This window comes from Dermochelys coriacea, chromosome 1, assembly GCF_009764565.3.
Source record: "Dermochelys coriacea isolate rDerCor1 chromosome 1, rDerCor1.pri.v4, whole genome shotgun sequence".
In the NCBI taxonomy this organism is placed as follows: domain Eukaryota; kingdom Metazoa; phylum Chordata; order Testudines; family Dermochelyidae; genus Dermochelys; species Dermochelys coriacea.
In genome coordinates, this window is record NC_050068.2 from 252,132,196 (window position 1) to 252,198,907 (window position 66,712).

Sequence of the window (66,712 nt, forward strand, 5' to 3'; positions counted from 1 at the left end):
GGCCATATGGTCTTGATCCTGATTGGCTGGCAACCTTATATAAACTTCCTGCTTCCTTTCTGGCCTTGTCTGAGCAACAAACCATTGCCTGCTAGTTGCTACTTGGAGTCTGCTTGACTCTTGGCTTGCTGCCTCACCTGCCTCTGTCTTGCTGCCTAACTTGACCCCACCAGCTGCCTTGCTGTATCTTCCCCATGAATTGGATCTCCTGGCTATCTGACCTCTTGTGTGAATTCTGACCTCTGATCTGGACTGTCCTTTGACCCACCTGACTCCTGGGATTCCTCTGTACTGGAGAAATCCTCCTGCAGCTTTTAAATCCAGATGTAAGGTTTCTTTGTGCCACTGGAGTGGGGCATAACAGACTTGTCAGGGGTGAAGATCTGTCCTGCACTCTAAGCACACTCTGAAGGGCAGGCAACGAAGAAACTCAGAATCCATTCTGTATGTGCTGGCCACAATTCCTGCTTCCCCTGCCAATATGCTTATGGTTTGGCATCTGTTGAAGCACCAAAGCTATCCAGCTGATTAACTGACACGCTTTGGGTGGCCTTAGTCTCTTGAGATTTTACAACTGCTGTTGCTCTACCAGACAGGAGCCAAAGGCTTCCAAACTCTCCCACAGAGACTTTCCTTGTACACTGGTGTCAAGTTGAGAACAAGAATCCAGAGCAGACTTTTTATTCCTCCTAACACTCACCTCCTTATACTGCTGCTCTCCCTCAGCTAACTGATGTATGTGATGAACCCATGTTTTATGCACTACTTCACCCTAGTAATCAGTAGTCAGTAGTAGTTCATAGTAGTATCCCTGCCAGCCAGGAGTGCTCTCCTCATGAAATATGAGGCATTTTGTACACTTGACACTTGGATCCAAGATTGTAACCAGAGTTTGTTGCAGTGCACTGTGCAGTTCTGATTCCTGCATCTCTCTGCTGCGTGTGCTGCATGCTCAACACCCAGGTAAAAGAGATTGTTTGCTGACAATGAGACAACATGGAAAAATTTTGGAAAGATAACTTGACTGATACAGCGTTAACACCACTCAATTTATTAGGTCATCTCAATTTAAGGAGGTAGGTAGAGGTGCTGGCTGATGTGTATCTTGGACTTTGTGTAGAATGCTTGCTTTACTCATAGAACCTTTTCACAATATGCAGCGTGGATTTCCACCACTTCCCCCTCTCTGGCTTCAGATGGTGGAAGGTGAGAGCATTCTGCACCAAGTTTTGATATCCCAAGATTTTCTGGGCCATCTTCAGTATTCCCATTCTGTTTCAACAACTCCCACATCATTAAATGCAAGCAGTGTGCAAAGCTAAGGTCACAGACAACCCTACCTTCATGCACAGCTCACATCACACTGGAACTGCTGTTGGATGCCATGAATACAGGGGAGGAGAGAATTCATTAAGTTATGCACCTCCTTTGTTTGCACAGCATGCCATATCTCAAAATTGCACATACATGTGGCTGCTGCTTCCGCCACCAGCCAGCACACAAAGAAACCCTTTTTTCTATTCACCACCTAAGCAGACCAAGTGGGTGCTCTCATTCAATACTTTATAGGTCGGTTTGTCAGGAGGATTTTCTTGCCTTTAGATTTCTCCAAATCAGAGAGCCCTGTATCCAGCAGCATTTAGAACAGCTGTAAAACTGTTCTTAAGGAGAAATAAATCCCGCTTGATTCTTACCATCTGGGGGCTGCCCATGGCCTCAGTTTCCAGGGGGATTCTCACCTTAAATAAGTGAAAAGGACAACACATAACTTCCAGGAATTCACTTGCTTTGGCATTGAAAAAATCCACAAGGGAAAGTCCTGAAGAACTTAATGGGATGAATCCAATAGATTTCCAGAGAAATTTCTTTAAAACTATATAGAATTTAATAGAGTGATATTCTTTCTAGTTTTTTAAAAAACAATTTTATAGAATTCTGTAACAGGGATATAATTTTCCAATAAATTCTATTGGATTGTTCAAAAACCTACAGTACATTTTTCATTTTCTATTACCTTCTATACAACTTTCCTATAAGGGAAGGACCATTGGGTATTTTCAGCACTGTTAGGGCTGTATTTGAGGGTCTCACTAAAAATCAGGTGAGTCATTCACTTGATTCCTGACCTTATTGAGGGATGATGGTTTTGGGACTGCTTTTGCTCTGCCTTTTTAACAGCAGCCATTGCTCTGATGGATTCAGCTGAAGAAGTAGCTCTTCCTCTGTTCAGAACCTGCACTGATAGCAGTGACACCCCATTACTGCTTCTTCAGTAGGACTACTTTTATGAGTGAGTGCTCACCGGCCTAAGTAAGAGTTGTACAAGAATATGTCAGATCTTAGGTCCACCCCCTACAATGGCTGTCAAGACCCCAGCTACTATTTTGCCTACCCAAGCAACATATCCCTCTAGGTCACACCCTTGGCTCAACTCTTTTAATATTGATACCTGTGAGACTCATTGTAGCTGGGGATATTGGTGGCAATAGCCTATTCAGATATAGTCAATGCTTCATTTCTAGCTTCATGACCCACAAAAGTTTCACTAGAAACCCAGCTAATTTAGTTTCCATGTGATTTAAAGATGGGCAGAGAAGTCCGCCTAAGGAAATTCAGTTTGACATGCCATTTAAGGGCTGTAAATCAGGACACCATCTTTATTCCACTTAGAAGCTTCCAGTAAATACTTACAGCATTGAGCTCTAGGATTTATGTGTGTTTGTGTGTGTGGGGGGGGGGTGGGATGTGTAGACTAACAGGGACCCCTGTTTCTGGAGTGGTTTTGCTGTATTATGCTGTACTTATAATCTGCTTAGCAACAAGTGATACTCTAGTTCCCCCACGCGGCTATTTATGGTACAACCCAAAATCAGCTGAGTGTCTCAACAAAAGGCTAACCTAGCTCTCTATTGGTCAGTCCAGGAATACAAGATAAACATTCCATGGACCAGTGCTGCTCTCCATCTTCCAAGAAACCTGCTATCTGAAGGTTATTATGGTACCTCTGCTAGAATGACTTTTCTTCATCAATGACCATTCCCTGCAAAGTTTTCAGTCATGCTGTGCAGTAACTCAGACAACCATCCCTTCCCCCTCACCAACATGAAAATTTCTGTGCTGATAGTATTGCTACCGAGAACAAATCCATGCAGTTCCACATTTTCATGATAGCCACTAATGTCCTCTTAGCAGACCTAAAAGATTATCTTTGGCAGCATTGCTCTGGAGGAGAGTTCAACACTCTGTTGCTGGCAGAATTTTCTTTCTTCAGCATTCACCTTCATACTTTTTTTTAAGAAAGGGAAAGGAGAAGATAACATCTGAGCTGAGATGACCAAAATATTTGAAAAGATCCATTTAATATCTTAAAATTATTCACAAAGTTAGATTTCCAGTAGTTTTCAAGTTAAGGCAAGGGGTTGGTGCATTGCCAAATGTGTATGCAAGCCCCAGTAACCCCAGTTGTTACGTGATTCAACCTGCACGTCTTTGTTTGCTTATTTACTTTGAGTGACTACAAGGGCACTTGATGTGATAAAACATGGTCAATGTCCTGGGTTCAGTTGGAGAGTTAGGTTAGGATGTTATCTTTCTGGAGATTTTCCCTGCAGCAGTGATGATACATGTCCTGGGGTTAACTTTCTGTCGAATAAGCAGGGCAAGTTTTAAGGCACAGGTCCAGATTGTAAACAAGTCTGTCTATTTGGAGCCTGCATTGGCAGCTGTGCTGAGGTTGTTTGTATTAAAATATTTGCTAAGCAATTCTTTATAAAGAGAGGTATGTTTCTGTGAAAAGGAGAGATAACGTTGGTGCTTTGTCCCATTTCCAGTAGCAGTACTCTTGCTACCTTTGTTACCACTGATTACTCACAGCAGCTCCAGTGCACTGAATTTGGTGCTCCTGCAAGCCTGGAACTGGTCTGATTGTACTTTCTGATTAACTATCTGCCCAAGAAGCAGGAGCAGAATCAACTCAGTTGCAGAATTCCAGTGACATCAAGTTCAGTTCACCAGCGCTGCTGAAACTAATCAGTGATAGGGAAAATAGTGAGGGTCTTTCAGAATAGGGGAAAATCAGGATGTAGCACATATAAGTTCAGCTCATCCCATTCTCATGTATAAGCTCTATACAGCAGGGATTGTCTTTATGTTCTGTGTTTGTACAGCGCTGAGAACAATGGGGCAGTGGCCAATGACTCGGGCTTCTATGAGCAATATAAGTAATAATAATAATTTACAATACTTCTGTTCCTATCTGGAGAAAAATTGAACAGTCTGAACAAGACTTAGTGCAATGTAACACTACTACAACTATTTTTGAGAAAAGGCAGGTGAGGTAATATATTTTATTGGCCCAACTTCTGTTTGTGGAAGGAACAAACTTTTGAGCTACACAGCTCTCTTCTTCAGATCTGGGGAAGGAAGCAGAATGTTTGAACTAAATACAAGCTGGGACAGATTGTTTGAGCAGAAAGGGTGAGGTAGTCCCTTGACGTGGGCAATTGGGGGTTAGATTATAATGCATAAAGTGTTTGAAATGGCTAATTAAAGGTTAGCCAATGGTAAGGTTTGTTAAAATTGTTTTAAAGAGCGTAAAACCAGTGTCCCCATTAAGTCATGGTTATTCATAGCAGAGTTATGAATTTAAGTTCCCAGCCTCGCCTTTTGAAGGGATTGTGTAGGTTTCCCACGAGGACAAGTATTAAAAAATCAAGTCTGGAGTGATTGCTTTGTGAGAAGTGTTCGCTCCTGGCTGCTAGGGTGGTTTTGTCTTTTTTAATTTTTTTGTGTGAGTTAATTTGAGAGCAGAGTATTGACTGGTTTTATCCATATCATTCTTATTTTATTTTATTTATTTGGCTATGTTGTTTTTATTAGTTATGTATTATTCTTCATGTGGGACAGATCAACCTAAAGGTGCACAGCACTTTTCAAACAAGTAAAAGGCATAGTCCTGGCCTCAGATCTGGGTCCTGTCCTGCATTCCTTGCACACTCAAGCTTCCATTGCCTTCAGTGAGTCATCTGAGGATGCAAAAATGTAAGATTGTTCCTTATATTTTGATATTAGATTATGAGTGATAACAAGGGAAAAGAAGAAGGGTATTGGAGAAAGGGGGATGATTGTTGCCAAGGCTGGCGTGTGCTTCCTGAAGACTCTGGTTTTGTTGTCTTTTGTTCATTTTATTTGCAATTGGTTAGGATAAAGCTGTTAGTGATAGCTGCAGTCCTTTTAGCTTCTCCTCATTTTATTCTCCATTTTCCCAGACTTGGGTTATGGGACTTACACTCAAGTTTCTGGCAAAAAAAATGTGGCAGGACAGGGGCAGGGAGAACAAGGAACAGAGGTCACTGATAAATTAGATTTGGGGTCTTTTCAGTGGATGGAGGATCATACCTAGGATGATACCTAGATGCACCATACTCTATCATGGATGTTAGAAAGAACCTGTATATAGACATTTAAATGGTCTGTTTACAGTGCAGCTGATCTTGGGATAGAAAAGGAGCATGAGAAAAGGTAGCTATTGATTTAGCTGTAGGGAAAAGATCAGAGGACATGGAAGTTCCTTAAATTTCCAGTACATACCAGTGTTTAATCCCTGGCAGGGAGCTATGGAAAGGCATTTGCTGTGCTGCTGACATGGTGGGAAGAAAGAGGGAGGAAAAAGAAATGCGAAGTAACAGGATGAATTTGCTGGACATTTTGAATCTCAGATCTAAGTAAGAGTGAAGAAGAGGGAGCCTGGGGTTCTTCTCCAGGAAAAAAATAATAAAATTGAAGTTTACATGCAAGGTGGGATATTGAGATGGTAAAAATGGTAAAACTTCCCATAGACCAACAATGAGCACTTCTGAGAGCATTTTACTGTCAAGGAAATTAGGGATTATGCACTTTGGTGGCCAGATCCTCAGCTGATTTATCAGATGATAAAAATCAGCATAGCTTCATCAAAGCCAGCTGTGGGTCTAGCCCTCTGGAGTGGAAATTCCTGCAAGTTATTCTTATCTTTATCCCAAAGGACAATGAGGATGCCTCTTTATCACAACTTCTTGCTGGGTATGTCTCCTCCTCTGATTGTAGCCCTCTCTCTTCACCATTTTTCATTCCTTTTCCCTTCTTTCCTTTCCTCCCTCTTCCTTTCCTTTATGATCCCTTTCTTGTCATCCCCACACTCAGCTAGCATATAATTTTTTCCCTTTTATGGTGGCATAGATGTGCATGCTGCACACAAAACAAACAACTCTGCAATATCTTTATTATTGTGTTTTGACATTTTTTTATTAGCATGTAATTATAGAATGAATTCCTTTGGTATGGGCCTGCTCCAACATTTTTGTATTTTATTGCTTTGCTTACTGTCATAATTAACAATGATTTTTTTTAAGTGACAAACTTCACTTTTTTTCCTGCCAATTTCTCCTCCTTGTTTTCATTAATTTTTCTCTGCTGCAGGTCAGGTTAGGTAGTTTTGCCATCCCCTGGAGCTTTAGTCATCTCCTAATGTCTGAACAGGCTTTCTGAGAGGCAGCTTTTCTTATGTGTGATCTATGTTTTCATGTGCGGTGGATTTTTCCTCTGTCTGTCTTCTCTGTCTCTGCATCATGTCTTTTGGTTTGTCTTTGGCCTTGTGTCTTTCTGCTTTTTTGGCTCAACTCTGTAGTAGCAGAGACAAAGCTATTGTTAGTTCTGGCTGAGAGTATATTACAAGATGGAGTGATGCTTGTTTCTTCCATAGTTAAGACCGATGCAAAGCCTTCCATTATAAGTCTGACTTTGAATTCCTGACTAATTTTGTCAGGATGAAATCAATCCACCTGAAATTTCACAGGCATGTTCCTACACCTGGCTAGAATTTTCCGGGAAAGTTTGAGAAAAATAAGGCAAGGCATTTTGGAGATATTTAAAAATGGGGGTGATCTCACTTTTTTTATTTTTTCCTAATGCGTGTGTTTTGTTAAAGGAGTGTCATAACTAAAAACTGTCTTGACCTGGAAACTCCAAATTTGGTTATTTTGTTGTGTCTGGCAAGGACTAGTGCCATGGATTAGTCTTGGAAGGTTTCATGGTTATTATTTAAATATTAGTAACATCAATGTCTATGTACATTTGGAACACAGAGATATTCTATATATAGCATGCTGGCTTTGTACTTTGTTTGGAAATTGCTATCAGCCAGTTATGTGCTCCTTAAGCAATGTATCAACAGCATGCACTTTTTAGAAATAATGTAGCCAAAGGCTACCAGGTGCCTAAATAGCTGCTGTCATGTGTCATGTGACTGGGAAGCACTCTACTTGTTCATCTTGTGTTCGCCACAGGAAGTCTTGCAGAGCCTGTCAACTTTGCTATTGTTCCTCTGGACTTTACAAGCTGCACAGGGCCTCTCTTCCCCTTTAGTGCCTCCCTGAAGTCTCAGAAATTTCCTCTACTAGGCTCCCCCTCAGTGCCTTTCAGTGACCTGGGGGACATTGGGGATCCTTGAATGGACTATGGCAGAGTTGGCCTCACATTGATCCTAGTGGAGCAATTTTTATACAGTTTTTTAAAATTTAATAAATACTGAGACATCAAACTTTGCTAACCTGGAGGTGAGGCCAAGAAAATAAAGTATGGAAATTCTGATAAGCTGCCCATATGATGTCGTAGTTATGCCTGAATCTCTACACAGAATGGCATTACTATGAAAACTCAATAAAACCTTTAAATGTCCAGATCCAGACTCCCTGAAGGCTCAAGGATGGCTCCTGGGTTCTCCGACCTTAGGAAAAACTGAAGTAAACTGAGAACGTACATTGTAAAGATCTCCAGGTGGCCTTTTCAATAGTGCTCATCATTGGCCTAACTCTGCTCCCATTAAAGTCTTTGGTAAAGCTCTAGTGAGTTCAAAGAGAACAGAGTTAGTCCAACTCTGAGCCCTTTTGAAAATTCCACCTTACATTAATAATTCATGTATTTATAATGTTCTCAGGCTGCTGTACCACATGATAAATACACAGTCAAAACATAGTGAAAGCTTAATTGAAAAACCACCCACAATAATACAGTAAAACAAACAATACACAACACAAAAAGGAGCAGATAAATATGAGACCAAATATGTTGCCCGGTTGCTGGAAGCCTGCGGGGGGGGGGGGGCAGCATGCTGCAACTCTGCTTCCTCCCCTGCCACCAGCCCTGCCTCTTCCCTGAGGGGGGGCTGGCATCTTCACTCGCCCCTCTGCACCCCACCCCACTTTTTTTTTCAAAAAATTGGCATTTGTCCTGTTTGCTCTTGCCAATTGAGCAAGTCAGCAAGAGCAAACAGGACAAATGCCTCCTTTTGGAAAAAAAAAATACAGGATGGCCAGGACAGGGCTTAAAAAAGGAACTGTTCCTGCCAAAGTGGGACATAGAGTCACCCCAATCTAGGAGAATGCAAAGCTGGTATTAGACTGAAGAATGGAGAATCTGGCAGTAATGTCCACAGTGAGGGTGCTGGCAGGCTAGAGCTCTACAGGTGCAAAGGTTCCAAAATTAATGTCCAGGCACAAATGAACGTGGATGTGACAAGACTAAACAAGAGTATGTGCTGTGAGCACATTAGCTACTGTCAGTGCTCAGCCTAGTTTGGGAAAGTAAAAATCTTTGCAGAGTTAGATTCCCCTAGCCTTAAGTGTTCAGGTTTTCACATTTGGAAATTTTGCCTATGGTGACTGTTTTGATTAAGATGCCTGGTACAGGAAATGTGTTTTGTGACATGTGTTGGTGCATGGTGAGAGAATCCACATATTGTCATTTTGGTTGAGTTAGCTTATTTTTATAGCATTTCTGTAATTTTGTGTTGGTTTTAAAGAACACTCTCAACCTGGCATAGGGCAGCCTACTATACTGGGGCAGAGGACTTTTTTGCATTGCTCTCTTCTGATGCTGATACTCTCCTGTAAAGATTGATCACTCTCTGTAATAGGCAGGAAGAGTTTGTTTGAAACACTGCATTGTGTTAGCAGATGTTGATCCTGCTGGGGAAGGGTTAAATGGATTGTATTGATTCACTGAAGCAAGCAGGTGATTCATTACCCGCACCTGAATATAAAGAGTGGAGGTGAAGAAAAGAAATGATTTGAGGATGGGATCCAAGTAGTCCTGGCCTTCCTGAAAAGGCAGTTTATGCTGATTTTATAGGCCTAATCCAAAATCCACTAAAGTCAGTGGAAGTACTTCTGAACACCTTACAGAGGTCATGAGTATCTCCAGGAACAGAGTAATTAAAAATCTTGAGGCCTACATTTCCAAAAGTGACTAGCAATTTTGATTCCTCAGTTCTTAGGTGCCCAACTTGAGACAATTTAAGGGAATCAAACACAAGTTATGTGGCTCAGTACAGGGGTAACTGGGTGAAATTTAAGGGCCTGTGTTATACAGGAGGTCAGACTAGCTGATCTAATGATCGCTTCTGGCCTTAAACTCTATATGAATCAATAAAACTGAGGAAAATCAAAATGAAAGGGGCCTGACTTTGAGTGTGGGTGCTCTGTACTTTTTGAAACCCAGATTTCTTTAAAACTGATTTATTAGATGAAATGTAGAAAAGATTTGGGGGTCACGGTGGATAATCAGCTGAACATGAGTTCCCAGTGTGATGTGGCCAAAAGTATGAGGTGCTGATGTGATGCTTGGATGGATAAACTGGGGAACCTTGAGTAGAAGTAGAGAAGGTGTTTTACCTCTGTATTTGGCACTGGTGTGACCACTGCCAGAAGCAAGAAAGATGTTAATAAATTGGAGAGGGTTCAGAGAGGAGCTAGGAGAATGATTAAAAGATTAGAAAACATGCCTTATAATGATACACTTGAGAAGCTCAATCTATTTAGCTTAACAAAGAGAAGGTTAAAGGGTGACTTGATTACAGGCTATCATCACATATGTGGGGAACAAATATTTCATAATGGGCTCTTCAGTATAGCAGAGAAAAGTATAGCATGATCCAATGTCTGGAAGTTAAAGCTAGACAAAGTTAGACTGCAAATAAGGTGTAATTTTTTAACATTGTGAGTAATTAACCATTAGAACAATTTACCTTGGACTCTATGTATCTATAAATTTGGCACCCAAAAATTAAGGCACCTACAATCAATAGTCACTTTAGAAATTTTAGGCTTTCGGATTTTTTCCCCTTTTCCATTATAATATTTTAAAGATGAAATTCAGATCTTATTACAGTTTATAACAAAACTCCTATTGATTTCCATATGATCAGGATTTGGCCCGACAAGAAAGATGATATATGATATGTCCGGTTTCCCCAACTGATCTATAGAAAGATTTATGTTTATTCCAAGTGTGCATGAAAAAATGGGCTCACACTATTTGATCACAACCAAATTTTTGCTCTTAACTTCATTAATGATGATTTGCTAAACAACAGTTTATTGTAATCATGTTCCACCCTCATTATGCTGTGTAGTTTGGAAACAGAAATATAATTCAGACCTCCTTTTAAATGATTTTATTTTATGTGATTGCTTCTACAAATAAAAGTCTTTTAAGGGGTTCCAAGCTATATGTTTTTATCTCCAAACTCAGTACACTAGCCATGGATGAAAAATTATGGTCACACAGAAGTAGCACCTACAGAATATAGAGATGCCATTGGGAAGCTAAGAAATTACATGAGTTTATTCAGTATTTATAATCTGCAGCATACTAACCCTCATTATGGGCCATAGCCTACAAACCCTTATTCATGTACATAACCTTTACACATGCAGGTAGTTCCAGTAACTCCAAGAAGTTCAAGATTAGGCTTTCTGGTTTTGATAACTGTTAAAGAAAGTAAATCTCCAGCTGCTATGGGAGAGGTTAACTGGGACAGCACCAGAATATCTCAGACGCTGTAGTGGTCTGTGAAAAAACTTGATTAGTTTTCAGGTATTCAAACATAGTGATATCAACAGTATATAAATCCCAGTGTAGAAGACTATCAGTTGGGTGAGAGGGACAAGCTAGGTGATTTCAGTGAACAGTAAACTCTTATTTCGGGTGGAGTAGAAGATTGACTCTTCCAAATCAATTGGCTCTAACCTTGTGAACCAAGAAAGTTAAGTGAACTATGGGAAACCATGGGTCGTCATGAGATGTTCACTATGCTCACTATATTACATAGCAGATTAATGGTGTTAAGTACTAATGTCCATACTTAATTATCTGATGACTTATGATGCCATGATCTCCATAGTATCTGGATGCATTGCACATTTTAAAAGAACACTTTAATCTGTACTGCCACAGAAGACTGCAGAAATAGCCATGATCCCTGGTAAGCAACCCAACCGACCTTAGGGAAACCAAGCGAGCCTTAGTCAAGTGACTGCTTAGCAAAAGGAATGGATCTTGCATACTGTCTTGGAAGTCGGTGAACTTAGGCTCTGATGGAGCACAGCAGGAACAAGGTCCACAACTCAGGACCCTCCACCAACATCTTCCTCCCTCCAGTCTTCTGGAGTTTGATTCTAAGCATGATCAGCTACTGCACCTCAGCTGATTTAACCGTCACGAGCAAGAGTTAGTAATATTTTCCCCCTTACTTCGCAAACCAAATCAAAATAGCAAACCCAAGCTGATTCATTTCAGTTACATGTTTTTAGTCCATGCGGTTCATGCTTCTCATGTAGCCTTCTTCTTAGGCTTGGAGTGGGATTTAGTATGCCTGGTTGTTTAGAAATATTTACTTGCTTTGGGATACTCTTGTTTGAACTTCACTTTTTCGCCTTACGTTATTTGATTATTAAAGTCTGACACTATCCCACAAAGCTTCTGGGGGGCGGGTGCTGCACTGGAATTAAGAAACATACTGTCTTTACATTAAATATTAATGTTATGCTACCACCTTGTGGACAAAATATAAATAACATTGAACTACCGTACACAGGTATACTGCAGTAAGGGTGGAAGTCACATCACCCAGGGAAAAAATGGCTGCATATGAATGACCTATCTGGAAGCATATCAGAGACTGAATCCTCCCCCTTAACTAAGACAATACAGACTACCAGTGTGGCCAAACTGTGGTGTAGCCTATGGACTGTAATAGCTGCTCCAGGCCACCTCCAAAGTCAAACTTTTGTACTGGTGATCCCTTTCACATAGCAAGCCTCTGAGTGCGACCCCCCTTATAAATTAAAAACACTTTTTTATATATTTAACACCATTATAAATTCTGGTGGCAAAGCGGAGTTTAGGGTGGAGGCTGACACTTAAAAACAACATAGTTTAAAAAATATGGTTGAGAAAGTTTTTAATACTCTTGTTGTGCAAAAGAAAAAGTTGCTTAACTGTGTCATCTCAAGACATTCTTGAAACACAACACTGTTTAATTGCCACCTTAACCGATACTTACTCTCTCTGAGTTCGTTCGCTGTCTATTTCAGTGTATTTAAAGTGGGTCTATCCATAGCGCTTGATGAACCTCAGTTAAATCCATGCAACTGAGTTATTATCTATTAATAAAGGGACATGTCCCTAAATGTTGTGATTTGACATTACTGTAAATGACTTCTTTATAGAATTCTGATCCTGATTATGCACCACTGCAGTCAATGGGAATTTTTCTATTGATGCAGTACACGTGTGCTATAAATCAGTGTATGTTACTAAAGTCAAAGATCCCCACTGCTTTATGTCAGCTGAAGCTCTGGCCTCATGACTTCAGTGGTAGCAGGCTCAGGTCCTTTAATTTCCAGTGGTATCCCAAACTGATTTAAACCGGCTAGTTCAGCTTCAGTTTTAGCTTCTAAACTGGAAGAGCTTTTTCCTCACTTTACCTTGCCTGGTCTTTGCAGTCCTTTGTGGTATGTTACATGTGATGCATATTTCTACAATAACATCCCAATGAACAGTGCTGTAGAACTAGGCTGCAGTAATGGAAGGGAGGGAGGGGCTTGTTTTGCTACTTAAAGGAGCACTTCCGACCACTTAACTAAATGTATATTATGAAATTGTTTCCTCCTCTTTTATCCAAGAGTAATATAAATTTAATAGCAATATTGATCAGAAAACACCCACAGACACCAGCTGGGGACTGCTAATGCACATTGTGCTCCAGTCATCCCCTGCCCCACCCCGTTATCTGTGCCATGCCCCTTGCGCTGGTAATGTGGTGAGGGAGGTGTATAGCTTGCCTCTATGCCTGCTGCGGACTCCCCCATGAATCCCCAGAAGGGGACTTAGGTGAAGTTTTCACTCCCTTTGTACATCCTGAGTAGTGCAAAGCTACTGGACTGAGGGCTGAGAATCTGGCCCTTTCTCTTTGCTTCCTGTCTTAACTTGCTGTGTAGTGCTTCAGTTAGCTATTAAACAATTATAAAGATTCACTCTTGAGGAGAATCTTGGAGGTGGCTGCATTTCAGTGGTGGGTTAAGTGACCACTTTGTATGTGTGTAGACATCCGTTCATTACCTGTTTTAGGATCCTTTGGGAATTTATCATGTGAGTTTGCTTCTTTCCTCCTGGGTCAGTAGGGAGTGAGACTATTGAGGATGTGATACTTTCTACTCATGGGGAAAGGGTCATGATTTTCTCCTGCACCTTGGTTGCTTTTATTGGTCATGTCAGGATGGAGGTTCAGTCCATAACACATCTTCACCCCAGTGTAAAGAATGAAGACGTCTCAGAGGGAAGTGGTTGAGAAATAGTGATGTTCCACTGGACTGTGAGAACTTTGTCTTGCAATGAAATACAGATCCTCAATGGGGGAAAGAGGAGGGTGAGGTGAGAAATGGGGAGAAACATGGCCCAGTTTCATGAAGACTTGAGGTTACTTAGAACTCGTCTCCCTGCCTTGTCAAGTCCACAAAATCCTAAGAAGTGACCATGTTGGGAACTCCTTTTAAGTCCACAATGCAGCAATCAGGCACCTGGAGACTTCAGAAGGGTCAAAATGGGTAGGGGATGGAGTTGGCTAAGAGAAAAAAAAGTAACGAGTTCCCAAAAATTCTCCCACATATCACAGAAAAACACAATACAGATTTAATAAAATACACTGTTTTGTTTTACATGCAACCAATCTAGGAAAAATAAGTTTATCACGATAAGCAAAATATCCACCACAGGGAGTTCATCAATAGTTCAGTTTCAAGTCACAAGACATGTTTTACTTGGCTTTCAAGTGACCCTATGAGAGATTAACATGAAACAACTCAAATGTGAACTATATATAGTTTTTTTCTGTTTGATTTTGTCTGCTGCTAGCCTCTATCACCCCCATATGGCACCATATGCTAGCCTTTTCATGGTTATTTTATGATGATGAAACAACAGCTATTGTAAGAGCAACGCAATTGGTCCACGTCATTTTGGGTCAAACCCTGCAGTTCTTGTTCTGTCCTTACACCAAATAAGGGTTAAAGAATTTAGTCCTTAAGGAAGTGTGATGACTGCTGCTTTTGGAACAGCCTTTGCTGGATCATATGAGACCCTGACCTAGAGCTTGAGTAAGGACTGCAAGTTTTGCCTCTTATGGAAAGAGCAATTTACCCCTGAAATCATGAGTCACATTAATCACTGTTGGAACTCCATAGGAGTTGATGAAGTTACAACAGGGATGAATCTGGCCAATTGCCATTAAGTCTGCATTTTATCAAAATAATGTGTTGTTAAAAACACCAAAATCAGCTCAGGATTAGATTCTGCCACTGTTATTCCACTGCAATGAATGGTCTTATTCGAGAAGTAAGGCACTAATAAGCATGTGTAAGGGCAGGAGAAGCGGGCCCTAAGTTATTTCTTTTTCTCTCACTGCTCCAGGAACTGGAAAAGACAAGGGTGTGTGGGCGGCCCTGGAGTCCCTCCAAGGCAAGTGTGAGGCCTTGGACAAAACAAAGCCATTTCTTCCAAATATAAGTCTTCTCTGAGCTCCAGCCAAACTCAAGACTAAAATCCAAATTCAGTCTCTCAGAGGGAATTCACGAATGAGACCCTATGGCCTGCAGAGTCCATCTATAGAAAATATTTTGATAACTCTTCCTCTCTGGCATTATTCTCCACGTATTTTTCCTTGAACACATGGTTCAACCTACAAAGCAAAATAACCAGCTTGATTAACATAATATTTGGTTTAAAAAAATTGATTTATTCAAAAATGATTTATTATTAGTCATCAAACATTTTTGCCTTTGCCCCAATTGGCAAGAAGCAGACAAATAAATTACTACAAGATGTAATGAAAAAAATGGCTCTAAAGAAAAATTGTGTGTGTGTGTGTGTGTGAGAGAGAGAGAGAAATACAGAAAAGTAAATCCATAGCAAACTTTGGTCCCCAGTGACTGGCACTAAATTATCTACCAGTATATGAAGGCTGTTAAATGAAGTGGCAGTCTCAAATAAATACCATGTACAAGTTCAAGGCCTGATTCTACAAACATTTTCTACAGGGCATATTGAGGGGACTATGCATGGTAACCAGTATTAGACATCTTAGTAACTGTTTGCAGAACTGAGCTCCAAAAATGTATAGATGATGTTTTCAAGCAATTATCAGCCCAGATAGTTTGGGGTCATTTAATTGGCAAACAAAAAGCGTGTGTCTGAAAGGTGGTGTCAATCAATGAGATAGCCCTAGAAAAGTGGCATGGGTTTCTATATATCAGTATAATGCAATAAAGGGTACAACAGTAGATAAATATACTCCATTCAATGCTAGCTTACATTGCCTATCAAAAGTAGAAGAGTTTGTTGTTTGTCACTGAAACATACTATAATAAGTCATGAATGTGGCTAAGATTGTGTAGCTTGACCCACTGAGGTGATTAGACTGACTCAGCTACTCATGAGTTAGGCTCTTCAGACGCACAGTTTCACCACTAGAAATCAGTAAGTTCTAGAGTTATTTGTACACATTTCAGCACCAGCTAAGATGGGTTTTTAAGAAATGTGTTCAAGGGCAAAGCAGAGGTTTGTCAGCTCCTCTTTCATTTGACTGAGCGTGTTCTTGACTTTCTGAGGTGTATTCAGAACCTCTATGCTGCAGGTGAATGGATCATAGTGAAGATAAAAAGGCTTCTTGATCTTCAGAGCATATTTTCTATTGGGGGGTGGGGGTGGGGGAAGAATATAAGAGATAGGTAAATGACATTTGAACCTGCAGACAAAACTCTAAATGTAAAACCTGTAGGGCCTTATTTACCACTATGTTACTCCTGTTTTACACTATCAATGAGCTGGAGCAAGGCAGAAGTGTAGCACACCCTTTCAATATTTCTATTAGAATAAGAGGTAACCATTCTGACACAGAAGTAAAACACTAACATAGACACGTTATGGGCCCTCTTCCCTTATCTTTTGAATGAAGGGACTATCAGTAGCAGTCATTTATGTCAATGTTTCCATTTGAAATTTATATAATAGTAGGGGGAGCTGAAAGCAATCCCTACATTTAGGTTTCCTAACACTTTCCACCATGAAGGATTCTTGTGAAGCTTTTCTTTTTTTGAGAAGCTGCAAAACCTCCATTGCAGTAGGCTTTTGAATTTTGGGCATGGATAAAGCCCTGAAGCCGGAGAATTGCCTTTTCATTGTTCCATGACATTCTCTTCAGGTTTGACTGAGATTTACACTTTTGAAAAATCACCATTTTTCTTCAATCGGGTGAGTTGTCAGCAACATTTTGGCAGAGTGCGAAAATAACTGAACACTGTAACCTAAGGCGAGGCCTACATTGCTGGTACTACCGCAATAGCAGACGGTACACTGGGAACCCTGGGAAAAGGCAGCCTCTCCAGGAGGTGGGGGGAAAGAGATTTGGATTGGGCTCACCTTTATAAATTCCCCACCCTGCCCCAGCACATGGCCCCAGCAGCCTCTTCCCCGATGGCCCCAGCAGCCTCTTCCCCACCACTACAACCAATAGCTGCCTTCTCCTCCTGCCAGCTAATGTGCTGATGCTTCAATGTTCAAACACTGCTGGGAGCAGGAGAGGGCATTGTTACACAATAGGATTTTTTTATTACCTTTTTTAAAAAATCTAGGAAATTATCTCTCCCCTTCATGCCTCCCCACACACCTTGTTTTAAAAGAATGTCACCTAGGTTGCACTCTAATGTTATGCCAGAATCTAGGCTGACTGTGAATTTTAATTCTGCTTCTTTGTGCTAACATATTTGGGATAGAAGGATGGCCTTATGGTAAAGCTCCTTGATGGGGCTACAAGAGATCTAGTTTTAATTCCTGATTGCCACAAACTTCCTTTGTGACTTTGGGAAAGTCATTTAATCTCTCTACCTTTCAGCAACAGAACCTACCACAGAGAGATGTTGCGAGGACGAATGTGAGTAAGGCATCTTATGGATGTTGAGGGTGGGGGCTGGATAGGTATGTAGATGGCATCTTATATGCAACTATTGCTTTTCAAAAGCAGTATTTACTTTTATTTATTAAAAAAATGTGCAGATTGTATGTGTTCTGAGTCAGCCATCATATTTTATGGAATGAGGCTGGATCTATTTTGACACTGTAAAGGGAGCTCAGCTTCTAAACTTCGCTCAGCTGCCAGATTGGGCAGGAGTGTAGCAGTGCTTCCTGTGCCTTGGAGATTAGCATTTGGCCCAAGGTTTTTGGCTCAGTGAAAAGAATGGGCACCAGTGACATACTCACTGGAGTTTGGCCTTGGCATCTTCAAAATTTCCTGCTACAAAATAGACAGGTTGGAAGTTCTGATCCTGATATGGATGAACAGCAGTCAGTTCGGGATCAAACGGTTTGTGCTCAGGCTTGTTTGATAAAGCATACTTTAAAAACAAATAACACAAAAGGTTAGAATTTGTGCATAAAAACTTAAAAAAATAAACATCCATTGTATTGATTAAGATTCTAAGGTGCATTCGGGACAGGGCAAGATAAATTGTGATTAGGATACTACATTTACAGTTTAAAGTTTATTTTCCTAACTTTTCACTAATACAACACACATAGAAAAGAAGATGTTTCATGCATTGCAACAATCCAGGGTGGGCATAACATAGCCCTTTTCTAGAATCAAATTCAGGGTGTGACACTATTTAAACATTTATTCTGAAAGGTTAATAAAGAAGGCAAATGCAATTCATAGATATAAATACTAGGTAGGAAGTTGACAGAAAAAATGTCATAATAATAATCCCCTTTACCAAGGTGGGTAAGGATGGCAGGATCTGGCTCTCTGGCATTCAGAGATTGATGGTATTATCTCTGATTTTGAGCTAACCATCTAGTTTTGAGTCACTTGTCTCTTATCAGATAATGATTTGAAATTTCTTTCTAAATACGAGAGTTGTATGAAGGCTTTGACTATGCAGGTCTCTCCCTAGCAAATGAGCTGTGGGTGAAGCTCCTGGTTTCAGTAACACAGCTGTCCCTTCACCTCACAATCCTCTTTAGTTTTATTTTTAAAGTCCCATCAACTTATTTAATTAGCAATAAATTATGCAACAAGCTCATGGAGATGAAAGAAACAAAGCTCTATTAAACATATTGAGAGGCCACCTTTACGTTCTGAGGTATGACTTGTTTGTCTTCAAGCCACACCCAGGAACAATCCTCATGCCTGCATTCCTGAGCCTCTAGTCTCACACCAGGTATGGTCTTCCTGACATCTTATCCTCTTTCTCCAGTTCCACTTAGCCTGTTGCACAACCTGTAGCAAAGAGGTGTGGCCATCCTTGGAGATTGACAGCGAGGGACAGCCAGATGCCCCCTAGTCGGGAGAACCAGGAAAGCCACACTCACCACAGCGGAAGCAGAGGGGTGGGAGAGGAACAGGAAGTATAAAAGGTGGACCCTGTAGCTCAGTTGGGTTGCAGCCACGAAGGGAGATTAATATGTTCTCCCCACTGCTGATGCAGGAGATTGCAGAAGACTTCTTTTGCTTTGAGGACTCTCCCGAGCTACAGACCCAGCTGATACTGAGAAGCTGCTGGTCTTGCCACTGGCAGTGTACCCTGGGGAGACGGAGGATGACCCCAGGATTCAGGTAGTAGCCCAGGAGCGGTCAACTACTGTCTGGCTATGTTGTTGGCTGACTCTAGGTCAGCATGTTGTGGCTGGATCACCCTGCCGCTGTTAGGGTGCTGGGTTGGGACGTGGTGGAGTCAGGTGGGCCTGCATCCCCCTACTCCCACCATCTCACCCCTGGGGTGGCAGCCTCCCCACCATAGGCCAGGAGGCCCGTGTTGCTCCACCGTTCACTGAGCTAGGATGCTAGACTGTGTGGGGCTTACCCCCTTCCTGAGCCCTAGACTGTGTGGTGCCCCACTCTGCTTGAGGGCCTGGGCTCATAGACTATTCTCAGCTCTGCCCTGCGTGAGGGTTTGAGATCTAGAGACAACTAAATTCTCCTTTGTACGACTGTCGTTCCATGTGCGTGACAGCAAAGAGGTGTAGCCACCCTGTGAGATTGATAGTGAGGGACAGCCACCCATGCCTACACACTTACACAGCCATTTTATAAAGGTTCAGAAATGTTTGGAGGTGTGTTTTACACTGCTGATTTCAGCCAGTATTGCTATAGGAAGCACCCATGAGAAAGGCTCTGTGTGTTCTGTTTCTGACAATGACTAGAAGCATCTAGAAACTTTCATTTTAAAAAAAAAGCAGCTGAGATTCTCGTTACTTCATATGCTCTGACTTGAAGAACACCAGCAAATATCATGACACTAAAATTTCAAGAGATAGTGATACTGCATGAGATTTCCAGCCCAATGTGCTGACTTGAGAAAATCAAACAAATTCATTAAGTACATTTTTAGAATCTTATCTGAACCAAACCAGAACTCTGAATATTTTGAGGTTCACCCTTAACTTGTTCAGTAATGTAGCTTGTTGGGGGGAATGGTACAGAACTTGCCTAATTGTGTGGCCAAAAAAAATAAAAATAAAATGCAAACATAGCTATGGAGCTCAGGGGTAATTATGCAGACATAACCCCCATGTAGATGCAGCTAGATAGACAGATGAATACCTCCATCGACTGAGGTACTGTTGCTTGGGGAGGTGAAGTTCCTACAGTGACAGAAAATACCCTTCCAGTGCGATAAGAAGAATCTGCACTACAGCAGCATAGTTATGGCACCATAACTGTGTTACTGTAGCACTTGTAATGTAGACATGGCCTGAGATATGTGTATTAGTAATGTGCAATCAGAAGGCTGCATATAGATGTTACTAGCTTTGTGAAACAATGAGAACAGGTTTTAGACATTCAAAAACAATGGGAACACATTGTGCCATCAGTGTTTACACAGAACTCCCCATTGATTTTAGTGGGAAGTTCTGCTTAACATTGATGGTCTGATATAACTGATAGAAGTTAAGGGCTCGCTGTGCTACAAATGAAGCGTGTACACTATTGAATTCTGCCAAAACAGTAGTCTGGGACTTTAAAGTTTACTGTATGTAGGACTGAGCCCAGCCTGGATGTTTATTTTTTTATTTTTTTTTTCTAGTGAGATTACAACTTTTGTTGATAAAGGTAATAGTGTTGATGTAATATACTTAGAGTTCTGTAAAGCATTTGATTTGGTACTGCACAATATTTTGATTAAAAATTAGAAAGATATAATATTAACAATGCACATAAAAAAGCTGGCTAGCTGATAGGTCTCAACTGTAGATCTGTAATTGTAAGTGGCGAATCATCTTGGAATGGATATGTTTATAGTGGGGTCCAGCATGGACTGGTTCTTGGTCCTTCGCTATTTAACATTTTTATTAATGATCGGGAAGAAAACATAAAATCACTGATCAAGTTTGCAGATGACGCAAAAATTGAGGAAGTGATAAATAAGGAAGAAGACATGTCCCTGCTACAGAGTGATCAAGATTGCTTGGTAAGCTGGACACAGGCAAACAATAGGCATTTTAATATGGCTAAATGTAACTGTATATATCTAATGACAGGTTTCAGAGTAGCAGCCGTGTTAGTCTGTTTCGCAAAAAGAAAAGGAGTACTTGTGGCACCTTAGAGACTAACAAATTTATTAGAGCATAAGCTTTCATGAGCTACAGCTCACTTCATCGGATGCATTTGGTGGAAAAAGTTTCAGAGTAGCAGCCGTGTTAGTCTGTATTCACAAAAAGAAAAGGAGTACTTGTGGCACCTTAGAGACTAAAAAATTTATTTGAGCATAAGCTTTCTTGAGCTACAGCTCACTTTGTCGGATGCATTCAGTGGAAAAATAACCTCTTCTCCTACTCAATATTCTATTATTTATGCATCCAAGAACTGCATTACCCCTTTTGGCCACAGAATCGCACTGGGAGCTCATGTTCTGCTGATTATGCACCACAACTCCCAAATCTTTTTCAGAGTCGCTGCTTTCCACTGAATGCATCCGATGAAGTGAGCTGTAGCTCACAAAAGCTTATGCTCAAATAGATTTGTTAGTCTCTAAGATGCCACAAGTACTCCTTTTCTTTTTGTATATATCTAGGAACACAGAATGTAGGGCATACTTATATGATTGGAGATTCTATCCTGGAAAACATGACTCTGAAAAAGATTTGGGAGTTGTGGTGCATAATCAGCAGAACATGAGCTCCCAGTGAGATTCTGTGGCCAAAAGGGGTAATGCAATTCTTGGATGCATAAAAAATGGAATATTGAGTAGGAGAAGAGGTTATCTTGCCTCTGTATTTGGCACTAGTCTAACCACTGCTGGAATACTGTGTCCAGTTCTGGTATCCACAATTCAGGAAGGATGTTGATAAAATGGAGAAGTTCAGAGAAGAGCCACAAGAATGATTAAAGGATTAGAAAACATGGTTTTTATAGTGATAGAGTCACAGAGATCATTCTACTTAGCTTAATGAAGAGATGGTTAAGGGTTGATTTGATTACAGTCTGTGAGTACCTATATGGGGAACAAATATTTAATAATGGGCTCTTCAATTTAGAAGAGAAAGTAACATGATCTAATGTCAGGAAGTTGAAGCTAGACAAATTCAGGCTTAAAATAAGGCATAAACTTTTAACAGTGAGAGTAATTAACCACTGGAACAATTTACCGAGGGTCTTGGTGGATTCTCAAATCAAAACTGGATGTTTTTCTAAAAGATATGATCTAGGAATTATTTCAAAGAAGTTCTATGGCCCGTGTTATACAGGAGGTGAGACTCACTATATGATCAAAATGGTCCATTCTGGCCTTGGAATCTATGAATTTTTGAACACGAGGAGCACCTATATAATAAGATTCCAGAAACGTCATTCTGAAGCCTAAAAAGTCTGTTGAGTTGATGTGAAGCAACAGAAACAACTACAAGCATGGCTGAGAGCTCTTTTTGTTCAGAATATCACCAGGCTGAGTTGTCACTGAGTTTCGCAGTCTCATACCATCCAATTTTTAACTTTTCAGCCATTTTAACTTTATGAATTACACCCATGTGGTATACAGTTACAATAAAGCATTTATCTATGCGATGAGATGAATCCTAGGTCATTGTGATATCAAAAGTAACTCAACCAATCAGCGCCCATACTCTACTGCTAATTTGCATGCAACATTTTCATTGGTTGTATGAGAGAGACTACACAGATGGTGGGTTACTTGGTCCAATTGCCACACCCATGCACCCAGCTACCAACCACATAAATCAACTCAAATCTCTCAGCACAACCTGCCACAAATCAACACAGACACCTACACAACCAACATACATAATAACCCTGAACACACATAGATCCTCACGGCAGTACATACCCTTCATTAGTCACCCAAACAAATTATCACATCTCTCCCAGCACAACACAACCTAGCCCAAATCAACACAACCACGCACATAACACCAAACCAGCACATACAATAACCCCAAACATCACTCGGAAGTCTAGATGATCTGTAGAGTCAATGCAAAGCAATGAGAACAGCTACAAACATGATAGAAAGCTCTTTTTGTTTAGAATATCACCACAATATTACACACATGACTTGATGAATTACACCTGTCCCACAGCATGAGCATTATGTAGTTTTACATAATGCTGAATGGCTGACAGTTATGGTATAGTGAACTTACAGTACAATACTGAAAGCTGATTTGTGATTATTCATACAGTTCAGGGAAGGCAAGTTTGGTTAGCAGACTCACCAAAACTGTTAGGCTTAGAGTCAGACATGGTTCTCCGGTCCCATTCAACACCTACATGCAGCCACTAGGTCAACTGGTCAGATAGCATGGACTCACATACAACAACATGCAGATGACACAGAACTCTTCCTATCCTTCACCACATAGGATCATACCACTACCATCAAGATGGCCCAGCACTTGGATGAGATCAGCTCATGGAATAAGAACAGTTGGCTGAAGCTGAACCTGAGCAAAGTTGAGGTGATGCTGGTGGGCAGAAGAAAACATTCGGAAGAGTATACTGCTACAATGAAGTCTCCATTAGATCCATTGATAACTGAATAATTCAATTCATAGTTTAGGAGGACTCTTGGATTCTTCACTGACACCAAGCTCTCATATAGCAGTATCCATGAATAATGCTTTCTATCAGCTCTGATGGCTAAGAGACTCTGTCCCATCCTGGTGGACAGTGACCTGGCTTCATTTATCCACACCTCATCTGAACTACAGCACTGTGATGTATCTGGACATGAAGCCTTCAGCATCTAGGAAGACCTAACTAGTTCAGCATGGCGCAGCACCTCTCCTCCTGCAACATAGGCTACTTCGAGCACATCACATCTAGCTTCTGCTCTCCACACTAGTTTCCAATAGAATTTCAATTCAGGTACAAGGTCTCGGTCTGTACCTTTATGGCGCTCTGTAACCTGGGCCCAGGATACCTAAAAGGCCACCTAGTACTCTGAGATAGAAATCAGGGTCAATAACTCCGCTTCTTTGACACAGTGGAACTCTCTACAATAAGGCAGAGGTGAAAATAAGCCATTTCAACCTGGTGTGGTGTACCAACAAGAGCCAGTGCACCATCCTGGACCAGCTTCCCCAGGTGGCAATTTAAAGGGCCTGGGGCTCCCAGCAGCAGGGTAGCAGAGGTGGCCAGGACCCCTGGGGCTCCAATGGCAATTTAAAGGTCCGGAGCTCCGCTGCAGTAGTGGCGGTTGGGTGCCCCTGGTCCTTTAAATCACCACTGGAGCCCTGCCACCGCTACCCCAGGGCTCTGGCAGTGGGGTTCTGGCGGTGATTTAAAGGGCCTGGGGTTCTGCTGCGGTAGTGGTGGCCGGAGCCCTGGTCCCTTTAAATGGCCCCCGAACCTCAGCCACCTCTGCAGTTGATAGCCCTGGCAGTGATTTAAAGGGCCCAGGGCTCCCAGCCGCCACTACCGCAGCCGGAGCCCAGGGCCCTTTAAATCTTGGGGCTTAAAGACCCAGTGTCTTCCGGTTGAGGCCATGCCCCTTCTGGTTGAGGTCCTGCCCCCAGCTCAGGAGTCCGGCGTACTGGTAAATCCTTTGTTACTTTCACCCCTGCTGTCATAAATATAAAGGGAAGGGTAAACACTTTTAAAATCCCTCCTGGCCAGAGGAAAAACCCTTTTCACCTCCCTGGCACCTGACCACAATGACCAATGAGGAGACAAGATACTTTCAAAGCTGGAGGGGGGAGAAACAAAGGGTCTGGGTTTGCTGGGTGATGCTTTTGCCAGGGACAGAACAGGAATGGAGCCTTAGAACTTAGTAAGTAATCTAGCTAGATGTGCGTTAGATTATGATTTCTTTAAATGGCTGAGAAAATAAGCTTTGCTGAATGGAATGGATATTCCTGTTTTTGTGTCTTTTTGTAACTTAAGCTTTTGCCTAGAGGGATTCTCTATGTTTTGAATCTAATTACCCTGTAAGGTATTTACCATCCTGATTTTACAGAGGTGATTCTTTTTACTTTTTCTTCTATTAAAATTCTTCTTTTAAGAAACAGAATGCTTTTTCATTATTCTTAAGATCCAAGGGTGTGGGTCTGTGGTCACCTATGCAAATTGGTGAGGTTTTTTTTTTAACCAAATCTTCCCCAGGAAGGGGGATGCAAGGATTTGGTGAGGATTTTGGGGGGAAAGAAGTTTCCAAACATCTCTTTCCTAATAAAAAGCCCAGTTAGACATTTGGTGGTGGCAGCGAAAGTCCAAGGGCAAAAGGTAAAATAATTTGTATCTTGGGGAAGTTTTAACCTAAGAGAGTAAAAGTAAGCTTAGGAGTTTTTCATGCAGGTCCCCACATCTGTACTCTAGAGTTCAGAGTGGGGAAGGAACCTTGGCACCTGCAATAAGGGTAAAGATTGCTGGAGCTAGAACTTTCACCGGGACTGGTCTGAGACTGTGGAATGAATCCCTCCATGCCAGGTATTAAGGGCCATCACAAACCTCACCACCTTTCACCCCAAGAGCAAAGTGCATCTCTTTGACCTTGCCTTCTGTAACATAAATACATAGCAACATGTATATTTTAAAAAATATCCCCCGGGGATAGAGAATGAGAGAACACACAGAGATGTTAGTTGAGTTACTTAATGAGATATTGGAAGGCACTCAGACTGCGGTGATGAGCACAGTATGGGAACCTTGATCATATGGAATAGAATGGTTGAATTGAGGCAGTTCATTTTAAAATGAAGTAGCAGCAGTTAGCAGGGAAGAGTTAAAACATCTCAGACTGATTCTACAATTCTTAATGAGAAAATTAGGCAGCCCCAAGAGCAATACAAAGTGCTTGCCTTCTACATTCAGTTAAACAGCAGATGTAACTTTAACCTTTACAACCAAGGTTGTACACTCACTCAGTTTCTCTTACCACAGACCTAGCCTTAGGACTTGACTGGATTCCTCTATTGTGATTAATCACTTAAAGGAGATTTAAAGCTTTGTCAAAATCTCTAGAGGCCATGCTGAAAAACAACTAGTTACCCTTTACTGAGCTTCTGAACTTTAACCTAGGTGCCTCAAAACATATATATTTGGAGACATGAGCACCAGTATCCTTTATTACCCTGCTTAATGCTGAAATAAATTAGATTTAAAGCTAGATCTAGGGTGACCAGATGTTCCAATTTTATAGGGACAGTCCTGATATTAGAGGCTTTTTCTTATATAGAAGCCTATTACCTCCCACCCCCTGTCCTGATTTTTCACACTTGCTGTCTGGTCACCCTAGATAGATAAGGGGATAAAACAAATGTTGATCCTTGCTCCATATTCAGTTTGGATAATGGATCTGAAAAGTTTTAAAAGATAAATAAAATCAGCTATAACCTTATATTTGTTGACAATGCATATGGTGAAGACAGGGCAATATTTAAGAAAATATCAGTAGCCTGCAGACTTTATCCCAGAATACGTATAAGTCTAAACCAACTATATGGTAATTGAGCATAATTTGTGGAGATGCACGCTGATTTTTTGGTTCAAAGTGAGAAAGTCCAGTATTATATATATAGGTGCTGTACCTCTATAATGCAGGTTTTAAAAATGGTCATGCACAAGATCGCAATACCATATTGTAACAAAGACACACATACTTCTATACGAGTGTTAATGAGGGAAGCTTTCCCTGCATACCATAAAGGAAAGCTCTGCAAACTATGCACCATTCAGTTTTGAAACTGAACCCTGCAGTTTGGTTTGCAGGAGTCAGGAGCACACCAATCCCAGAAGACTCACTGCCCTCTGTACGGGGAGATTTTGGCAAACCAGTAAAGTGCTTGAAACCACTAGGCTTGTTGTTAAAAGCAGCCAAGTTAGCAGGCTGTAAAGTGGCCATGCAGCTTGACCACGGCAGGAGGGGAGGGGGTTTTGGGTGCCACAGAAAAGGCAGCTTGACTCTGCATCCTTCCTGATAAGAATTGTGTTGAAGTTGCTGATACATGCATTTTAGAAGAGCAGGATGTGCCCCAGGAATGACTACTGGGGCCTCAAGGCTCCAAACTCTGGAAAATCCCAAACTGCTTACTTAACAAGTTTTCTTTAAGGGACATGTCATTCTATTACTAATGTATAAATAAGGGGGAAAAGTTTGAGGTAGCTAGACTCTTTTTGGACTCTCCCTCTGGATACATCTTGCAGTCCCCACTGGCAGACGGAAGATTTGGCCCCCGGAAGCCTGCTGCTGTGTCACTCGAGAGCCACACTCAGCTTTGGTAATTTTCAAGGGTTGGGGGTGTTTTACTAACCTGTTGCGGATGTGTGTAAGTGCTTGAGACTAAGTAAAGTTTAGCTTTAATTGAAAGCATTCTTGTGTTGTCCTGTTTGTGCCAGTCGTCTATCAGTCGGACGGCCGTGTCCCCCCTGATTTATTTCCTGACACCACCTCGCACAGAGTAAAAGTTACCAAGAGCTTCGGGTTGAAAGAACCCTGGGTAACACCCTCTAGTGAACAACAAGCAGCTACACTAGCTTAATGTCAGACAACCATGCTTCTGTCTGCCAGATTTTGATCTGCCAAGGCATCTGTGGTCATCTCTACCAAATTCACAGTCCATTATGGTCAATTTCACGGCCATAGGATTTGAAAATTGGTAAATTTCATGTTTTCAGATGTCTAAATCCAAAATTTCACGATGTTGTAACCATGGGAGTCCCGACCCAAAAGGGGATTGAGGGGGGTGGAGGTTGCAAACCTGTTGTAGAGGGGTCATGGATTGCCACCCTCACTTCTGTGCAGCAACCACAGAGCTTCCTGCAGCCGCAGGAGGTTCCCAGAGGTGGAGGTGGGTCTGAGCTCCGCCTCCACACCAGAGTAGCTGTGCAGGGGATGGACAAGACCTGTCCCTCCCCTGCCCAGCTTGAGCTCAGAGCTCCCTTTGCTGGGGCACTCCCAGCAGCACAGGGAAGATCAGACACAACTCCACAAGTCTCCTCCAGCTGCAGGAACCTCTAGGGCTGCTGCCCAGTTCCAGAGAGACGTGGGTCTGGTCTCCCACCACAGAGCAGCTGTGCAGGAGATGGACAAGTCCTGTCCCTCACCTGCCCAGCGGGAGCAAGGAGCCCTCTTTGCTGGGGCACTCCTAGGAACAAGGGGACATCGGATTTCACAGGGAAGGGCTTATTTCATGGTCCCTGATGCCTTTTTCATGGCCCTGAAATTGGTAGGGCCCTAGTCATCCCTGAACCAGTTTTGAACAGGACAGGGCAACTGTGCGGCTAATCTTTTTAACTAGGATTTTTCTAATGACCTGCGATGCAGCTGCAGTCAACTTCAGACTGTCGCATATCCTTGACAAGTCCTCACTGACTTTTGACTGACTATTTTGACAGCAGGCTAACGGCTCTCTACCTGGTTACTGCTGATGCCATCAAAGAGCTGGGTACATTGTGCATATACTGAGAAAGACCAAGCTTGTACTGGTAAAGGTACCATGAGGAGACAGTCTATTAGTTCACAAGTATGGTTAGTTTTCAAGGCTATGTTGATTATTTAGTTGGAAGACAGACAAAGCTATAACTTTTCTATTCACATTTGTGATGTCTGTTGTAGGAGAGAAGGGAATATCTGAATTTCTCTAGGGTGGAAGGAGTAAGGTTCTAAATGTGGTGATCAAGTGTTTTTTAAAATGATCCTCAGAATATTTGTATATCAGAAAACATTCATTAACTTTCCCCCACAAAAGTTAGAAAATGGATCATAGGAATCCCTCAATAATAAATACATTTTACTTACCACAAGCTCCCCGTATGATGAAAGGAGTCCTGCCCCATAAGCTTTGATGGATCCGTTTTCTTTGCAGAGACCAAACTCAATAGTAAACCAATAGAGCTGATAACCAAGAACAACTAATCAGTTTGTGAGAACCATAAACTAATCTCATAATCACCTCCCTTTTTGTTTACTTGATTTGTTCCATCTCTTTCTTTTGTTTCTTTTCTCCCTATTACTTTTCTTAATTTCTGTTATCTTTAAGCATTAAGTTTGTATATTTTAAGAAAATATCCTTACATATTTATATATTTAAATTTTAAAGTAAACTATCCAAATCTACTGCCATTCTGCTCCTCCAAAAAGGAAACTGAATTTTAAAAAAATGCCAACCACATGGAGGAAACAAAAAAGTTTTTCCTGCTCCATTATCATTTGATTTGAAAGATGCTACAAATTGTATTGTGCCCTGTGAATTGTCAGTTGCATTTTAATCAATGGAGATGTAGAGATTTCTGTGGGGCCTCCACACAGGTGCAGCAAGCACCCGTATGTTCCACTGTGCAGGATCAGTGCCTGAGATTGTAACACAAGTTATCTCTACTTGAGCAAAGTGAATTAGGAAAAGTCTCCTCCCCTCCATTTTATGTATGGCACTATTAGCAGAAATTTGAAATGATCCATCCCTTAGCTTCAACATCCACTTTAAAAAGAAGCCAATTACATCTTTTATCGCATTACAACAGACAAAAGGACAAATATCTTTTGGCAGCCCTTGCAAATTGAAGTAGTTCCACATTAAGTGCTGGATTGTGACAGAGCCCTACAGACCTGCTCCGGAGAGTAGGGGAATTAGGACACTTTCCCCCTCTGCAACCCTGTTAACACTTCCCACATTGCAGTTTCAGACATGGGGAAGCTGGGGGAAGGAGGAAGCAGTGCCTACACACTCAGTACCTTTCCCCAGTAGAAGGGCAGGGAGGGGTAGAACCTATACCTGCTCCAAGAACAAGAGAGAAACAATAGGGAAGGAAGGAATCATATTCCCAATGTGGCTCTGTGTCACAGTTCATCTCAGGCCTCCTTCTGGGGCATTCAGCTATGCACTGCCCCTTACACAGAGCTGAGCCCTAAGTTTCAATCAAACCCTAAGTGATTGTTTACAGCACTCCACGTAAAGAGTTGCTGATATCTCACAGAACAGTATAAGACTATTCTACCTATATATCTTGGTTTCTTTGATGTATAGCGTCATAGTTCTCTGACTTGTTATTAGGAAGGACATTTACAATTAAAACAACCCAAAAACCAAACAGTCAAACAAAGAAACAAACATCCAGGATTGTTGTTCCTTAGGGGTTTTCTCTTCTAACTACTTTACCCACATTTCAAATGATAATGCTCCATTTGTGATGTTCTAATCATCTAGGTCCTTTTTATTTTCTAATGGGGATCTTTTCCAATTCCTCATCTTTTTAGTATAAGATCTCTTTGGTTGGATCCTGAGGGACAGGAAGGTGGAATGGGGTACCCCATTCTTTCTGAAAGTACCCCATGTGTCACTTCTGTGATGCTAAATGAGTGAGGATCTTGGATCTTGACACTCACAGCTATAGTGTGATACAAGCTATGATGCCACCTGGGCAGTCAGTTGAAGCATGAATGCTGACACCTTTCCATCTGTCCTGCTCTCACACAGTTGTGTAGAACTGGATGCATGTTCAATCTAAATATTAAGAACTGAATAGATGAAGGAATCAATTGTGGTTCAGAGTTAGATTTAGTAAAATCAATCTCATAACACTTAGCAGCACGCTTTAATTACATTAACTAGCTCGTCCTCACAATGGTCCTATGACATAGGTATTAATACCCCTATTACAGGTGGAGAGACTGAAGTAGCCAACTAAATGAGTTAACCAAGATCATGGAGAGAGAGAGAGAGGGAATGCAGATATTCCTGGCTCCCAAGACCTGTGCTCTGGCCACTAAACCATCCATCTCACTTGAGAGGCATTAGGAACTAGATTGTGACAGCAGCACTCATGCCTCAGAATGAGTGTGATTCCATAAGTGGTCTCACTGACTTCAGGAAACGTCTCATGGAGTAAGGTCAGCAGGAGGAGTAGGAATTTGTCTCTATGTGATTTGGTGATTTAGAGCCAGTTTGTGGACCCCATTCTTCAACTGATGAGCCAGGAATCTCAGGAGTTGTCCCATTGACATTAATGGGACCACTTGGATGAGTCATACAAGGGGTTCGAAATCTGACCTGTAGTTTGCATCACTTCATTGGACAACCATAAAAAACTAAAGAGAATTCATTTGTTCCCCTCCCCCCCCCGAGCTGAATTCCCAAGTACTGGCACAGATGGGATTTAGGGACAACGTAGGTCTTTTCCTCCCGTTTTTGCTCACCCACAAAGAGTCTTTCTCAGGTGTGTCGTAGACTCCTGAGGAGTTTGGACAGGGGGGGAATGTGGCTCCTGCCATGGCATTTTATGGGATACCTGGGCTCCTGCTTCTCACAATAGGTGCCACAGAAGAGTTAAAAGGTTCATGGGGAACTTTGCGCTCAATCTGCGTCCTGGCACACGTGGCTGAGCAAATCTTCTCCAACAGGTGACTGGAGAAAGGGAACATTAGACAGGCTCACAACCCCTGGGCTGTTACTGGCAACCCCCTCCTGGCCTGCAACAAAGAGACTGAGAACTGCAGGGTTTGCAAAGATATATGTGGGCTCATCGGGGAGGGGCTGCAGGAGCTGCTTGTATGGCGGTGGGGTGGGCATTGGAAGGATTCCTCTGTCTCTAGCAAAGCTCTCCGTAGACGGATAATTCACCCCGACACAGCTGATTTACTCCTGTTACTCAAAAATCATCCTGATGAGCAAGTATGTGCTTTTGGAGTAGGGCAGGTTGCATGAAATGGTAGGTGTTCCCGAAAGCCTTTCACCAGAAGAATGACCCAGGGTACAGCTATACTGCAAAAATAGACCCACAGAAGCAAGTCTCAGAGCTTGGGTCAGCTGAGTCAGGCTCAGGGGGCTTGTGTGACCAGGCCAAAAATAGCAGTGAAGATGTTTGGGCTCGGGCTGGAGCCCAGGCTCTGAGACCCTCCCTCCTCACTGGGTTTCACAGCCCAAGCTTCCACCCGAGCCCAGACATCTACACTGCTATTTTTAGCCCTGTAGCATGAGCCCTGTGAACCCAAGTTATTTGCCCTGGGCTCTGAGACTCTTTGCTGTGGGTATTGTTTTGCAGTAAAGACGTACCCCCAGGGTGTTTCATTAGGGGTCAGAACTCCATTCAAGTCAGTGGAGTTATCCCCATTTATACCAGCTTGCCCCAGGTCTTCACACCACCTCACTATCCTCAAATTACACAGGTCAGCGTGAGGTGACAGTATATTATCATATCAATATACTCAGAGTTTGCAGGCTCAAATTGCAAACATCTCCGGCCAGTGTAATTTAAAATGTGTGTTCACTAAGTGGTGATTCTCATAACCAAGGAAGGAGAAAACTATTTGTGATTAAATAGGAGAGTGAGTTAATAGGATCCTCACACAGTACCCCACACATTCTCTCCCATAAGTGCTGGAACAAGGGTTCCTGGGGGGTGCGGCAGCACCCCCTGGCTTGAAGTGGTTTCCATCATATCCAGGGTTTACAGTTCGGTTCAATGGCTCTCAGCCACCCCATTATACACATTGTTCCAGCACCCCTGTTCTCTCCATAGGAACTTTCACTCCTGGTGCACGGATTTGATCATAGGAGAGCAGGGGATACCTTTTGTGGACTCTCCTTGTTCTTATTGTCCATCCCAGGGCTAAGTGATGTAGTGTATGATAGTCCAGTGTTCCTTATAGTGGTCATACATAACTTCCACAGGCTGACATTTAGGGCCGTCAGCTTTGGGGGCCAGTAATTATTTTTGGATGGCAAGAAGCCAGGCAGTCACGTTGCGCTTTCTGCTCTGTTGGGCCCCGCTCTACTCAGATTTCAGGACAGTTGTGAGCCGCTCGGACTGGGCAGCCTGGTAAAGTGAAGCCAGCTGTGAATTTGTATTGTGGTTTAGCCTTGGAGCTCGATTCTCCAATGACTGGGGCAGCTGGCTAGGGGGCAGCCACAAGAAAGACCTTGTGGAGCAGATCCTCAGCTGTTGAAAAGCTCCATTGACTTCAGTGGCGGTGATGTTGTCTTACTCCAGCTGAGGATCTGGTCATGTAAATGACTATGACTTCTGCTGTCTGAAATGAACAGTGATGAAATAAAGACACCCAGTTCTTATATAGCACTTTTCATCCATGGATTGCAAAGCTCTTTAGGTAGTACATCAGTATCATTATCCCCTTTTCACAGAAGGGGAAACTGAAGTTCAGGGAGGTGAAGTGACTTGCCTGAGGTCACCCAGCAGCAGAGCCAGACTAGAACCCAGGTTTTTTTTAGTCCTAGTATGGGCTCTATCTGCAAAGCCATGCCGTCTACAGAGTAATAGCTACCCTGAGATTGCTTATGATAGTTCTAGTGTTTGCAACTGTAGAGACTATGTGGATCATCACAGCTAGTGGCTGGTTTATGCTCACACAAAAATAAACCCTTTTTCAATGCTGGTTTAGTTTAATAGTAGGATGCAGGTAATCTGACCTAGTAGCTGGTGTGACATGAAGCTGGAAGTGACTGGTGACTTTTCTGTGACTGAAACTGAATGAAGACCCTGATTCAGGAAGACATTCAGGTTCAGGAAAATAACTAAGCACTTGCTTAAAGTTATGCATGTGCTTATCTGCTTTCCTGAAGAGTGATGTATTTGAGCACATGCTTCTGCCCTTTCTTGATCTGGATATACAGTTCAGAGACAACATTTGTGATGCCTCCATTTTCGGTACCCAACTTGAGACACCTGAAAGTGAATGCTCAGCATTTTTCTCAAAATCAGGGCACTTGTATTTTCTCTCTGATGTTAAAGTATAATCTATACTTACTGTTGCCAGTTTTTCAATCTCAGCATCAGATGAGCCAAGAGAAGCCAGTCCAATAGCCTAAAGCAAGTAGACAATGTTATATTTGTGTTATTGTTTAGCCAACAGGAGAAAGACAGAGATAAAGGAGTACTATCTCATTTCTAACATGAAATAGTCATTGCTGTTTGTCAACCGACATGTCCTACAGGGATTTCCAGGATACCTTTGTCTTTCTGGCCCCATCTACACAGCACAAGGAACCAGATATGTTGATCCTTAAAACCTTTTAATCGCATGTAGTTCTTGGCCTCATGTTGACCAGCTCTTAGCCTAGTTTTGACCCAAGGCATATGCCCCCTCGCCCCAAACAACAAAGAAATCTTGTTATGAGGCCAAGGTTTATATGGCTAGATGATGCTTCCAGCTTCTCCCATTGCATGGCCTGGCAACATACAAATGGTCTCTTTCCCACCTGCCAAACCCCCTTCTACCTCCTATGCCAGCTCCACTCATTGTCTTTGATGCCCATCTGCCAGCCTACCCACCTAGCCTTGTCTTTTCAATTGCTTCCCCCTTGCCCTCTCTGCCTCCCTATCTACATTTCTGGATTCCCTCATACTTTCATGTTTTCTGGTACTCTTCCTGCCTCCTTACTGTCTCCCCTATTCTTTCCTTCTCCTCTCTTCCTAACTGTTCCTCTTTCCCCCTCTGCTACCATGCCCATCCTGGAACTCTCCATCTTCAACCCTGACTGTACAGAAAAGAATTCAGAAGCAGGTTACAGGTGAGAATGAAAGAAGTGGTTTGGATAAAACAAGAACCACCATCCTCAGCACCAGAAAAATAACCAAAAACTTGAACCAAACCTTATCTGAGATTGAAAAAGTTCACTCCTTCTGTCCTGTATCGATGACGTGATCCTGCAAACTCAATTGTGTTTTCTGACTGAAGGAGAGAGAGTGGCAGAAATGGCTCTCACTACAAAGAATCTGTGTGAGTAAGGAAGTAACATGCCTCATGCCAGACATGTTGTACAGTCAGAACTCCAGTGGGCAAGGAAGCTCCTCTGCTGCTTCTTTCATGTTAAATTTACAAGCAGCCACTAGGTAAATGTCTCAGATGGCGTGGATTCAAGATCCAGCAATATGCAAATGAGACACAGCTCTACCTATCCTTCACCACATATGTCGTAAATATAAAGGGAAGGGTAAACACCTTTAAATCCCTCCTGGCCAGAGGAAAAACCCTTTCACCTGTAACAGGGTTAAGAAGCTAAGACAACCTCGCTGGCACCTGACCAAAATGACCAATGAGGAGACAAGATACTTTCAAAGCTGGAGGCGGGGGCGGGGGGGACAAAGACTCTCTCTGTCTGTATGATGCTTTTGCTGGGACCAGAGCAGGAATGCAGGTCAGAACTCCTGTAAAGAGTTGGTAAGCAATCTAGTTAGATACACGTTAGATTCTGTTTTGTTTAAATGGCTGATAAAATAAGTTGTGCTGAATGGAATGGATATTCCTGTTTTTGTGTCTTTTTGTAACTTAAGCTTTTGCCTAGAGGGATTCTATATGTTTTGAATCTGATTAAACCTGTAGGGTATTTACCATCCTTATTTTACAGAGGTGATTCTTTTACTTTTTCTTTAATTAAAATTCAAATTCTTCTTTTAAGAACCTGATTGCTTTTTCATTGTTCTTAAGATCCAAGGTTTGGGTCTGTGTTCATCTATGCAAATTGGTGAGGATTTTTATCAAGCCTTCCCCAGGAAAGAGGGTGTAGGGCTTGGAGGGATATTTTTTGGGGGGGAGATGTTTCCAAGTGGGCACTTCCCCTGTTATTTTTGTAGATACTTAGGTGGTGACAGTGTTTAACCTCAGCTGGTAAGAATAAGCTTAGGGGGTCTTTCATGCAGGTCCCTACATCTGTACCCTAGAGTTCAGAGTGGGGAAGGAACCTTGACAACATATGACCACACTACTGCCATCAAGAGATCCCAGAGCTTGGATGAGCTCAGCTCTTGGATGGAGAACAGCTGGCTGAAGCTGAACCTGAGCAAGATGAAGATTGCTGGTGGGCAGAGGGAAGTATTTTGAAGAGCTTATAGCTATGGTGCAGTCCCTTTTGGTGGAAGATATACAGCCATAATTGGTCAGTTCAGTTGTAGTCTAGGGCTACTCTTGGATGCCTCACTGATGCTGAGCTCTCGTATAGCAGCATCCATGAGGAATGCTTTCTATCAGCTCCACTTGGTTAGGAAACTCCATCCCATTCTAGTGAGCGAAGACCTGCTCTTAGTTATTCATGCCTCCATCACCTCTCAGCTGGACTACGGCACTGTGATATACCTGGCCATGAAGCCTTTCTGTGTTTAAGAAGCTCCAACTAGTTCAGAATGCAGCAGCGCATCTCCTCAGCAACGCAGGCTACCACGAGCACATCACACCTCTCCTTCCCTCTATCAGGAATTAGGACAGCTGCATTGCCAGTAGGAAGGCAGGGCCTGCAGCACAGCCAGTGTCTGGGCAACCTAACGAGTGCAGCTTGCCGGAGGTAGGCTGACTGACTACACTGCCCAACTGGTTTGCAGAGTCAGCAGGCCGGCTCTTAAGCCCAGCTGCAGCAGCAGTTCAATGGCTGCTCAAAGCATTTGCCCATGGCTGTGATAGCTCCTGCTTGTCTCCAGCCCTGGTCCTGCCTTGACTCCAGCCTTGCCCATGCCTTTCCTCACTCCAGGTAATCCAGTTCTGACCCTTGGCTCCGATTTCTGACCTCTGACTCCAGCTCTGACACTTGGCTCTGATCTCTGACCCTAGGCTCTGGCTACTGACTCTGGCTATGACCCTTGGGTCTGGCCCTGGACTCTGATCCTTGGCAACAGACATCTGTTCTAATGACTAGACCTGACTCTTGCTCTGATCATTGGGCATGACTCCTGCTCTGACCACTGGCTATGTCCCTATCACATGACACCCTCTTTACACTGGGTTCCCATAGAATTTTGAATCAAATTTATGGTCTCAGTCCTTATCTTCAAGGTGCTCTGTGGCCTGGGCCCAGGGTATGTAAGAGACCATCTACAAGTCTGCGTGCAACAACTAGGCTCCCCAGTGCAGTGGAATTCTGGACAATCAGAGTCAAGCTCATCTGTGCGGGAGACGGATCTTTCTCCGGGGCAATCCCAATCTGTGGAATGAACTCTCTCGAGCAAAGGACCATCACAAACCTCACCATTTTCCGATCCCAGGGCATGGTGCCTTTCTTTGTCTTGTCTTCTCGAACAAACATCGAGTAATAGGTGTACATATATATTTTTAAAAGACATACACTATCCAGAAAAGACACTCCACTACCCACGCATCTCCCTCTGGGGAGAGGAGGAGAGAAAAAACAACATGTAACAGATGTGTAGTCACATGGCTTGCTGGAAGACTCTCAGATACTATAGTGGTGAATATGGGTATAAAAACCTGACTAGAATCGAATAGACCTTGGTAATCGGAGCATAATACACCTCCAGAATTGCATGAGACACAAGTCCTTTATAGGTTTACCAGCCCAATGGAAATTTGAGCCTGTTAAAACTGCCATTAAAGACAATGGAAAGACTCCCATCAACTTCAGTGACACCTCGATTGGGCCTATTGTCACTTCAAAAGAGCACTACTGAACTTTTCAGCAGCAGAGGTTGACAGCAAGAATCTGTCTCCTCCCTTGTATGCTCCCCATTAAGCTAATTGCATTATTTTTAATTCTCTGGAGCCTCCTTACAATTCAATCCCTGGATACAGTGTCATAGTAACAGAAACAAAACAAGGGCATTTTTACCATTAAATTTCACATAGTGGATGAAATCAAGAAGAATTTCCATGACAGGAATTCAGCCATGAAAAACACTTGATGTCATTCACTTAAATTAGTGAGCAACAACAAAACCTCGTGGTTCTGAACTTACTAAAGGCCCTCATTTTTACATCTTTTAATGGTTCTTTATTTCTAGTATCAAGCAAAAGGGTGTGTTCCCCCCCACAGTGCAGGGCAGTCACAGGACATTAGAATATTATATGATCCACTGTTTCGAATATGGTAATGACCAAAACTCATGACCCGGTGATAGCTCCTGCACGTTCCCAGCCCTGATCCTGCCTTGATTCCAGTCTTGCCAAAGCTTTCTTCACTCCAGGTAATTCGGTTCTGACCCTTGACTCTGATTCTTGATCTCTGACTCTGGCTCCGACCCTTGGCTCTGTTCTCTGACCCTAGGCTCCATGTCATGAAACCAACTGGTGGTCTCTTTCCAGAACTACTGGACAGGTGTCTACATCACAAAAATACTGGCACTTTTGTTGACAGTGTCAGTAGAGGAAAAAGACTGATGGGGCTAGTGCATAAGGTACCTTTTAATCCCTGAGAGGATCCCACCAGATCAAGTTTGAGGCATGTTAACAATGCAGGGTAGGGGAAGTTTGCACTGCTTTTCCCATGCTGTACCTGTTCTGTGTTTAATTAGAGAACAGACTGGCAATCCCTAAAGATTGCAGTTCCCTAATTAGCCATAGAACGCAGTTTTTCAGAAGCGCTAAATCCATTTTGGGACAGATTCTGATACTCTTACATGGAGTAGCGGCTTACTCCACATGTAAGTACCGTTTACTTTAAGGAGACTGCTCATTAAGTAAGTCTCTAATCAATATGAGTAATGGTGTCAGAATATGGCCATTTATAAACAAGATAAAACTCTACTGAATGCCATAGTGAAGGACATAATAGAAGTACCCTGTCAGATTGAAATCAAAATGCTGGGACAGCATTATGATGGCTCCTGTCTGTAAAACCCAGAGATGCGAGTTCCCATGCAGTATGATGGGTACCTAAAAGAACAGCCTATTCATTCTCAGGCAGGCAGTGCTTAGGGGTCTCATTGAAGTACTGTCTGTAAACTGTAAACTTCTTATTTCTGCCTTGGTTCTTATCTCCTCTAGGTGACACTGCCTGCCCTGTCCTTGGGTATATTTCCTCTAGGGTGTAGCTGGCACCCCCAGTGCAGGAGAGTACAAATTACACCATCACCTATACAGGCATAAATGGGGGAGAATCAAACCCTCAAAATTAAAATAGCAAATCACATCTAGTCCCTTGAATTCATTGCTAATGGAATTACAGACAAGGTTCCTTACCTGTGAGAACTGTGCAAATTCTTTGTCTGCTAACATGGGAACATGGCCCAACAATTCGTGGCAGCAGTCCCTGGAAAACAAATCACTTTTCTCATGTAATAAAGCTTGTTTTATGTGAAAGTCCACACCCCCCCGCCCCGCAGTACAATTCTAAGCAGAGCATATCGGCTGTTTCACTGCTATTCTTCCCCTCCCAACGCTTTGCACAGAAATTTCACGCGGGCTAGATTCTCAGCTGGCATAATTCAGTGAAGCTCCATTGGGGACATATATAAGGATACCACTGGAGTCAGATAGACACCAGCTGAGTATTTGGCTCTAGGTCTCTGCCTTCATTTTCTCCTATCCAGCTGTCTGTGCTCTTTCCAAGCCTCCTACCTGTCCAGCTCTGTGTTATTTTCCTACTCTTGTCTTTAAGCCTATTCCATGCTATGAATTAGAACTCCCCAGATCCAGTAATTTGCTCAGATACCTCCTTCTTTACATGGACATCTCTCCCCAAAATCTACTTCTTCCATGCAGCCTTTCATTGATAACCTTGCCAAGCTCTGAACACACATCATGAAAACAGAATTTGAATGGCCACAGTTGCCATTGACTTCATTCATACCTGTGGGTGCTCAGCAGCTCCTCCGAAAACCAGGCCACAACTACAGAAAAGGCCAGCCTTTTATCCAGTGCCTCTTGTACATACAATCTGTGTATGACCTTGATTTCGAACTGTACATCATGAGCCCAACTGAGAAGTGGTGCGAATGCTGGTGTGGAAGAGGATGTGCAACTGGTGTGGAACTGGTGTGGGACTTGGAGAGGCAGAAGTGTGGACTCATAGCAAGCAAAGCAACCAAGAAGAGGATGTAAGATAAGCCAGGGCAGGCCCTGCTGTCCCACTTACTCAATGTGTAAGTTATACTCACTTTCATCCACTCTTACCGATGTGTAACTTACCCCCCCGTCTCCCTCCCCAATTATGTCAACTCTGAATTTGGTCCTTGTGGACTCATCTTCAAAGGTGCTGAGCAACGCAGCTCCCAGTAACTTCAGTGGGATTGATGGGTGTTCAAAATCAAGTCAAGAAGCTGTGTCTAATTTACATTGTATGCTTCTCATGGCTGAGATCACATTTCCCGCATTATGGATGCAGCCAAGCGTCTTCTCAGAATTCAACAAATGGTCAAATAATAAGAATGAACAGATTAAACCAGCTGCTCCCCAGTCTTTTCCTTCTCCAGACATCTTTGCAAAAGAAACAGACTCTCTCTCTCGTGGATCATGTCCACCTCTGCTTGCTTCTCAAATTATTTCACTCTGTGGCCCATGTTGTGGTAATTGAGCTTACACATTTATCTTAATTGCGAGCTCAACTGTAAAAAGTGACTGAAAGGTCTTAAAAATGTCACAATAGCCGAAGATGACACACATTGATGGGCAAAAGATAACCAAAGTCCAGCTCAGACTGTTTCATAAGCTTGTTTATAAAAATTAGCACAAGTGAAAAAAACAGAACTGAATTAGTCCAAGCAAAAAGAGCCTCCTGATAGAACGCAAGGACTGTGTTAAAATCACTCCTGGTAAACAAGAAAAGCCTAGGACTGAAAATTCATGAATCAAAATTGGTGTTGGAAATTAGGCCTAATTTGTAGACCAGATAATGAAGGAGTGAGCTCATTCTGTCCATCACGCCCTTTTGGGGTCCTTAAAAAGAGAGAGAGAGCCAGACCTTGGGGGAAAAGCTAATGGACTGCGACACTGGCTGATATAAGATGAGAGAAAAGGAAGGAACAAGGTTTGTCATCATGGCTGCCACCCCCACCAGCTCCTGGAACCTTGGGCCACTTTCATCCCTATCCTAAGAGATGTCCTGACCAGACTGGGCCAGAGAGAAGGGGGCATACCTCATCCCCTCCTCCAATAGCTCTGGCTGAATCCCAAACACCACCTGCCATGTAAGACTTGGTTTCCCCTGCACACCCCCTTTGTTCTTTTCCTTCCCTACCTTATTTCTTTTCTTTCCTATGTCTCTCCCTTTTCCTTTTGTTTGAGAAGAGTCTGGCTTAGCCAGGCAAGACTGCCTTTTTTTAAACACTGCTATAAGTCTGTGACCAGACAGGGAGATAAAAACAATGTTCTAAACAGCCTGGTGATGATATGAGTTTATCAGGTCTCAGAGTTGCTGGTAAGACTGTGTGCTGTGTCTGTGTTTTTCCAGCAATGAGGTTGCAAGCGATAATCAGCCTCAGAGACAGAAGCTGCTATTTTCAATCTTTGCTGTTCTCTTCTATCCCCTTTTGTGGGTGTGTGTCTTGTTTTGTCTTCTAGGAAATGGGATTGTACTTTAACAACAGCAACAAGAACAGCTCCAGCCCATCTCAACTAACTTCTCTTCTCCCCAAAAGAACAGTTATTACCATCTCAAAACCTGTCAAACAAAGGGACTTTTCCTTCTAGAAACTCTCTTCAGCCAGAGGGAAAGGGAACGAGGGAGGGATGTTGTTAAAGTGAAAGCCTTATTTAATACTTTACATTTCAAATGCTTTAACTTTTTCATTCTTTTCTGTATCTTTAATAAAAGGTTTAAAAATGTTTAATGGTGTTTTTGCCATGGTACTAAGCAGACTGAGGTTTCTGTATAACAAAGACCTTGTTTAACACTGGTGAATGTTGGACAATGACTGGGTTACATTGACACCTTTGACTCTTTGAGCCCCTGTATCCCATCTAAATGAATACAACCACCAGGACGAAAGGCTCACAGACTGAGAACCGCTGGATTATGCCACATCATCCTACTTACGGTTCTGGGGAATGCATAGGGGAAGAGGAATGCCTTATATACTGTGTGCTCTGAAAGACACGAAATGCCAGGCTGGCAAGGAAGTCACGAGGAGATAGCAGCCCTGCAGCTGGCCTCAGCTGAAAGCCTGTTCTTTCTGCAAAAGAAAACAACCCAGCAGGAAAATCTACTGTGAACATGACAACTCCACGCCATCCAAGCAGTTTGAAATTTCCTTTGCATTTAGTACCAGAACTTTCTTGTACAGATGGAGAAGGAAAATGTCTGTCTATTTTAGGTACTAATATGGGCTCTATTACTGTGGTATCTGAATGCCTCACAATCCTTTGTGTATTTATCTTTCTAACACCTCTGTGTAGAAGGGCAGGGGTATAGTCCACATTTTACAGATGGGAACTGAAGCACAGAGGGGTTAAGTGACTTGTCCACAGAGGAAATCCATTATAGGATATAGCAGAAAATTCAAGCTGGATCTCCCAAATCCCAGCCTACTGCCCTAACCACTGGCAGCCCTCTTCTCTTGTAATAATAAATATCAGAAATAAACAAGAGTTTTGGATGGGAAGCACACCCTCTTGATTCAGGGCAGAAGCCACTGGCAGCTCAGGAGGTATATTCCCTGGTTATACATTAGCCCGTAACTTCCTACTGCAGGATTCTTACACCTTCCTCTGAAGAAGCTGGCATTGGCTTCTGTCGGAGACCAGGCATTCAACTAGATGGCCCTCGGGTCTAAGCTAGCCTGGCAATACCTATGGTCCTTCATGGGCCTTTTATGACATAATCAGCTTCAAGTAGTTGAGTTACCATCTCGTATTATGTTGTGTTTCATTTATTTTGTATGCATGATTCAAAAGCAGAAACTGGATTTACACTGGCAGGACACTGCCATACATTTTTGGAGAGGGTGAATCTGTTTTTTGCAGTCTGTTGAAATCACTGGGGTGCAGCAGCAATTGAATTTACATGGGATCCCTACAAGGTATGTAACAGATAGGGTTACTCCTTATGGGTAATTTGGCCCTTATCCTTTCTACATTTTTATTTTAACATTCTTTCCAGAGCTGTCAACTCCCATTTTTCCATCTGATTTTGCACCTTTGTGTTTTATTTGTCTAAGTTTAAACTATAAGACACCTTCAGCAAGGCCCATGTTTTCTATGTATTCAGAAAGCATCATGTAAAACTGCCGTGCTTTAAGAAAAGTAGATAATCTTTTTGAAGTCCCATATTCCAAATCTGTGTTGCATTCCTTGCTTTCATAAATACCATTTCATCTTTTATTTTAATTACTTTTATTGCGTACAACTAAAAAATAAAAGGACAGAAATGGCTTTGTGCTTGCTTTCCTAATTTGTTTAAACAGAAATGTTTCCCACAGAAACCAAGCTGTTCACATGAAATGTTTTATGTTTCTTCCAGCACATTTGGTCTCAGTCTGTTTGGTCCCTTGTCCTCTTTCTCATATAAAGACGATTTTTTCAGGGGAAGAGGTAGAAGCCCCATCCCTAGAGACATTTGAAGTCAGACTAGACAAAGCAGGGAACATTCTTTCTCTGGCAGGCTGATGACCTGAAGGAAAGGTCTTTTCCATCTTGAATTTCTATGATTCATTGAGCCAAATCCAAAGACGATGTGTAAGGGGCAGCATGTAAGCTGCACAATAGTAAGTTCATGTGAATCTAAGAGTTTAGATTGTACTTGGACTACATGCCTGTGCAAGGGTATCAGGAGGAGCTGGGAGAACCTACACTGGCTATTCAGAGACCTGTCATGGCATTTAGGCCCTGGCTGTAGCACTCAGGACTAGCATTGCACATGACCACAGCTCCACCTACATCTGACCAGCCATGGAAGGAACTGCACACTGTCTCCCATTATAGGATATAGTGGCTGCCATGTGCCCACCACATGCTGTGGAATTCTGGGAGACACAATGCCACCCAGAGTTCCTCTGGGACAGTGCAGCTCTTCACCACCCACAGCATGGGCTGGATTTCACCCAAGATATTTGTACATAAAAGGTATGCCTCATGCACCCTAATCTCACAAGGTGGCTCACTGACATGGGACTGGCTGTTGCAGCTTCTGCAGATCTTGCAATGACACCATTAGACTCTGACTTAGAGTGAGTTTGTGCCAAAGGGATCTGATAGTGACTGCAACTCTCACAATGCCTTATGAGGAATGCTATGTGATAAGGAGAATCTGATGTTAGAGCTATTGTTGACAAGGTGGTATTGATGAATATTGATTCAGACTGGACCCAAGTATCTTATCAACTACTATATGAGTCCAGCCACAAACAACACTGGTTTGTGGAACACACTGAATTTCCCTCCCCCAATAGATATTTGCAGAGTTTTCTAACTGATGATTTTTTTATCATACGTTTGCCCAGAACAACTTGCATGATGACACATGGAAATAACTTAGGACACAATCTAGAGCAGATGTGGCTAGCCACAGACATCAGTAAACAAAATCTAAGAGTTCCCATACAAACAGTGAACACCAGTAGATCCTTACTTTGCCCTAATCTCCCTGCTTCTATTACCCCTTCTGACGTGAGCTAGGACTGATAAAAATATCAGTCCATTCAGAGCAGTATCCCAAAGACTGACAAAGATTACTTCTAGAGCTCCCTGCTGGCAGTAAAACACAGAGAAGACACATAGCCAATTCCTCACCACCATCCAGAGATGCCCCGATATTCTAGTGAGTGCAGGAGGCAGGGTTGATAGACAGGAAGGGGGAGGGAGAATACTAAAACAAGCCTTAAACTGGTCAGAGTAGCTTGTCCAAATGGTCAGGGCAGATATGGTTGCCATGTACATCAAGGAGAGGCTCAGTGGAGCAGAAAAGAAGGAACTGGGTGATGTGTGAAGCCTGGAGGTTTGGCTCAGGGAGTTGAGGAAAGACATGGTTGAACCCACTTTGTAGGATTTTCCAAAATGAACGGTAATCAATAAAACAAAATGTCATTTTACCTACACAGTGAGGTATGATGTTCCTTTAGTTGGGCTTAGGAGTGTTTTGATCCACTATTATTTTAAATGATTCTCTTTTTCCCTATATTAAATAACTTACCTTAGCTAAGGCACTTTCAAGTCTTATGCTTTTTTTTCAGGAAAATTTCACTCTGGCATGTTCTCAAGGGAAACAGCCTCTGACCGCTGGTGAGAGGCAAATGATAGGAAAAGACAAGTGACCTGGTCCAAGATATCTTCCAGACACTGGCTGTGATCAGTAGGGGTCTGGAAGAAGCCAGCTGAGCAGAGGCAGTGGCAGGAATAGGACATGACGGTAACAACAACAGTGTGTTATGAAAAACAATGTGTATTATGAGCCCGATTCTGACCACATGTTCACTAGTGTAAACCAGACTAACCCCCATGAAGACAATGGAGTTATACTTGTGTATTACCAGTGTTAGTGATATCAGAATGAGGCCATTGTCCCCATGATCCACTGAGGAACTCAAAGGAAACCTACAATATTCTTAGTTATTTCTCACTATCTGTTAGTGAACAAGCTAAAATGGGCCAGATCCCTAGGCCAAACTGACTAGTGTTCAGCTCATGCACAGATGTGGGAAGTTGCCTCTCAGCCATCTTTCCACTCTCCTTATCCTTAACACAACCACGAGCTCCCAATACATAGAGCAGCCTAAAGGCAGCTCTACATTATATCAGCAACAGCAACTCTCTAGGATTGCTTTGCCATCATGGAATCACTGGAGGGCATTGTTCTCCAGTTCCACCTCCTCCTAGCCCTGGCAATGCCCTCAGCCCACCCAGGAATGCCTACTATGCCTGGGGTTCGGGGAGAAGGGATAGATGACATAGGCCTGGCCATTCCAATTTACACCACTGAAGGAGTCTCTACATCTGGGGACTCCCTAGCTGCACTAGTAATGCAGCTGTCCAGTCTCTCTTTGCTGCTGGATCAACACAAGGACCTGGCCCAATATATGCTAGTTTCTAATTAAAATGACAATGTACTGGAAAGCTCTTCAGCATTAGGTTAAGCCAATTTGTCTTGCATTTGTTTATTGGTAGATGGAGTGGATCACTTGACTGGATAAACATCCAATTTAAACTTTATTTGAAGTTAAATCTACCATTTATCTATTTATTTGCCCTACTTAGCAACTGTCTTTGACCAGCATCTGGCACCCTTCCTATTGCTGGGAGAGCAGCAAGGAGGGTGTTTTCTTTTACTGGAGCCATTCCTTGGCTACTCCAGATTACAGTGAATTTGGCAAGCTGATTTGTCAAAAAGGCACACCCTGCCTTGGAACTGAATCTGGCCTGGGGGTTAGCAATACAGGATCTCAATCTCCACTGTCCTCTGTCACTCAAACGTCTGCTGACAGACTAACTTGAGCTTGCAGCCTCTCAATAGTGTATCTATTCCTATCCCCTCTCTCCTTGTTATTAGCAAACAGATCTTCACGGCCTGTGCAGTCACAGTTCCTTCAGAATGGGGGTCTACGATCAACTCCTCTTTCCAGCACACATCATTGTAGATTCCCACCTAGGGAGTGCTAAAATACAATGGGCTGTAATGTCTTGCCTTTTAAAAATCTGGTGACATCCTGAAGCTGAGGTATACTATCCTCTTGGTATCCACAGCATTTCTCCAGCTGCTGAAAGGCATCCAGGTACTGCTTACAGGCATGGGTGGGATAGAGGCTGCTCAGCTTCCTGTAGACTTCTCTCCTGAAAGAACAACAACCCTTAGTTCATCTCCTTTACTAGGAGCATCACCTTTTCTCCCTGGCTTCAGACTCACAGCTGTCCACACAGGCAGTGCAGAGAGGGTATCTAAAACTGAGCTGAGCGCAGAAAAAATGATGCTCTGAAGCCAAAGCCTGGATGGAGGCTGCAGGGTAGAATTTTTCCAGGAGATGGGCACAAAATGAGGAACCAGATATGGGCCTCGATCTTGTACTTGGCTCTGCTCAGGCAAATCTTGGTGCCTGTGTGGAACCCCATGAACTGTTCAACTGTGAAGAGGCACCCAGAGTTTCCCTATTCAGGAAAGCACTAAGTATGTGCATAAAGTGAAGCATATGCTTCAGTGCTTTCTTGCATCAGGGTCATTGTGCAAATGCAAGATACCACCCAGGCAGAGCTGAATGCAAGATGGAGATTTCCATCATCTCAAATTTTGGAGGTGTTTAGCTTATTGTAAGGAAAGGTGCTATATGCTAGTATATAAAAATATTTGGCAGTACTTGGAATCTAGGGCTTTGGTTTGGGCCCTTCTCATGTATTTTATTATTTCATTTTAAAGGCTTCACTTTTTAAATATATTTAGCTGTTGCAAAATAAACAAGCACTAAAGTGATGGCAGGGAAGCTTATAGAAATAGTTATATTTATTCACACCCGGCTCTGGGGTTGTAACAAGTGTATAAACATTGTTTTATGAAAATTGAGATCATTCTTGGAAATGCTGACTAAAGAAAATGACCTTCTCTTGTTTTTATATTGTAGTTTTTTTGCTGCTATTGTTGCTATGGAGGTGATAGCCAGTACCTTGTAATGGTTTGTCATTCCATCACATAAACTTCTTATGTTAGCGTGGGTGTAATTGGGAAAAAAAGAAACAGACTTAGACAGTGGCTGTTGTCAGTATTGTAAAAGCTGCATGAGCCTGGACCATCTCCACGGAGCAATTAGGAAAAGTTCAGGAGAATGAAAGGCCAGATTTTGCCCTAACTTATTTCCCATAGAATACCACTGACTTTAAGTAGTAGTGCATGAGTTCAAGATTGCTCTCTGTACAGTCTTATTTAGATTTGTGTGAAGACTCTGACATACTTACTTCAAAGAGTGACTTTACTGTTAATACTAGTACCAAAGCTTAGGCAGGATAGGAGACTAGAAATGAGTGTGACCCAAAACTCCAGGCCAAATATTCTTCTTCAACTTTGGGAAAGTTTGTATTCTGATAAGAAGCTGGATGCCCTGTCCCTTATCTCTATGGAACTAATCTTGGTCATTTTGTTTTAAAACAAAACAAACTTTAAAGTCCAGGGGCCAGAGCCTCAGCCAGTGTAAATAGACACAGTCCATGAGTTTTATCTAATTGTCTGGATGAGGCTTTGGCCCACAGTATATTTTGTAGTCATGTCTCTTTCAGCACCATTTGTCTTCATAATTATCACCATCAGCATATAAGAAGAGAAGCCACTAGATACTGGCCTTCTACTATAGTGCTTGGAGGAGGAGACATGGAGGACAGAAGCCCCACAGAGAAACAAGTTTTTGCCAGGATACTCTGCCATTGGAGGAGTCATTTTTTGGCCCCTTTCTCCTCCATATGGTTGGATGACAGAAATGGGGAATAACATAAAAGGAATGGGGACTAGTGGATAATGAACACCAAATATCTTGTGTGGACGTAAATACCTTGGTTCACATGTGAATGCAGCTATTTGTACAAGGAACAGGCATTCTCCAAACCATTGTACAGAGCACATGAATAAGAATGAACTGAGCAGCTGGAAATTCAAATGAATATTTGTGAACCCTGTATTCAGCCTGCTCTAGCTGTAGGGACCAAAGGTGCTGAAGGGCCAGTCCTGGCCATCCCCACCCTAACAAGAAGGGTGGGAAGGGCAGAGTGTGTATGGGGGGGAAATAAGCCAAGAAACCTGATCACATAGCAGCCCCTCAGACTGCAGTCTACACTCTGAGAAGACTAGGTGAATCCCCACATAAGAGTTTGTGATCCGGCCTTTGGACGCCTATGATCACCAGCAAAGGGACATTCCCTGTGTTGAGGCTGCTTTATCTCTAGTTGTCACAAGGGGGTGGGATTTCCGGGCACCCGTGTTCAAGAAAGATTAATTCAAACTGGAACAGGTGCAGAGAAGAACTGCTAGGACAATCAGGGGAATGGAGAGCCTATCTTTTGAGAGGAGAAGACAAGGAGAGTTTGGCTTCTTTAGCCTAGCAAAACAAAGGCTGAGGGGGAATCTGACTGCTCTCTATAAATGCATTGGAAGTAAACCCCAGGGAAGGAGAACAGCTATTGAAGCTAAAGGACAATGTTGCCACAAGAACAACTGTGTATAAACTGACCATGAACAACAGGCTGAAAATTAAATGAAAGTTTTTAACCGTCAGAGGAGTGAGGTTCTGGAACAGCCTCCCAGTGGCAGTTGTGGGGCCAAACACCCTAACGTGTTTTAAGGTGGAGCTTGATAAATTTATGAATGGAATTATATGCTGGGGTTTCCTGTGATAGCATGGAATTGGACTTGACCCATAGATCCCTTCCAGTCCTATGTTCCTATGAATTCTGTTTACAAACCAAGTAGAAAGGAGCTGAGTTAGAAAACAGAAATTACAGACTTTTAAATATACTTACTTATACTTTACAAAACTTTTAAATAGACCAATACTTCCCTGTTAGAAAATGTAAAATTGTGTTTACACTTACAATAGAGACAACTTTAAAATTAATTTTACAGGTTGCTCTAAAACAAAGTTCAGTATTACATATGCTTTTACTGCAAACAGTTTATATTTTTTAGAAAATTATAAGCACTGCAAATTTAAAAAATATATTTTATTCTTAGAAAATAGAGGAGAAACAGTGGTCTTTATTTAGTATTCTCAGCTGCTGTGCACTATTAATCTGCACTGTTAAGCAGCTGCAGTGTTCCAGCCCAGAGGTGGCTACAATTCAGTGACAGGAAAACAGAGCTGTGTACACACACGGTTCAATTCTGCAGTCCTTATACAGGCAAAATTCCCACTGCTTCAGTGCACAGCTTTTCTAGGTATGAAAGCCTTGAAAGGCAGCTCCATAGTAAGCTATCTGAAGCCGAGGAAAAGTTAACCTGTTTTGAAGGCAGAACCTCTTAACACCAAACTTCTCCACAGAGAGTTTCAAAGCTTCTCAGGAGGAGGAGATGGTGAGCTCAGGAACACGTGCTCCTCTCCTTCTTTCTGCACTGAACCTCTTCTCATTCTTTGGATTTCCTTCAAAGTCCCCAGGCCACAAGGGGGAAAGCAGAGGCAGTTCATCCTGAGCAAGGCTGCAGTCACTTCCCTGTGTGATCAGTGGTTTGTGGAATGATGCACCACCCTTAGATGACTTGGATTGGTTTTTAAAATTACCTGGGACATAGAAGAGTGATGTAGTTGCTAGAGAAAGTAGAAAATTTTCCTTCAAAACATTTTTTCCACAGAAAATGGCTTTTTGAATCAATGAAAATGTTTGAAAAAAAATCTTTCTCAAAATTTGAAGGGATTTTGTTAAAAAACCTGAAAAACAATTTTTTATAAAACAAAAAAAAACCCTACATTTTTTAATTATAAGCTGAACATTCAATTGCTGAGAAAGAATATATTAATATATATATATCTCAGTACAGACAAAATCCTAAAAAATGTACCATTAGTCTGACCCAGTATGGCCATTCTTATGGTCTCATGCTAACTACATTCAAAAAAGAATTTAATAAGTTCATGGAGGATAGGTCCTTCAATGGCTGTTAGCCGAGATGGTCAGGGACAGAACCCTATACTCTGGGTGTCCCTAAATCTCTGACTGCCAGAAGCTGGAACTGGGTGACAGGATGGATCTCAAAATTACCCTGTTCTGTTCATTCCCTCTGAAGCATCTGGCACTGGCCACTATCAGAAGACAGGATATTGGGCTAAACAGACCAGTGGCCTGACCTCATGTGGCCATTCTTACAACCTTAATTTTTTTTAAAAAATCAGTGAAAATTTGATTTTCATCAAAACATTTGTGAGAAAAAATTATTTCCTGACCATCTCTAGTACATCCCCTAGATGAAATTTATTCAGAACACTGACTATAATACACCTGAGAAATTTAGCGTCTGATCCAACTCCCATTACACGCAGTGAAATGATTCTTATTGACTTCCGAGGAGTTGGATCAGACCCCTATTTGGTGTGGGAGGAGGAAGGTAATACATATTTTAAAAGGGAATATTCGTTGTAAATACTAAAAGCTAGTAAAAATCTGGATTTCTAAAACTGAACCTTGATCTGAATAGTGTGGTAAATGAAGGGCATTGTAAAATGCACACATGCACATGTTGCTGTTTTCTTTAAAACAACGGTGAGGGCCTTGAAAGGTTCTCAGACAGACTCTTGACAGTGAAGCATGGTAAAGAGCTGGGACAGCTTTAGGGCTAATACTGTTTCCTTATTCTAATCAAGTTCCTTGTTCTCTGTTAGAAGAAGGTGACTGTCAGTCTTTATTATTATCACATGACGTATGTCTCAATATCTTTGTCCTCTGTTCTCCCTTTTCCAGGACTGCTCAGTTTATGGCTCTGCAATAACTATGCCTGCACGTACCCTCAGATTGTCCAAGCCCTGTTTTTGGAAGTTGAGATTTCTGCTCTTGTTTTCATTTTTATACACATGTTGCTACAAACTAATGGAATCCAACAGCTCTTCAGAGCTAACATCAAGGGAATTTACAGCATGTTAAAAAATTTCCCCTTTGGTTTCCCTGTATCCATATGAAGTTGTGCTGTAATGCAGCTGACCTCAGCATACAGCCCAAGGGAGCTACGGTAACAACTGTGAGATCTAAATTTGGAATTTGATGTTCACAACCAGGGACCTGGGTTGCTGGGGCTAACTGTGTTGAGGAGACAAATAGATACCCCCAAAAGGCCTGTTCCATTTACCACTATGGGAATAGTTCTAGGTGGAGAACCTGCCATGACGGAGATTGGCAGAAAAAGTGGAAAAACAGGAAAGAACACAAAATTTAATTTTCTTAAATACAACATTCCCACACACCAGAACATGCCAATATTGTTGGCTGGTGGGAGCCATCATGAACATGACGCTAAGGACTTAACAGGCATGTTACTACTTTTCAAAGGTTATTTGAAAATCTAGCATTTGAGCTTCTGAAAATAATAGAAACTGCATGAGTGGGATATGATGTTCCTTGGTGATTATCTGGTGCTCATTTTGCAAATTCTAAGGCCCAATGGATTTTATTTAAAATAAAACACTTCTTCAGAGAGGAAGGATGACCTTATTGCTGAGGCGCTGGGTGGGGACTTGGGAGATCTAGGCTCAGTTCCCGGCTGTGCCCTGTAAGACCTTGGGCTAATTATCTAATCTCTCACTTTCCCATATATAAAATGGGGATAATCATTTTTCCTTTCTCTCACCTTTTGTCCGACTTGTCAATTTAGATTGTACACTCTTCTGGGCAGCGACTATCTTCAACTATGTGTACATGCAGTACTTATCACAGTGGGGCCCTGATCTCAAGTGGGACCACAAGACATTCTTGTAAAACAAATAACCCATAACAATAATTATTGCTATATACTGTGATTTTTGAAAGGCAGCTAGGGATGATGGAAGGAGGTGGACAACGAAATAAGAATTCCCCTTTCCTCCAAAACCTTCACCCATTTCTGAAGTTGGCAAACGTCTGCTAGGTTTAATGAATTTCTTGCATTATTTTTTTGTTGCAAACCCCACTGGGGTTTTTGAACAGGGATAGCTACAATGAGGAAAACACTGGGGAAATGTGCTGCACCAGTGTGAAAAGTGACTTTCTCTACTGTGGCTTGCCCTGGGTTCAGTTGAGATCATGAAGCTTTTATACTGTAAGTTAAGACCATGTTTATTCAGAGAGTGAGGCAACTTAAAAAGGAACATTTTTAATGTAAGGGGAAACCTGTGCTGCGCACTGGGGTTAGAAACATCCCACACCCCATAAATTGCTAGATAGATGCATTCCCTTGCACCTACTATCTGTCTCAGCATGTATATATTAAGCGCACACCTTTGCATCGGTTCTAGCATATAAAGGGGAGGAAAGAGGAGAAGAGAAAAATTCAAATGGAAAAATACACTCTGTGTGTGTATATGTATATACATTTGACTACAATGATTTTTCTCTTCCCTCCCACTTTCACATAGTTTTTCACTCTTTTTGCTCCATTTTCACCATTTTTTTCCACTGGATTATTCTTTCTCCCCTTCTCGCTTCTTTTTCACACTATCCCCTAAGTAAAACATGAACCAGATAATGTTCAATTTCAAGTTAAGAATATAGGAATTGCCATGCTGGACTGACCAGTGGTTCAACTAGTCCAGCATCCTCTCTCTGGAAGAGACCAGTAACAGATGATTTCAGGCCCCTATGTTTATAAGGACCAAACAAAAACTACAGACTCAAATCCAGATCTGGATAGAGATCTGAATTTTCTGGCTTGGGACCAATCTCTTTTAAAGATTCTGAAATGCTCAGTTAACATTTATTTGATCATTTTTCAGTCTTACACACTTCCAGGTTCTGGTCAAGCCAGGAGCTGCCAAAATATCTTGCAAGAAACTGTTTTATTTATTTCCAGCCCAAACAGAAGCAAAGGAAATCTTAATAAAGTGCTTGTTCTCATGAGTTTTCGAGACAAATTTGGCAGATTTTCAAGAGTTCTGGATAGTATGGTTAAGTAGCCAGGCTTCTTAGTGTCTTTTAACTGAACCAGAACTCTGAGGGCTAGATCCACAGTCCTACTAAGTCTACTTTATGCTGCTTTGGTCCTAAGCTCCACGCCTCCTACCAACATCACAGGGGATGTGACAGCCCCTTAGCGAGTGCAATTTAGAGCAGCCCCGAGGTTGTTCCAACCTGCCAGGGATCAAATTTGCCTCTGCTACCTTGGAAAATGGGTGGGGGCAGAAAGAGGGGCCACAAAAGTAGCAGAAAGCCCCCCCCTCACTTAGATGCACCAACCCTGAGCCTTCTGTTGTATTCTCACCACTTAATGTAATCTGGAAGTACACTCAGAGGTCTATTCACCCCTCAGTGCAAGTATGTAACTCCTCTTAGCAACACCAGGAGTTACACTTGCATGGGGAGAATAGAATTCTGCAAAATGAACAACAAGAATGGATCATTAAGACATCAATTAAAATTAGAGATGTCCAATATTATTTGAAAATGTAGGGCACCATTGTGCACTTCTTGCACCTCCAAAATTTCCCTGGGTTTCAGTTGAATTGCCCCATGACCTGTCATGGGGCAGGATATGAAAAATATACTCACCAAGTAGCGGTCTCCTGGGCAGTGTACTCAACTCTAGGCAAAGGGTCTCCTCTTTAAGGAGAGAGAGAGAAAAAATTATGTAGCTGATTTGAGTTCTAGTTTCAAATATAATTTTCTTTATAAGCATCAGGATTATTTGGCGTACTGAAATAAATACAAATAAGAAATAATCATCCTGAAGGATTCCAAAGGGCTTTATGACCCAGGTGTCCTAGGCTCCACTGAATTCCCAGGGGTGGTGCAAACAGTGAAATACTGTAAAGGAAGGACCACTTGATGGAATGTAGAGGAAGCAGTGCTGTATTGTCTCCCGTTCCCATTGCTTAGCTGCTGGCAGAGCATCAACAACATAGCTGGCTAGCCAGAAGGTGGGATGGAGCTAGGAACAACTGCTCCATGTGACATAGTCACAGGGGAAAGAGCCCTAAATTATGCAGCAAGTGGTTGCATAGGTATATTGTGCATATTTCAGCATTAACTTCCCCTCTGTAGTTGTATCTACCATCCGAGAAGGCGATCATTCACACTACTAGTGAGGGAGCAGGCTGACTAGCCACCATGTATGGAGGCTGTCATTAAGCAGAAATCTCCCAAGGTTCAGGGTTTCTCCTGAGTTCTTGGGCACTATGTGGCTCACAGCTCAAGGTCATTATGAATCTTGCTAATGCCACCTACAAGTGGGTAGAATGAATTTCAGAGTCCACAAGGACAAGTCCCCAGACTTCTCTTCTACTCCCATGTGTTTTTACACAGAAAAGCAAGAAAGTGTAAATTGTTAATTTGAGGATAAGTTCATCTTTTTATTTATTATTATTATTATTTTATTTTCTCCATTTTCAGTAGGCTATGCACAAGTCCTTGTCTACCTGACAGGTTTATTGAGGTACATGCCAAATCCTGGAAGGAAGATAGCCTCATCCTATAATTTAAACGAAAGAGTCATATAGAGACCATTTTCCCCCTAGAGTTACATGAAATTATGCATAGCTCAGTGAGGCCGCCCTAAAGTTAAATATTAAATTAATTTTCATTGTATTCTGAAATGTTCCTGATTTGCCTGGGATGTGTATTTCTGTGATTAACTCAGTTTTCCAACAGATGGCACCACAGACCATTGGCCTAGGATTAGGTTACATCAACCATAAAGCTGCTTACAGGCGAACAAAATCAGACCACTTACTGTGAGAGCACACAAAATGTGAAACTGACTTAGAACAAGCAGTTTTCCAGTGGTGATACACTTACTCTCTGTAGCTGAAGGCCAGGTCTGTAAAGAAGGCTCTCCGTTTCCTGTACTCTGGGTCAGTGTAGCCCTAAATTGGGAAATAATTTAGCATCACTCTTACATCAGGACATATTGATGGGCTTGAATGGATTTGCTGACAAAAACATTCAAAACTAACAGGCCTGAATTTGTTTGTTTCTTCTATTGCAGTCTCTCTGTGGCAAGGCATCATGGGAATATTAGAGTGAGCCAAATTCTGCACTTAGTTACACCCATGAAATCTCACTGATTTTGGACCTGTTCCTAAAAAGAAATGGCACCTTAGAGACTAACAAATTTATTAGAGCATAAGCTTTCGTGAGCTACAGCTATGAAGTGAGCTGTAGCTCATGAAAGCTTATGCTCTAATAAATTTGTTAGTCTCTAAGGTGCCACCGGTACTCCTTTTCTTTTTGCGAATACAGACTAACACGGCTGCTACTCTGAAACCTGTAAAAAGAAATGTAAATTGTACTTAGGTCACAGCTAAGCATGAAGATAGAGTAGGCTTGAGTAGTGAGCATTATTTAGAATGAAAGGCACAATTTAAGTGGGAGAGTTAGAAATTAAGCTCACGCCATTGATTTTCTGCTTAGCCATTGTGAAAAGGGACTATGTTAATATGAAATTGTATGCTAGGAGACGTTGCTATAGGATAAGAGTTGTTAAGTGAAATTGTAAGATGAGATGTGTCTCTGGACAAAGACCAAAAGAACATATGCTACTGGGTGACCTGAAACACAGGATTCCTGGATGGAAGTTTCGTTAGCCTGCTCATTTGAAACTTTGGGGGGGAGGGGTTCGCTGCTATGCGGAGAGGGAGCAGGATAACAGAGGAGGGTGGGGAACTGGACTGTGGTCAAGAAGGGAAGCACCACCATGGTCTTATAAGCTCAGGCTTTCCCTCTGGAGTTAGTAGAAGGGTTCCTGAAAGCTATTGTTATCTTTAATGTGGTTAAATAAAAGTTGAGTAGTTTTTCACACATAAAAGTCAGAAGTGTCGTTAGTCAGTGGGTTTTGAAGAGATCTGCAAGGCCCGCAAAAGAGAGTTAGGAAAAAGCAGACGGGATCTTCTGCTTTTCACTGGCAAGGGTCGTGACAGGAAGCTGAGGGATGGGTGGGGCGGGGGGGAAAGCTGTACTAACAACACACAAACACCAGTGCTGAACAAAGTGTGAGCCTAGGAAGGGGAAGGTCATGACAGCCATTTTAAAATATGAGACATTTAGAGATAGACATATGATATTTTGCTCAAAAGGGAGCAAATTGAAATTTTGAGTTTCTTTTTTCTTATGTTTTACTAGAAATTCAGCTCTTCCAGTCAGGTCTTTCCAATTCTTCAATAAACATTAAAAACATATGGAATCAAATCCCTTTAAGGTTTACATTACTTTTGATATAATAAGAATAATATCTGAATTCCAGCTCCATATTAACATAACTAATAAAGCATAGCTGATCGGTATCACTGTGCAAATATTTATTATTGTAAAATAGTCAACATTTATTTGAACCATTTTTCATGTTAAGGGTCAAACTTTTCCTTTAGGGTTATGATCATGAATACTACTGTAGTCCATGAGAGTTGTGCACATTTAGTTGAGGGAAGAATTTGACTCTGAGGGTATGTTATAATCTCTGTGAGCCAGGGAAGTATTATTATCTCCTTCAATGGGACTGCTCACATGTGTAAAGTTACCCAGGGGTGTAAAGACCATAGGATCAAGACCTAAGATAAGGCAAGATGCAGAAGGTTGGAGAACAGGAACACATTGTTATGTCAGACCAGCCATGCACATGATTAATATGTTGTAATTTGGGGGTGGCAAATAAACAAGAGGTTTCTTGTCTAGAAAGTGAGATCTGATCATGTGCTAAAGGCTTTTCTGAATAGGGATGCACTAAACCATGTACTTAAAGTTAAATGTGTGCTTAGGTGCTTTGCTGACTGGGGACCTGTTGTAATAATTGGGCCTACAAATTTACCCTAATTGCAAGCTCAACTGTGAGAAAGTGGATGAAAGTTTATGAAATGTTCCAATCACATATAATGATAATTGTTGACAGGAAAAGGTGCAAAAAGGAGACAGAAAGCCTGAATTAGGCCCCACTCCCACCCCCAAAAGGCCATTGATATAACTCAAGGATTATGTTAAACTCACGGCTGGTAAACAAGAGAAGTGTGTATCTGGAAATTAATTAACCAAAATAGGTGTGTCAAAAATTAGGCCTAGTTGGTGAACGAAATAATGAGGGGATGGGCTATTCTGCCCATCACTCCCTTTTCAGGATCCTCAAAACGATATTGTGGGGGGGATTAGGATCATGCTGGCTAACTGAAAAATGGGAGAACACATAAGAGTGAGCTTTATCATCAGGGCTGCCATCCTCACTGTTTCTTGGGACCCTGGATCTCCTGTAATATTTTTGGGCCTTCCTTGTACTGATCCTGAGAGTTCTTACCAGACTGGGCCAGAGAGAGGGACCCAGACGACATCAACACCTCCACTGACAGTGGCTGAATCCCAAACCCCACCTGGGATATGAGACTGTTCTCCCCCTTACCTCTTCTTGTGTCTTTTTCCTTCCCCACTTTATGTCTTCTCTTTCCTTTCCCTCTCCTTTTTCCTTCTGTCTAAGAAGAGTCTGATGTAGCTGGCCAAGACTGTATATTGTGCACACTACTGTAAGCCTGTGATCAAAAAGGCAGCTAAAAGCAATGCCTTAAAAAGCCTGATGCTGTACAGGTTTGCCACACCTCAGAGGGCCCAATAAGACGATGTGCTGCAAGTGAGAGTCAACACTAGGGACAAACATAGCATTTTCTAGCTTTACTAGTCTCTACTTGCCCCTTTTGTGCATGCTTGTCTTCTTGTGTCTTCTAGGAAACAGCATCAGAGTTCAACAACAATGGCAATAACAACAGCTCCAGCCCAGCTCAACTAACTTTTTCCCTTTCCCCACAGAAGGACAATTATTACCATCTAAGACACTGTCAAACAAGGGGGCTTTTCCTTCTAAAGACACTCAACAGCTAAAGGGAAAGGGAACAAGGGATGCTGTTAAAAGGAAAACCTTACTTAATACTTTACCTTTCAAATGTTTTAACTGTTTTTCCTTCTTTTTCTGTATCTTTACTAAAGGGTTAAAACAATTTTAATGGTGTGTTTGCCATGGTACTAAGCAGACTGAGATCTCTGTATACTAAACACCAGATCTTGTTTGACACTTTTTAATGTTGGACAGCGACAGGATCATGTTAACACTTAGCTCTTTGGGCCCATTTATTCCATATAAATTAATACAATAGGTCTCTATGATTTTTTATTATTAGGTTACTTCATTCATTCCTACTTCACTGATGTCCATTGTAAATCTCCTCTTTAAAAGACAAACGTTGGGCACAGAATTGTTTCGGAGGCTAGTTTTACAGAGAATTCTGCTTCATCTGGACAGCAGAAATAACCCATGTATTTAAATAGTTTCAAAGGTAAACTAATGATGACATCAAACTTACAGGATGATCGTGGGCCAAATCTGGTTCATACTTGGTGATCAGATGGTGGCACTTGTCAAGGTCTCGTATTTTCTTTGGAAACCATGGGACTGTTGGATATAGCAAAAAATTGTACATTTAAATGATATAGGCTTGGGAAGGGGTAGAAAAAAAACAAGCCACTGAGAATAACAACTTCTGCTTTATAGGAGGAATATTTTACACCCCCGCGTTACAAATGGTGAATTAAAAATGAGTTGAAAAATGACAAACTTACTGTCACTGATCCAGTAATGCACTTATACATGTGTTTAAGTCTATTCCTATTCATACTTGAACTAAAAAATATAGCTTGCATTAGCATAAATGAGTGTTACGCACATGCATGAAGCCCATATACCATTATGCTCTATCATTTCCTCAAGTTTTGATCATAAATCATTCACTCTTCACCAGCCAATGAACGTAAGAGTTACCAGAATAGGCTGAGCCCCTGTTCTCTGGCAAAGGATATTTAGATCTCAGACCACTGTTAATTTCAGACTGGCTGGTGAGAAGGCTGTTTTTCTTCTAAGAGAACAAGTAATATTACAGGAGGAATATCCTGTCCTTTAGAAATTTAAAAAGAAGAGAACACTCTGTATTCTAATAAATAATAATAATAGCACTTCTTATTTATAGAACTTCAGTTTTCCTGAATATTTTCTATTTCATAGAAATTATAATTACTACATGTTGACACATAGAGACAAAATGCATGGAAGTACTATGGAAAATATGAAATATTGATAAAATCTATTGCATATTTTATGTGCATTATTTTCAGAATCATTTAGAAACAGAAGATGTATGAAAAACATGTGGAACCCAATGTGTTTTAGGAAGGCTGACCTCTGTGAGGTCACTGGAGCTATGCTTGAATGTGGGGTCTGCTCAGGAACATCACATTGCAGGATAGGGGGCCTAAGTCACATACACAAAATGAAAAGGAGTACTTGTGGCATCTTAGAGACTAACAAATTTATTTGAGCATAAGCTTTTGTGAGCTACAGCTCACTTCATCAGATGCATTCACGAAATGGAAACTCTGGACCTAATGAATAATTTAAATACAGGTTTCAGAGTAGCAGCCGTGTTAGTCTGTATTCACAAAAAGAAAAGGAGTACTTGTGGCACCTTAGAGACTAACAAATTTATTAGAGCATAAGCTTTCGTGAGCTACAGCTCACTTCATCGGATGCATTTGATGAAAATGCATCCGATGAAGTGAGCTGTAGCTCACGAAAGCTTATGCTCTAATAAATTTAAATACAATTAGACACAAGCTAGTGCTCATTTGTGGGAGGAGGGGACTTAGCCATTAGGATACAGGTTCCACACATTGCATACCTCTCTCTTCTCTGATAGTTTTCACATCTTCTGCCACTTTCTTTAAGGAGTTTATAAGGACACTGACATCAGAATTATGAACTTCACATTTGACAAAAAATTCAAGGTCATCGGTAGTGTTCTTGGATATTTTGGCTTGCCTGGTTTCAAGATGATGGATTCCAGCTTCAAAAGTCTGCAAAAGACAAATGACCACCAGGTGAGAAATCTAAAATCACTGAAAGACAACTCGCTTTGACTGCAGCCGTTATATGTCTTTTAAAAGATAACTGGATAAAGCTTTACAAGAAATGCCAACCCTGATTTTTCTTAGGCCTAAAATGAACTATCCATACAGCAAGATGGTTCCTCTAAACAGCTGTTCCCATCCCTCTAACCCTCCATCCTCATTTCAAAGTGCCCCTGGCATCCCCCTTCAGCCAGGAGAGCCCCAGCCAACCCCCCTGAGCAGCGAGGTGGTGCTAACATAGAGGGGCCATAAGGTGGGGACAGGCGCAGAGGCTAGAGGGGGTCAGGCCCAGCAGGGGCTGAGGGAAGGTACAGCATGTGAGAAGGGAGGGGAAGATTAGGGGGCAGAGGCAGAGGGCTGCCATGGAGCAGGGAAGGGGATGAGGCCAGAGGAAGGGCAGGAGGCTGCTGTGGAGGGCGAGGATTAGGAGAGAGGCTGGGATGGGGAGGTTTGTACCTCGAAGACTTTGGCTGTCTTGGACAGCCCGACCTTTCCAGCATTCCGGAGGGTGAAGGTCAGGCTCAGGGTGGCTCTTCCTTCCTCTTCGTCCCAGACCAGGCCCCCTCCCTTGCCCTCGGGCTCTGTGGCCGGAGTTTCCTTCTCCGCATCTTCTTTGAGGCTTGCTCTCCTGCCTGGGGCGCCCGCCGCGTCGGTCTTCATTGCAAACCGGCTCAGGGAATCCAGATCCCCGCCAGGGGCGACCCCCGTGCGGATGGGAGCGTAGCTCACCCGGCCCGCGGGCGCCGAGCTTCCGAGCGCCAGCCCTTGTCCTCGCCTTGCTTAGAGCCAGCCCCGGCGGAGATCTGTCAGAGGCAGCGAAAGGGCTCGATGCACTGGCTGCTAAGGGCTGGGGGGCAAAACCCTCCCCGGCGTCCTTACAGAGCGAGATGGGCTTGGGGTGGATGGAGGCCTCCCCTGTGGGTCTGACAGTGGGGGAGACCAGCCGTGAGCGAGGACCATTTATGGTGCCCGCCTCAGGGAGATCAATGGAAGGGCGCTGCCTACCGTGTGCGCAGGAGACTAAAATAACCCCCCCCCTCCTGGTAATTTCAAAGCAGGATCCTCCTGCTCTATTTCAAAGTGTCTTTATTTTCCGCAGCGTTGCATCTTTTACCGTTTTAGAAATAAGGGTCTTTTGTTAAGAGGCCAGTTGAAATCTGGATTCAGTTTACATCTCTGAATCTGAGCGTCTATGCTTCGGGTGTGAAAAAAAGCCTCCCCCCCACCCTTTGTGTGTGTGTCTCTCTTTGCTTTTATTGTCTAACCGGGAAAATCTTATTTCCATAGCTGAATTCCCTCTATTGGACTGGTCCGTATTCTACCTAATGCGTTCAATTACACGGGTAATTCAGAGGGTGGAAGTAGAACTTGTCTTCTCGAAGTCTTCGATTTGGGGAGCAGGGATCACAAAGAAACCTCTACATTTTATTTCCCGGAGCCACAGTCCCGGCCAGCAGCAGGGAGGAGATGGGAGGAAATTAGAATGACCTGGAAAGGGACAACTCTTCAATCTGGTAACTCGATGGGTTTCCAGCACTGCTTAAACCCCGCTGCAATGCCAGCGGTGAGTGTTAAGCGCTATTTTAAATACTGTCACTTAGAGATTTTTATTAGGTATGACTAAACCTATGTCGTGCAATATGATTATTTCTAACCGGTTAGTTTAAGAATGTTATAAACCGGTGATTGATTTTTTTTAAAGCAATAAAGTAGAGGAGATGCCAGTCAAGAACACCCTGTGATTTTTGCAAGGTGTCCGGAATCTTGCAGTCCCCTTTAAACTTTGCTTCAGATTCATATTTTACTTTCAATAGCCTTTTCTCCCAACCTGCCACTCAGGGGCTCTTTGCATATTTCCCCCTGGGGAAAAACCCCTGTTGTTCCAAGGGACTGATTTCTGATGCAATGGCGTATGTTTTAACAGTATTTTGAACTTTACTCAGATTTATGCTACCTAGCAAACGAATTCAGCTCTGGTAGATAATTCAAGCCCCATCTCTTGGGAACACCTGGCTCCGGATTAATGATGGAAATTTACTAGATGACCAATGGCTATAAAGTGCATGCAACTTCAGAGGAGCAGGACACTTGTTCCATTTTATTGATTTCGGTGAACGATGATCGGCAATCTGTATGCGCATTTTATATACAGTACTAAGGTTTCTAGAAAAACATTACCCCGGGTGTGTCTGTGTTTATGGATCCTGAATTAAATCCTGCCAGCATTTCCACTAATACAGTTCGTGATTTTTAAACCAATTTCAAGTCCGTGGCGTTTAATGTTTTGTTTTCACTCTTTGGGTAGTTGTTGTTGTGGGTTTTTTTTTTTTGGTTTTTGTTTGTTTGTTTTTGTTTTGTCTTCTTCCTCCCCGCACTCAGCAGTGTGGGACACGGACACACACCTTTGTGTTGCTGTCAATTCATTTTCAGGCTTTTAAAGCTGTATTTCGATTGCCAGAGTTAAGTCAAGCTGCTACGTTTTAGCACAGCGAAATGTAACATAATCAGACGCACACAAGACCAGTTTGACTATCATTTTCTTTAGCAGTCTAGGCTAACGTCTCAGCGATACAATTTTACTGGACAAACCTTTGGGCCAAACTGTCACTTAATAACAAGAGTAAATAATTCAACATTGTTGTATAGAAATTATTCCATACAAATGTACCACCAAATGCTCTACAGCTTTATAAAATCATCCTCCCCTGATTCCAGGGAGAATGCTACAACGACACATGATCTACTATGAGCCCCCTGAATTCCCCTTCTTCCCTGTGGGTCAGATGAGGGCAGGAATGGGCGCTGTCCCAGGTGCTGAAACTCTCCTTGACCAGAAACATCAACCCTACGTGCTTTCCCTGCTCCTGGATCCCTTGTAATGTCCATCCTCTTAGTGCCTGGATTTCTAGGATAGTCCAGTTTGTGGGCTGGCTCGGTCAGTTTGGTTCTGATTTTGGCTGGTCGTTTGGGAATAAGGATCCGGAGTGAAACGCCTTCCAGCAAAAGCAATAACTAGTCATAGACAGAAATTTAGCGACGAGATACCTATGTGTAATTAACACGAGTCTTCTGAGCTTCGATTGTTTCTGAGTTAGTCACGAGGGAAAAGAAAGTTCTCTGCAGTTCGAAGTATTAGCCAAGGAGACCCGAGGTTGTCAGCTGATTTGCTTTCAGTGGGAGTACAGTAGGTATCCGCATTCCTTCGGCATTATTTACACCCACAGTGAAATTAAGACCAGGTATTTAATAAAGAACAAGATTCCCAGCATCCACATTTTCTGGAACTGACATTCCTTGGTGACCTTTTGTAACCTGTAACTGAAAGTGTGATTAGATGGTAATATAAACTAGAATGCCATCGATATAAACCTGTATTATCTCGCTCTGTAATCTATTATCTAGCTCTCTATAGCTATACCTATATAATCCTACTATATAATCTAATCAGCAAAGTGCCCCAAACACGAACCTATCACACCCAAATCTGCTGTGATACAGTGCAGAAGTTCACACTGAGATACCAAAGAATACAAGTTTATAGGGGAAAACCCAATAAAAATCTTCCCCGAGTGAAAAGCCCGTCAAGACAGCCTGGGGCTTGATTCTCTCTGAAGATAACCACCTCCTCATATGCTACTTTTAAATCTGGACAGTAAAAGGTGTAAATATTAATATTTTCCATACAACCACCTGTACTCCCAGTCAAAATCATTGGATCAAAATGTCCGGCAACATCCATTTTCTTGGGGTTTTTTTCCCTTGTGCAAAATAAAATAAAATAAAATAAAACCATGCTAAGAAATACAAAGTTGCCAGCGAATGGCTGGATACTCGACCTCCAGCTTCAGACTCAGGTAACGCAGGGTTGAAATTAGCAAGGCCAGTCTCGTTCGCGCGTTGCGTTCGAAGCCAGCTTCGGGGCTATAAAGTAGCCACAGCATCAGTCACCCTAACAGGGACAAACCACTTCTCCTTTTGTTCGTTCTGCTGCCATTTTGCCGAGCGGAATGCGAAAGCCAGTGGACTGCGGTTCACCAGCTCATCCCCCTTTTTGAGATCCAGCAGGCGAGGCTAAAAGCTAGCAATAAAAACTACCAGCGGAGCTCTGAAGGGTTAGTGGCACACAGAGGGGAAACCAGCCAAGTGTTTACTGGAGTGAAGGCACCTCTGATTTGCTTGAGGGGCAAAAGAGCAGCGTCAAACCGCTTCCGTGGGTTTCTGGCTGACAGCCTCATCAATTTTGAAGCGTGTTAAGCACAGGAGTAGTAACCGATCATGCCTTATTAAATGCGAAGTTATCCAAGGAAGTCTTAGACAAATGTCATAACTGCAAAAAGTACATCAGGTAAATTAACTTGCAATCGTAATGCTGTAAACCGCCAGCGTTAAAACATAGCTGATGAAAACTGTGGTCAAGAAAATGCTTCTTTTTATACCATAAACTTCTATTATTTGCCCGCTGTAAATGTATATTTAAAATATGGCCCATATCTTTAATTGTAACCATTATGGGCCTGTTCTAAAGCCCACTGATTTATGTGAGAGTCTTTACACTGATTTCAGTGAGCTTTGGACTAGGCTAGGCGTGAAATCAGTGTCAAGATGAATTACATTATTCGAGTCTGCCTATACTACCAATATTGCCTGCAGTGGTTTTGTATGTGTTGGTCCCATGGTATTAGCGAGACAAGGTGGGAGAGGTAATATCTTTTATTAGAACAATTTCTGTTGGTGAGCGAGACAAGCGAGAGCTTGCTCTCTAGCTCCCCAGAGCTCTTCTTCGGATATTAAAAGACATTACCTCACCCACATTGTCTCTATACCATAAATATAGACATTTTTAGACATGTATAGACTTATACATTTTAGCTATATAGCTACAGATTTAGTTAAGTATTTGATCAAATAATTTTAAGGGCACAGAGTTACTGGCTATAAGGCTAGTGCAAACATTGCAATCCATGGTCTGAACCCAGCTTCCCCAAAAATCACTCTGTGGAGTATTAAAAGAAAGCACCACTGCATTAAAAGTGACATGTGTGACATTTCAGAGAAGAATGGCTGAACTTTTGTAACACGTCTGTGTTTTAGGGGTGCACCAATGTAAGAACAGGGCAAGAAATAATTCCATGGACTTGATTCCACGCTGTCATACGTAACATTAATTCCAGGTGGTTAGACAGTAAGCTCTTAATGGCAGGGTGTACACTGTAGTTGTAGCTGCCTACCACAACTGGACTAGTCATGTGACAAACATTCTAGTTCCAGGTCTCCTTACAGGGACAAAATGTACCAGATCTTGCAGCAGCTTACAGCTAAGAGGGAAATAACTTCTAACCTCAGTGGTCAATATTTGAAGCTATAACTCTCCAAATAAGCTACATTTTCTAAAAGGTCTGGTCCTGCAGTCCTCACCTAGACTCCTCCTGAGTCTCACACACATAGGCACTCAGATACCTGCACATAGTAGAGTGATCCATTGCCCACTGAAGTCAAGGGGTGCCTTTCCCTTGACCAAAGCTGGGCTTTGACTCAGGTCCAGCTTGCACATTTGAATACATATTTTGTGTGTGCAGTCACCAGTTGGCTGCTTGTGATTACATGTGATTGTACCTGCATCCAACTGCTCATTTGAACATGAAAATGTATGATTTATGTGCATCTAGGAAATCTGTCTGGCTCTATCCATTTTAGGGCACCCGCAGACACACTATCAGGAGTCAAGAAGCAGTAGTAATGCGTCAGGTGCCATAGATAAAGGTCAATATCCAGAGTCAGAAAGTAGAATTTAGGTGACAAGGAGACCAAGATTGAGTATCCTGTGCCAAGAATTAAGTTTCAAATTTACCCGAATATAGAATTTGTCAATCATAGGTTATTTTTGGAAAACCTCTCTTCCCCTGCCCCCCAGTTACTCTCCCTTTAAATGGGTATATTTAATTGGTTAGGTCCCCACTGAATCCAACAAGAACTGGGCCATACTATGTGAACCTATTTCAGCCCTGGAGGCAATTCCATTGACAACAATGGAGCTGCTTCTGCTTACAACAGGACTGAATTGGCCCTCACCTCTGTGTGTGTGTGTGTGTGTTTGTGTGTGCGCACACGCATGCGCATGCACATGTGTGCACACACAGGAGTACTCCTGTAGACAGCAATCTGCTCATTCTTCTTGAGAACTGCTAGCCTGAGACATGGATGTTCCAAAATAAATTTGTTGCTTTAAAGTCACAGACTGAGTGTTTTATACAAATCCACATTTAATAAGGAGGATTAATTAAGGAGGATCCCCCCCCCTTCCTGCTCCAACTAACAACATAGGAGTATACAATTCCAACTTTGAAACACCATCATCTCACTTTACTTGCAAAAGCAATTTGGTTTACTTTCATTTTAGTGCTGGCCAGAGATATTGTAGACACTCCCATTTCCCTCTCCCTCCAGTATATCAGATTGCAAATTTATTTTCTTTAACTAATTCTCAGTATGAGTTCAAGCACATATCTGGGTTGCTCTTGCAGGAGGAGATGAATTTTTGGTCTAAGCTATTTAGTTTTTTATTTCCTGAAGTAGCAGTTATAGAGCATTGTAAGGGCGACTTGCTGAAGAATCTATGATAAGTAAGACTTATGTTTCTGAGTCAACCAGGCTTGGCAGCTTTAACTCAAACACAGGTCAAGGTTTCCATTGGACTCAGCTTTTAGTGAGGCTGACTAATC

General features: G+C 42.2%; 1 protein-coding gene across 1 annotated transcript; it reads right to left on the reverse strand.

Moving 5' to 3' along the window:
- Positions 1-15,900: 15,900 nt before the first annotated feature.
- LOC119856605 (tyrosine 3-monooxygenase-like) lies at positions 15,901-60,653 on the reverse strand. Its single transcript, XM_043503914.1, has 12 exons — positions 60,450-60,653; positions 59,765-59,939; positions 58,397-58,485; positions 54,861-54,928; positions 53,616-53,666; positions 46,108-46,253; positions 41,530-41,665; positions 38,736-38,805; positions 33,582-33,638; positions 28,620-28,715; positions 17,629-17,762; positions 15,901-16,060 (listed from the first exon to the last, which is right to left on the reverse strand). The coding sequence occupies exons 1-12, from the start codon at positions 60,651-60,653 to the stop codon at positions 15,901-15,903; spliced, it is 1,386 nt and encodes a 461-aa protein (XP_043359849.1).
- Between the last annotated feature and the right edge of the window lie 6,059 nt (positions 60,654-66,712).

What these genes read in the sequence shown, in the direction of transcription:
- LOC119856605 (XM_043503914.1), bottom strand. Translation starts at nt 60,653, where the DNA reads ATGAAGACCGACGCGGCGGGCGCCCCAGGCAGGAGAGCAAGCCTCAAA. An exon ending in CTGGCCTTCAGCTACAGAGA is followed by an intron (nt 53,667 to 54,860) that starts GTAAGTGTATCA and finishes CTCTCCTTAAAG; the next exon opens with AGGAGACCCTTTGCCTAGAG. An exon ending in AGATTGAAAAACTGGCAACA is followed by an intron (nt 28,716 to 33,581) that starts GTAAGTATAGAT and finishes CTTGGTTATCAG; the next exon opens with CTCTATTGGTTTACTATTGA.